The following is a 72,089-nucleotide window of genomic DNA, read 5'->3' as shown; positions in this document are numbered from 1 at the left end:
GTATTTTCATGTCATCAACCTGGAACTTAGATCCCAAACTAAAAAAAAGAAATTTACAATAACGATTTTGGTCTAAGCAACAGTCATTTAGTGTTTTGATGACAACGCCTTACAAACGTACATGTGGCGCATTGGTGAATCTATATAGCAAATGCTAATCTCCCACTGTTAGTTACGTAGATCTAAATATCTATACTTTGTCTTTATTTATACTCTTTTTTATGAAACACATTTTTATACTCTTCAGTACTTTGAAGTTTGATTGTTCGATGTTTTTTAAAGAGTAGGAGCCCTACTACATATTTTTAAGGTGTTAAAGTAACTCCATTTGTGTAGAATAGGCTAGAATTAGTTTGTGAAATTAGTGACTTTTTGTGCAGTCTGTAGAGGTTTGGTAAAGTTTGTGCAATATTACAGCAACTCAACTCGATACAAGCTTAACTCAAAATTTAAGTTACCACTGGAAAAATATGATTGTTTCATTTACCCACTTATTATAATTACGCTTACTAATGGATAAAATCTGCGAAGTTTGCCATAGAGTAGGGACCAAGACAAGGAGATGGATAAATTGTAGTGAATGCCGAAAATGGACTCACACGAGTTGTCTAAAAATTAATACTCGTGAATATAAATCGATATTAGCGGAGAAAAACTGGATATGTCCAGAATGTGTATCACCTTGCACTATATGTAACAAGCCTGTTAGATATGGTCAAAAGGCACTAGAATGTGACCGCTGTATTAGATGGACTCGCATCGATTGTTGTGATGTCACTGAAACCGACTATGACAAGTATGTAACAATAGATAACTTTATAAAGTCAAAAAGGGGCCTAAGCTTTCGATCCTAGCAGAATCTTCGTCGGAGGCAAAATGACAAACATATAAAGTGGAACAACCATAATATAGACCACAAACAAGCTAAAGCAACACTAGAAACAAGGAGACAAAAGGGGCATTAGTGAGTAGAGAAGACCAATCAGGTTAGTGAAGGGGATGAAAGAAAAGGAGTAGGCAGACACAAAGGGAAGTTAGTGTAAGTAAGGCCAAGAGGGATTAAGATAATGAGGCAGGCAACATCAAACAGGATCTGGAACAAAACAGTGATAGAGGGATGAATAACTAGAGAATTAGTGAGAGGTGGGTCAAACAGGTTACAAAGAAAGGCTTAATAAACTGGTGCATAAGAGTGGGGGGAAAAAAAGAAGAAAAAGAATGGGGAACAACTGATAATGTGCAAAAGACATATAAGTATATATGATAAAGCATTAAACAAACTAAGAGAAGAAGGTAAGTGTAAATATGTATCTATAAGTAAAATATATCCACAAAAAAAAAAAATGTATATGAAAAAATATATAAATATATACACATATGGTGTAACTGATATGGTAATCCGCTAGGTGTGACGGGAAAAAACATAAGACTATATAGCAGGAAAGAAAAAAAAAAAAAAAAAAAAAAAAAACCTGTATATGTGAAAAAGAGGAAGCAAATTGCCTAAAAAGGTAAAAGCAAATATAGAAGAGAGGGGGTGTATTATGAAGAAACCATAGTATACATGTAAATAAGCAAATGTGGTAAATCTAAAAGAGGTGAGTGGAGAAAAAACAAATATATATATATATATATATATATATATATAATAATTATTATATCGCCTGAATAAGGAAGGAAAAATTGGAGCTGAGCTTGTATGAGATATGGGAGGAAAGTAGAGTAAGAAACTATAATGTAACTATTCAAAAGAGCTGAGGGGAAAAATTATATGTATATATAAATTGAAAGTGGATAGGAAAGAAAAATCAGTCGTTCCCCTCTTGGATGTTCAGGCCATGAGGTTGGGTGGTGCGAAGTCGTCTCATCCAGAGCTTCTCCCTGCTAGTACGGACTGAGTCAGGACGGGTACCTAAAGATTCGATGCCCTGTAGCATCATGTCAGTGATGGAGTGGTTGGGGAGGTTAAAATGGCGGCCAACTGGAGTGTCCAGCTTTGCTGTGTTGACGGTGGATCTGTGCCCGTAGAATCGTTTCTTGAGTGTGGTCTTGGTTTCCCCTATGTATTGTACCCTACAAACTCTGCAAGTGATGAGATATACAACATTAGTGGTAGTGCATGTGATGTTGCCCTTGATTTGGTGAGACAGGCTGGTAGAGTTGCTGGTGAAAGTATCGCCCTCGTGAAGGTGTATTTCACATATGATGCACCTGTTGCTGGTGCATTTGAAGGTGCCATGCTGTATGGGAGAAGAATGGTTAGTGAGGGAGGGCACTTCAGCACGAACAATGAGGTCCCTGAGATTCGGTGGGCGTCGGTATGCTAGAAGGGGAGTATCGGGAACGGCCTGTTGGAGACGATCAGAAGTGTGTAAAATGTGGTGGTTATCAAACAGGATTTTGCGGAGAGGGGGTAGATTGGGATGGAAGGTGGTCACAAGCGGTATATTCTGTCGGTGGTCTCCTTGTCACTTTTTGGTTTGAGAACTTCAGATCTGGGGAGAGAACGAACTTTGTTAATTGCCAGTTGGACTGCCCTGGCCCCGTGGCCCCTAGCACAGAGATGTTTCTGCAGATTCCTGGCATGGAAGGAAAAATCAGGGTCCTCGGAGCAGATACGGCGAAGTCTGAGGGCTTGACTGTAAGCGATGCCGGTTTTGCAGTGACGGGGGTGGCAGCTGGATGAGTGGAGGTACTGGTGGGTATCTGTGGGTTTAGAGTATAGGGTAGTGGTGATACCATTAGACTTTTTCTGGACTGTAACATCAAGGAAGTGGGTTTCCTGTTGGGAGAAATCAGAAGTGAATTGGATGGTCCTGTGGAAGGAATTGATGTGGTCAATGAATGTATGGAGGCTGTCTTCATCCCTGGTCCAGATGAAGAAAATGTCGTCTATGTAACGCCACCAAATCCATGGGCGACAGGGGGCTGAATCTAACATCTGCTGTTCCAGCTTCGTCATGAAGAGACAGGCGAATGAAGGAGCCATCCGGGTGCCCATTGCTGTACCGAATATCTGTAGGTAGTGCTTGCCCATGAATGTGAAGTTGTTTTTTGTTAGTACATGAGACATCAGAGATTTGATATCGGATATGGGGGGACTGGAATGGCCACTAGCGGCCAAGGCTTCACATGATGCTTGGATACCTTCGTCGTGGGGAATGCTGGTGTACAGTGAAGAAACATCGAAAGTGCCGATGATCGCAGTCTCGGGTATCTGGTCCTTGATGTCATTTAGTTTCCTGAGAAAGTCTGGAGTGTCGTGGATGTAAGAGGGTGCACGTGAGACAAGGGGCTTAATGTGGAAATCAACAAAAAGGGAGATGTTCTCTGTTGAGGAACCATTTCCTGAGAGGATGGGTCGACCGGGGTTGCCAGGTTTGTGGATCTTTGGGAGGAGATAGAAGCGGGCAGGTTTAGCATTAGTAGGGGAGAGAAATTTGTGGGACTTCTCAGAGAGATACTCGCGTTCTTTCATGTCATTCAGTGTCGATTGGATCTGTAGGGAGAAATTACAAGTAGGGTCAGAATCGAGGGGTGCATAGTGAGATCGATTATTGAGATGTTTCATGGCTTCATTGATGTACTGCTGGCGGTCCATAACAACGACGGCTGATCCTTTGTCTGCAGGCTTGATGATGATGTCGGACCTGTTTTTGAGTGATGAGAGAGCCTGGCGTTCTTCTCGAGGAAGGTTGTCATGTGCTCTGGTGTCGAGGGTATCTGTGGAGCGAACTTGGGATGAGACAGCTTGGATGTAAGTTTCAAGGGAAGGAACTCTATTCTTAGGTGGAATCCATGTGCTTTTCTTGTAGAAGGGCTCGGGATCAGAAGGGGGTGCATCTAAAAAGAACTCTTTGAGACGTATCCTGCGATAGAATGTAGAGAGGTCTTGGCTGAGAGCTATCTGTTCAACTTCTGGTGGCGTGGGGCAAAACTTGAGACCTTTAGAGAGAAGAGAGGTTTCTGCTTGGGAGAGAGGGGAGGATGAGAGATTAACAACCAAATGGGGGGATACATCATTGTTGTTGGTATGTCGTCTAAATCTGTTTGACCGTTGTCGCTTCTTTGTGAGGTTGCCTATTTTCTTGTTCCTGCGTTCAGTGAGGAGAGACCTGTGTTTAGAGAGATCAGATTCAATTTCATCATTATACTGAAGCCATTGGGTTTGGGTACAGCAAGAACGTAGTTCGTCTTCCAGGCTACTGATGTCAGCTGAAAAAGAATCAAGAGAAGCAATACACTGTTCAGAGAGGATGTTAATTAATCGAACTGAAGCTCCATGTAAGGTCTGGTTCCATCGTTTGCGAAGTTCAGGTGTGAGCGTACCGAGACCGGGAGTGCAATGAAGTTGGAGGCCTGTGGGTATAATGCGATTAAGGGAATAAAATCTGTAATTGTCCTGGTGAAAAGAGAAACTTTGAATGGTTGTGTCCAGAGTGTGAAGTTCTTAACTTCACAGACTCTTTTTTTGACAATAGCTCAAATTCAACAGCAATGTCTGATGATAGTGATGATAGTTCAAACAAGAGTATGGACGAAACAAAGTCTTGTTCCAAAAAGAAGTCGTCAACTAATAAACTACATTGCCTCTGTATAAATTTTCAAAGTATCAAGAATAAAAAAGCAGAATGGGAAACACTGATACATATGTACCAACCAGATGTTGTGTTCGGTACTGAAACATGGCTGAGTCCCTCAGTGTTAGATGCGGAATTCATGCCTAATGGTTATACAGTGCATAGAAAGGACAGAGAAAGCGATGCCCATGGTGGCGTTTTTCTCATGCATAAAACCAATTTGCCAATTGTGAGAAGATCTGACTTAGAGAAAGGATCAGAAATTATATGGTGCCAACTTAACCTAATACATAGAAGACCAATTTTATTGGCTACGGTCTATAAACCTAAACACAATGATATGACTACTGTGTATTCTCTTAAAGAATCACTTGACTTGATAAATGCTCATGTTAAGCCTTATGATGTCATCATCCAAGGAGATTTTAATCAAAGTAACATTGACTGGAAAGAGGCAATTGTATTGCAAACAAGTTCAGCCTCAAAAGAAACTGCTGAAGCATTATTAGATGTTACAATTAGCAATGGCTTAGAACAGTTAGTAAATAGCCCAACAAGGGAAAACAATATATTAGACCTCTTCTTTTCAAATAACATTGCTGTCGTCCAAGACGTAAATGTCATCGCAGGGCTTAGTGATCATGATATAGTAGAATCAAGTATCAATGTCAAAGTAAGAAGGAATTGTAAACCTAAACGAGTAATTTTCCAAAGACAGAAAGCTGATGAGGAAAGAATTAAAGAAAGAATAAACCAGTTTTGTAAGAAGTACAGGGAAAGTTTTATGAACTGCTCAACGCAGGATAAATGGGATAACTTGGAAAAAGAGCTGAAATCCATAATGAAGGACCATGTACCAGTAAAGTTGGCTTCTAATAGACGAAATTTACCATGGTTCACAAGAACACATAGGAGAATGTGTAGGAAAAAACAAAGATTGTATAATAAAGCAAAGAGATCTGGTTTGCCCAAAGATTGGGATATCTTCAAAAAGTTTTGCAATGTAATTAGAAAAGAATTAAATAAATCTAAATCAGAGTATATAACAGACAATTTGCTAATGTCATTAAAAGAAAACCCAAAGGTTTTTTGGTCTATATTTGCAAAATTAAAGAAAGAAAGTACTGGTATTGATGACTTTCTAATCAATAATAAAATAATAAGTGCTGATAAAGAGAAAGCTGTGCTTCTTAGCAAGGTATTTGTAAGCAACTTCACAAAAGAGGATGTAACAAATGTACCACTAATCTCTACTCAACTACCGGAAATACAAAAACTCGTTATTAGTGAATCTGGAGTACTTAAACAACTACAGAACATTAATCCTAACAAGGCATCTGGACCAGATGACCTTCCTCCGTGGTTCTTTAAAATGGTAGCAAATGAAATAACCCCAATTTTAACTGATATATATCAGTCCTCAGTAAATGAGGGTTATGTACCTTTACAGTGGAAAAGGGCTAATATTTGTCCTATCTTTAAAAAAGGGGAAAAGTCAGATCCAAATAATTATAGAGGAGTATCATTGACTTGTATTGCTTGTAAGATCCTCGAACACATTGTACATTCCCATATTATGAAGCATTTGGAAATGCATGAAATCTTGGTTGACAACCAACATGGTTTTAGAGCAAAACGTTCTACTACCACCCAATTAGTACTTACTATCCATGACATAACAAATGCTCTTGAGAAAGGAAAATCTGTACATGTAGCTTTCCTAGACTTTGCCAAAGCGTTCGATAAGGTTCCACACGAACGACTACTGAGAAAACTCCAATCATATGGCATTACTGGATCGCTCCTAAAGTGGGAAAGACACTTCCTCACAGGACGCTTCCAAACAGTCTTGGTCAATGGATCTCCCTCCGAGGAGTTGCCAGTGCTCTCAGGAGTGCCCCAGGGCACAGTAACCGGCCCACTAGATTTTCTTATGTACATCAATGATCTACCTGATGGCCTCCTGTCAACGACAAGGCTGTTTGCCGATGATTGTGTCATTTACACTTCTGGCACAAATTCTAATGACTTTCAAATCCTCCAAGACGATCTGTCAAAACTAGAAGAGTGGCAGAATAAATGGGCCATGTCCTTCAATCCAGCCAAATGTGTCATCATGAAAATACCATTCAAGGCAGTACAGATTCCTACAGAAAGAGATTACACCTTCTGTGGCCAAAAACTACAAGAAGTGTCTACATGCTCTTACCTTGGTGTTGAAATGGATAACAGGATGCGCTGGGACGCCCAGATCAACAAAGTCTGCACCAAAGCTTCCAGAGTACTCGGTTTCCTGAGAAGGAACTTTTGGTCTGCTCCCAAGGAAATAAAACAACTTTCCTACCAAACGTTGGTGAGACCAATCCTGGAATACGCCTCCCCTGCATGGGATCCCCATTACAAGAAGGATACCCAGAAAATAGAAGCCATTCAGAGAAAGGCAGCTCGTTTCTGTATGGGGAACTACAGACAAACCAGTAGCGTCACAACCATGTTACGGGCCTTAGAATGGGACTCATTGGAAGACAGACGGAAATACAGTAGACTGAGCCTAATGTTCCAAATAATCAAAGGTCTTGTTGCCATCAACCCCAAAAACTTCATCCAGCAAAACACCCGGCAGACTAGAGGAAATAGTATCAAGCTCCAGCGTCTACTAGTCAAAAGGGATGTTCATAGATACAGCTTCTTCCCTCGAACTACCAAAGATTGGAACGAGTTAAACATGGACACAACATTGATAAACTCACTAGACTCTTTCAAATCCAAACTCAATCAAAAACCTAGCAAGTGACCTGCTTACTTGGTGATTTCACACACATCAATAAAGTTGGCGGAGTACAGCAAGTCTGCATATGCCGACTTAACCCAAGACAAGACAAGACAAGACAAGACAAGACAAGGCTACACTAAAAATATGAATTCAATATTTGTCAATTTTGTTCTGTATGATATTGCCTAACATTTGTACTAAAAATGATGCTGAGACTTTGCTTCTTAACTTTTCCAAATGGCTGTTTAAAATTGATTGTCTGTAGACTCTACACACAAACTGTCCGGACACCCAACAACTAGGTATATAAATTGCAACAAAGAGAATTATGTATGAAGGGGGGGGGGCGGGGGTCCCATGTCTGTGCACCTAAAAATGTAAAGGGATGCTCTTGGCTGAAGATGTTTAAAGAGTAAAATTCACAAAGCAAAATGCTAAAAGATTCATCAAAATCGGATAGTTTATTGAATTTTAATGATTTGTATTATTCCGGTGAAACAGTTCTAAGCATGTCTTCATGAATATTCATTCGGTGGGCTGATGATGTCATATCCCCACTTGTTTTTTTTTTTATTTATGTGAAATTAGGTTCATTCAAAAAATTTCTACCAAGAACTAAAACATTTGGATAGACAACTGATTAAGTCCATTAGTTATTTCTTGCTGTTATTTCATCATAATGGAGACACATCATTTTACACATTTATGAAAAAAATGAAACTAATGATTTCATGTAATAACATAAGAAAAGGAAAGTGGGGAAGTGACATCATCAGCCCACATAATGAATATTCATGAAGACATGCCTAGAACTGTTTCACCAGAATAATGCAAATCTTTAAATTAAAATTCAATAACTTCCTTATTAGTTATCTGATTTTAATGAAATTTTAAGCATTTTGCTCTGTTAATTTTACTCTATAATTTAGATATGAATATCTTCAGCCCAGACTATCCCTTTAAATTTGAATTTAGCATGAATTAATGGTAATACAATTTAACATTCTTTATTTTGGCATCAATTAGGAATACTTGGTACTTATTATGATCCTGGTAAGGTGTGGTCATGAGGATGATGAGGTTAAAGGTCATGTACGTGTAGGGTTAAAAATTAAAGATCAAGTTTTTGTTCAACTTGCTCTTATTTCTTTATTGCTGCATCAATCGTGTTTATACTTGGTACAAATAGCCTGATACCACACGTGTGTTCATGAGGATGATGAGGTCAAAAGTCCTTGTGGGGGTCAAAAGATCATTTATTGATTGTGAAATCAGGCGAGACTGGTGGTTCGTGAACCACCTCGTTTTACAAGTGAAATGTAATGATTTGGTGCACAATTTAAGTATGGCAATTTGTTGCAGACAGATATGAATATTTATAGGATTTATAGTGCATGGCAAGGTCGTTTAACTCTCGGTTTGTAGACTTTGAATTGCAGATTGATTTGAAACTGGTTATCGAATACAAACTGGACACTTTGTAGTTTTCCACGGGCAGTTGCCAAATTTGTCATAGTGCTTTTTATAGTTTTCATGAAATTTTTAAAGTAAAAAAAATGTGTGTTAAATTCAAAATTTTTGTTACTTAATTATTTGGATGTAATGTAATACAATGTCTGTGACTTGAATTCAGAAAGAGATGCATGTACTTCAATAAATTATTGAAAAGATTTTTGCTGTTTTATACTAGTATAATATTTTTGTCTTAAACTTCTGCCAGAATGGTGTTGTATTTCAAAATAGAAAAATACATCTATAGACTTTTGTTATGTGAACATTCAAACATCATTGGGGTGATTTTGCATACAAGTAAAATGTAAGGATTTGGTGCATTTTTTTAAAAGAATCTATTCAATAGAAATGCTTGTTTTTAGAATTTATGGGCAAGTCTTAGACACTTTCTTTTTTAAGTGAGATAGCTGTATTGCAATCAAGACCATACACCTGAGCCCATTGCCTTAAATTTACTATAAATGTATAGTAACTTTGCCAGCCAATTGTAACTTGCATGGAATCCTTGGTTTTGATTGGGTATTGAGCTTTGAAACCTTGGTAATTACAATTGGATGACAACCTTATTTATAGCAAGTTGTACGCAATGCGTGAGGCCTGATTTTGTCTTTTCCTGAGAGGGGGCACAATATGAAAGAATATGGGAAGAAGAACCATTGTGTTGAGCAGCAAAATACCAGAATTGGCACATCACACTAACTTTTGAAAGCATTATATTGATTTTTTTTTTAATAAAAGGTTTATGATATGAAGACTTTTGGGGCAACTGCCATGCCCCCTCTACTATTGTAAGGCCATTTAAGGTTTATTACTTTTTACCATTTAACAATAAATTTGACTTTCACGTTTTTTTGGGGGGCAATTTCAAGTCAGAATATTCATTTGTTATCCTATATCTTCAGTTAGGAAAAAGATTTTTAAAGCAAGTGTATAAAAGTCTTGCTAGAAAGCTTATAATTTTTAAAGACTGGTTTTGACTAGTCATATAAAATAGATTGTCATTTATACATAAATATTAACAAAACAGAGAAGCATTATTTTCATTTATTGATGAAAAGTTACAAAACAAAGAAGCATCATTAAATAAAATATCTATGAATGCATTTTTTATTTAATTACAGACCTCCAGCCTACCCAGGCAATGATGCTAAACAAACCGATAGCAACTGGAACGCAGTTCCGATCATCACAGTTAGCTCACCCAAAGATGTTGACCAATCAGGGGATAAACTAGTCAAACTACCAAAGGTAAGTGGTGGCATAACTCTAGGGCTGGAAGACATTGCAAAAATTAGTCAGGGGCCGTTTTACAAGATTTTCTGAAGATATGCATGACTTTATGTATGACTTTTGCCTGACTGATGACCTTTTCTTTGGAGCTATATAATCAGATCATTCTCAATCATTTTGATTCCCATGTTCAGCTGAAGTTAATCTCTGAGTTTCAAATTTGCATTGGTATTACAAGTATCTGTATGAAAAATCAGGATGCACTCCCATTAATGAAAAATGTTGATGAGCTTTGTCATCATATGTCTGAGCAAGAATTTTGAGTGAGTTTTTGACGGAAATATAAATTTGATTCACAATTTTATAAATTATGACATTAAGAAAACAAATCCTACTTACCATTTACATTATAAATATATTTAAAGATTAATACTCAGTTACATGTACATGTATGACACATTGTGTTAGTAGTGTTGTTAAACCGCAATCAATCTACACCAGCTCCCATCGGAGCGTTTCAGGTACACCTTGTGGCATGAGCTGCGCAGCAACGACCTGAAGGGAAGTGAACTACACTTCCCCAGGGTTCGTAAGGCACCTGAAGTCAAGGAGAAACTCTTCAAGAGGATTCAGGATGATCAAGGTAGAAAGATTCACCACGGTAAGACCGGTCAAGAGAGGAAGGTTCACCAGAAGCAAGCTGAAGACTGGGAAAATACACAGGTAATATATTCATTGTCAAATCTCAGTATCACAGGAAAAAATATGTTTGGGCTTGGGATGATTTTGCCCCTCAAATATATATTCTAAAGAGCCCGAGAAAATCCTCATTCACAGCAATGTATATAAATCCTTATTTGATGATCTTTTAATCTTCAATTTGGCAACTTTGGAAATTTTCGTAGGCCTTTTTCTACATTTTTCCTTTTAATTCAGTTTTGTACAAAATTAATGAGAATGCTTTAAAAAATTGAACTTTTTTTTTATTCATTTCAAAATGCACATTTGTATGGAAAAAAAATAATCAAAATCCTTAAATAATATGTCAAAGGAACTAATCTTTTTTACATGTTTAGATAATTTTTCACTTCTCGATCGTCTTCTTCTAATATAATTTCTTTGATACATCTCTTTGTATATAGCATGCCAACCTATCGTTTCAAGATCTCCAACATGATTACCAGAAGGAGAACCTTCATAGCATCATGAAGAGATTGATCAGGGCTGAGACTGTACAGATCAGAGACAATAATATCATTGATCTCTCAGACATTACTTTCAACTGGTAAGATCGTGATACTCCTGATTTTTTCAACTCGCATTTTACACATTACATGTTTAGGAATACACCAAAGAGAATAAATATGATCATCTGGACTTACTGTTTGAAAGGGAATACAGCACGTTCGACCTGGGGGGCGTTTCATCAACATTTTTGTCCGACAAGTTGTCAGATCTGACAACTTTTCTGGATTTTGATTGGCTGAGAAGCACTGTTACTATGGTAACTGTTGGATAAAATGGGACTTGTCGGATAAAATGTCTGACAAGTCCTTTCATGAAACGCTCCCCAGGGCTGCTTCTTCATCTCTTCTGAACAAAAATCATATTTCATGCAAGTAAGGCATTGGAAAGAAGTTTGATGTGGTTCTCATCCTACTTTTTGTCAGTATTAGTGTTTATATATAACCTCATTTACATGAATAGTTAATTTGTATAAACATTGATTGTCATGCAAATTATATATTTTGCCAGAAAACAAAAATTATCTTTTGTCTTTCTTCAACAGTTGTAGAGAACTAAATGCAAGCAAGAATTTCATCACTTCATTCAAGGTAAGAATAATTCACAATAGATGACAAAGAATAAGATGATTTATATCCAAAAAAATATTGCAGTTTTTAAACTGGAGGAAAATTGCTAAGATTGGCCATAAAGACCTATTAAGCACTGGCAAAGATCAAGCTTTTCTTCCCAAACATCATATTGATTATCATAAACTAACATATGTGCAGCAGGAAATATATGATTGAAATCAATATAAAAAGACAGTGATTAAATTTGCTTATCATTTATCAGAAACGTATAGGATTCTACTTTGATGCAGAGCAGCTGTTATTCATTTTATAACACATCATTATATATATATTTTCTATTAAGTAAACTCTATTCTTCAGTTTGATTTAAAAGACATATCCAATGTATGAACTGGTTATTGTATCAATGATTGAAGAATACCATATAGGATTCAAAAGTAAATATCCCCTAGATTTGTTTTACAAAGGTACATTTAATTTTTTTTCAATGCCACATAAAGTTGGAAATAATCACTAGACTATACTGGTCAGGAGCTTAGGATGAAAGTGGATTAATAATCATTTCCCAAATTATATGATTATATATGTAGGTAGTGTTTCTCCAGTAGAAGAATTGATTGATTTTAGAGTCAATCCAAAATAAGCTCAGATGATTATCAATATACAATATTCTCTTTTTTTTTCTTCAAGAAATCCAATCCATTACGTTTTCTTATTTGTGTTCTCATTTTCTTTGTTTTCAATGTTTTCCTAACCTAGAAATTACCCAGATGTCCTAATTTAGAAGTACTCAACCTCAGCGACAACTCCATCAACTCATTTGATAACATTGGTGTCTTACGGAAGACACAACTCGAAACATTGGATCTGAGAAGGAACCCTATCTGCTTTATGGAGAACTACAGACAAAGGTATATATCGAGGGAGCGTTTCATGAAAGGACTTGTCAGATGTTTTGTCCGACATGTTCTGTTTTATACCACAGTTACCATAGTAACAGTGCTTCTCAGCCAATGAAAAGTAAGGAAAGATGTCAGATCTGACAACTTGCCGGACAAAAATGTTGATTAAACGCTCCCCAGGGCTTAAAATAATACTAGGGCATTAAGGCCATGCCATGGATGTGGATGTACCCTATTAATTGGCCTCAGTGTCCCACTTATTTGGCTTGAACGTGCCTCAGAGAAAAGTAGCCTTGTCCTTTAACTGGAATTTGCTGTTTCAGGATAACTAAATATCACAGAATGAAAGATAACGTGCTAAAATTCACATTTTAGGGGCCTGTTGCATAAAAGTTACTATTATAGCAACCATGCCATCCAATGGTATCTTTTGTGGAATGATTTTGATTGGCTGTTAAGTATTGTTACCATGGTAGTTACCATCGAATGGCAGAGTTACCATAATGGTAACTTTTATGCAACGGGACCCTGTTGTTGAAGATAATGGGAAAATAATATCTACTCATGTCTGTGTGCATATCAACTAGCTAGTATGTGGAATAGAAAGAAGAATATGACATCAATGTGAAAGAGATGTACAATCAAGGGTTTATATTCACTTGGTCCACATGCTGTAGGTCTACTTCTCAAATAACCTTGATATACCACAGGGGCTAGACAAATTTGGTAGACTGTTAATTTGGTCTTATTGCTGTTTGGTCTACTGTATACTTGGTCTACTTCACACTTAGTCTAATGCCCAATTGGTATTCCATTTATATTCTTTACTTTGTCAAAGGAAACTTTTCTTCATATAGACTAAGTTGTGTCAGACCAAGTGGAAAAAATCAGTATAGCTGGATTAACTGGGATTATACAAAATTGCAAATGGGCCCAATTGCAATTAGACCAAATGGTTTGTCGATGATCTGGGGTCCGTTGCAGAAAGAGTTGCGTTTAAACGCAAGTAAAAAAAATTGATCGCAAGTCCCAAATGCGCGCTGTTGATTGGTAGAAAATCGATTGATTGCAACTCTTTCTGCAACGGGCCCCAGATTAGACTATGTGGGATGAGACGAAATGGAAAGTAGATAAAGCAGATACGTTGACCAGTTAGCACTTCCCCCAATCAAGTTCCTGTGAATTGTACTTCATTCAAACATTAAGTCATTGTAACTGATGTTTAACTTTCAACAATTTTACTCTCTCTTGCAGGATATTCCATGCTCTGCCCAACTTGAGAGTTCTTGATGGCGTCTCTCTGCTGCCTTCGGATTCTGGAGACGGTCTTTCATCGACTGGTAACTGTATCGTCATGTGATCCCGATTCCCAAGTAACTTTAGCTCTTGTGAACTCTGGAAGTTGGTCTAAGGACAAGGGCACCCTCTCTCCTCTCATAACCTGCATCATCATAAGATCTTGTGTAATACTAAGAACTATGGACACTGTGGAAGTTGGTTTTAAAGGGGAAGTTCACCCAGACAAAAAGTTTATTGTAAAAATAGCACAAAAATATTGCTGAAGGTTTGAAAAAATCCGTCAAAGAAATAAAAAGTTATTAGATTTTTAATTATTTGATCTGTGACGTCATATGCGAGCAGCATTCCTACATAACGAATGGTATAAAATCAATGAAATGTCATTTTCTCAGAAAATTGACAATTGTTTTTACCGTACCGATTGTATATCAATAGACAAATCAGTTCACACCCGATCATGAAGGGAAAAAAAATATAAGCCATCAGGAACCACTAAAAATGAAATTCATGCATGATATATTACATAATATAAATGTATGGGGCAGCTGCTCGTTTATGACGTCACAAATCCAAAACTTAAATTTCTAATAACTTTCTTAATCTTTAAAAGATTTTCCTCAAGCCTTCACCAATATTTTTTACTATTTTTCTGCTATTTTTACAACAAACTTTTCTTCAGGGTGAACTTCCTTTTTAAGGCCAAGGGCACCCACTCTCATCTCCTTACCTGCATCGTCATATGATCTTGAGTTATACTAAGAATTCTGGACACTCTGGAAGTTGGTCTTTAGGCCAGTAACGCACGCTCTCCAAACCCTACCCTCCATTTCAAGAGAGGATCTCTGATCAACTGGTAATTGTGCAAGTCTGAAAGTGGGTCCAAGGACAGGAGCCCCCTCTCCATTCCCCTTCCCCATTTCAATGGGATGAAAGCAGTGTTATGATGGAACCATTTTGGACTCTGCTGATGAATCAACGGCTAGGAAGACCTTTCAATTCCACCTCACCAACACCAACCCATAATAAGCACATTCGCACTGTAATGTGGTTGCAGAATAAGTATCTGCATCATTTAGTCATATGACCAAAGCATTGTTATAGAAAAAATCTCTGGGAATCTGCAATGTTAGAGATTTCTCCCGACGTTATGAAGAGATAGGGCCAGCGTCTCATCAGTATTTTTGGTCTCCTGCTGTCTTCACGACGTCTCTATCTTGGAGACGTTTCAGCAGTCGGGGATGTAATTAGTCTCCATGATGTCTCTGCAACCAATAGAGATGTCCCAGAACATTACAGAGATATCGTGAAGACCAGAAAAGTCTCCAAAAATTCAAAAAGTCTTGTTGTAGAGAGCAACATTTTTAGATGTTGCAGAGACATCTCTTCAACTAGTAAGCATTGGATCCACAATCTATTTGCAAGTCTGGGGAGATACTTCCTTTATTCCTCTCTATTTATTTCCTCCCCTCCCAACTTCCAGCTAATATGAGTAGTTTCAGATTCTGCAATTCTATGAATTCGAAATTGCATGATAATGTCATCCAGAGCAATGTTTAATAGGAAAGAACTTCTTAGGACTCTGGAAGTGAATAGACAAAGCCACGTTCCTTCTCACCCCCACCCTTATTTCCTACCCCTTCCTCCACCCCTTGCATCATTTATGTAAGGCAATCTTAAATACTGTACCAGTACATGTGCACGTAGGTATATTTTGCATACAAACATTTTCAAAAAGTTTTTTTTTAACAATGTAATATATGTGTTTCTTATATGTATATACATGTATTTTAGATTTATTATTCTTTAGGAAGAGAGTGACTTTATACAGAAATTATCCGTCCAAATTTTATATAAAATTTTTCCATAAATCTCTTCAGGTGTATTAAACTGCATTTCAGGTAATTGATAAGACTGTTAGAGTATCAGAACAAGAACTTAATTCATTGTGATTTATGTGCCATTGTTTATAATTCTTATGGGACATGGGAGGATTGCTTAGGTTCAATTGCAAATCAGTCGTAAGTCACAAAATCAAGCATAATTGGGATTTGCAAGAAAATTGTATTGCAATTGAATTTGCATTTAATCAAAAGACCTACCCTTTATTTTGTGACTTACATGTAGACACCGTTCTCATTACGCTTTCTAAAACTAGTTTACTGGAAACCGGTTCAGGAAACCAGTTTGGAAGATCGCTTTGCTAGCGTTCCCATTTGACCACACGAGAGTGGTTTTCAAAATCACTTCACGTAAAGCGATCTTGTTGCTATGGGAATGCTCTCAGTGGGGCGACATATTTCTCGTTAAATTCTAAACCGTAGAGTAGGATCGCTTCCCGAAGAACGGTTGTGTCCTCACGCTAAAACCAGTCTAACGAGGCAAAACGATCTTGAAAACTACATTGCGAGGTGGTTTTCTGAACCGGTTTGGAAGATCACTTTGACCGTTTTCACAACACGTTAAACTAGTTTCCAATAAACTAGTTTTAGGAAGGTAGTGAGAATGGTGTCTTACGCTTCATTTGGAATTGAACCCAACTTTCTTGCAATGTGGATAAAGCATACAACTAGGAATTGATTGAGAAACTCACAAAAACATGCCTGGGCTCCGTAACACAAAGGTTTGCGATGAATCGCAAATATGAAAGAACAGAACTGATTGGTCCCTGGTCAGTATTTTAACCCTAATGCGCGTGTAACATTGATATCAATTGGTCAGTTCATTTAGCGATTGATCGCTAATCTTTGTGTTAGGGAGCCCATGACTTGTTTTCCTTGGTATGAATCATCTCAAAGATTGTTTTATCAACCTAAAATGCATAGTTTAGTTTGGTATTTCCATTTGAAAGTTTACTTTCCAACATATCCCAATCTAAATAAAAGAATGATCTAGTATGGAGAGCACTTTTGTCTTTTTGTATCTATGTGGATATATCTTCTTCAAGGGTAGAAGGGTGTCATATTACCCTCAGATGAATATTCATGAGAAATTGGCCATCAAAATCATTTGATTTCATGAATGCAATTGCAAATTGTACCATGGCATAGTGAGTTTTATATATTCAATATATTTTTGTGTGTGTGAAATTCTGAGAAGTTTTAAAAATTTATTTTTCAAGGCCTCTTCATAGCCGATGGATTTTGTTCTGTCCTTTTAATTACAATATATTAGATGAGTATCTGTGATTCTCATGTAGTTGAACAAACATTTGTATATATTTGAATTTTTATTGTCTTTCAATCTATATGTATATCATGAAATTCTAATTTATTTTCAATAAATCCTTTGATTATCAAAATGATTGATGTAGTGTTGTCTGATTTCTTTAATATTGGAAGGTACAGAATCCTGAAAGTTTTGAGTAAGTCTGTTTCCTTGAAAATGATAATGATAATGACATAATAGAATTTTTAGATCAGTTGTAAGGATATCATCTTAAATATGCAATGGGTGAGGTGAATCCTGACGTCACTTTCATGAAATCTTGGATTTTTGGGGTGGTGTTTTATAAAATACCTCCCCCAAAACAATAAGATGCATCTATACACCAATAAATAGTCTAAGCCTGCTTCACCCAAGAGCAGACCATATAAATACGTGTATTTCATTATAATACAAAGGAGTGGGGTTATGAATGACATCTTTGCCAATTCATTGCATATTCATGATCACAGGTATACAACTGTCATGGAAATAATGCTCTCACTTGAAAATGACACGGGGTTGTTTTTCATCTGATATACATGTATGGAGTGTTTTCATTCATTAATTTGGTTTTGATTTCAAGCCCGCAGTGCCCAAAGCTTAGTAATCGATCAATGTGGGGCTGATTTCTACGATTGATTGCATTGATTGTGTATTATTATATTTTATTATCATAAAAAATCAGCCCAACAATCTATTGCTAAGTCTAATATTATGGTGCCTGTAATTATAGAAACATACTTAAGCACCCCAGGGCCCCGTCTTACAAAGAGTTGCGATTGATCCAATCAATCACAACTACGGACGGCCAGCAACGTCAACATCTGTTATGCATGTTTGTTCAAAATATTTCTATGATGTATATTCATGCATTTATTGTTGTCTTGAAAATTCCCTGTGCTTCTCTTTGTTTACAAAGGACATTGTTAAAATTTCCTGTAGAAAAAATTATGACACTGATGGATTTCCATAGTTACGCTCAATTGGATCAATCGTAACTCTTTGTTAGACGAAGCCCAGATTGTTCAACTTGTTCAGTGGGGTATACAAAGATATTGGTAAGTTCCGCACTGTTGATGACCCTTTCTTGTGCTATTGAAATGAAATACCCCAAATTGTCTGTTTTAACATATGGAAGTGCATTTCCTATAACCCTAAATCAAAATTTAAAGATTTTATTTCTTTTCCCCATTCAGATGATGGTTGACAATGAGAACTTACCCTTATTACCCTCTACAAAATGAACATATAATTTCTTGTCTTTTACCATCCAACAAATCAATCATTCCATTTCATTTGATATCCAATCTATGGGAAAGTTTATTAAACCCAGATCACTGATGAGGGCACTCCGGTGGTCTAGTGGTTATGACACTGGTCTAGCAATCCAGAGGTCTTCGGTTTGAATCCTGCCTGGTCTGCCTGCATTTTTTTTTCACAGCAGCCAAGCTCTACCCTTATGGTATGGTTGGAGACAAAATGAATATCTTATTTCGTCTTTATCACCAAACAAATCAATTATTCCATATAATGAGATCTTTATTCTACAAAAGATTGAAAATAGCTGATGACAAAAAAAATTACTAAGAATCTAATTTAGCACCCATGAAGAGGTCACAACATTACTGCCATACTTTTGCAAAAGGAAGCAAGTTACAAAAGTATCATTTGTTGTAAATGAGCGATGTGTGTTTGTCATTTACATAGGTGTCAATGCAATTTTACAGCATATTTTCTTAAATATTTTTCCATAGAACGATCATTTCTTTTCAAAAATTTGCCATAATGTGCAACATACAAAGGGTGTTTCAGGAACAATAACTCAAATTTGACTGATGTGTCACTTGCTTCCTTTTGCCAAAGTTGGGCAGAATTTAGTCATACACAAGTTTGACATATATTTTTTTATGGAAAGCTTTATGAAAAGCCAACCTGGACTAAAATATGGTTCAATTTCAGTGTAATTTTGTTGGAACAGCACTTGTATCAAGCGGGTAGATATTCTGAAGGAGGGATACCGGGTGTAAAGAAAGTATGGATGAGTCTAAGAAACCGTTGCCTGTAAAAGTGAGAGCAGAAATATTCTGAGAGGTGTGAAAAGAAAGAAAAGGGCAAAGAATAGGCACAAGAACAGAGAGGAAAAAAAAAAGAATAAATAGGTGTGAAAGTCGTAGGTTTAGAAGGGCAAATAGAGAGAATAGGAGATTTTAGATGAGAAAACGTGCACTTGGAATCGAGAAAAAAAAAACCAAATCAAATGAAGACATTTGTATTGATGTATTCATTTATTTATAAAAGTAAATCATCAATGACTCAGACTGATATAAATGATCATAAAACAATTTACATTTCAACAAGTTACACAATATCCTAAATACATGGAAAAGTTGACAACTGACATATAAAACAAAATTAAATAGATATATTGCAGTTTGATTTTCTCTTAACAGATACAATTGTTAAATTTTGTGTACTTCTAAGTCTACTGGGAGTTGCAAGAAATCTATGCTCGATTGCAAGTCAAGCTTCAGTCCAGAAATCAAGCATAATTGTGCGTTACAAGAACTCTGTATTGCAAATCAAAGGACCTAGGTATGATTTTGGGGCTTGGGCTTGATTTGGAATTGAACACAATTTTCTTGCAATGGCCTTTAAGACAACCCATGACCAAAATGTTGCAATCAATCATAAAATTAATACTAAAATCTGTTCATTCTTTTTTACCACCGGCATAATATTCAATGAACATTCAATTAATGTACAAGTATTAAACATAACTGTAATATTTAATGTTATATTAAGGACTACACAGTAGTTCACATACAGGGGCGATATATTCCTGGACATGCAACAAAGAGCTGCGATAGATTGGAATTAAAATCAATTTGGGATTGACCTTATTTCCGAAATACACTATGTGAGATCAAACAGTTTGAGTTTAATTTGAATCCATCACATCTCTTCGTGAGACAGGGTACTTGAATCAGACCAATGCAGTAATGAAGTATAATCACTCCCAATAACAACTGAACAGATGGTTCTTTGAGCCACTCTGTGAAACAGCAACCAGATAACTTACACCAAATCGATGAGACATCTTGGCCCGTACTCTTAAAAAAGGTTTCAATTGCACCATGGTACAACACCAAGGACTATGCAGATTTATGTACATGTATTTACACTTATTTCATTGCATACAGAGAAAAATCCAAATGCGCGATTTTGACCTCTGGGGTCCGTCCCCATGAGACCGACTGGCTCACTCCCGAACCGACCCGCGAGTCAATCACGGGCTGCCGCCGCACTCAGAGATCCACCCGGAGAGGAAACGTGGGTCGACCCCCCCCCCCCTCAGACGGCAGAGCAGGATCTATCTGAGGATGATCCCTTCCAGACTCAGAAGATAGCCCGGCACCTCAGCCGTCGGTTAATACGACCCAGGATGCCATGGAAATCTTACAAAGATACCTTCCCCACATCTACCCCGCCAGTGAGCCGGTAGAGGGAGAAATTGATTCTTTGTTTTTCTCCTAGCCGCGTAAGGCACCTCAGGGCATTCCCTTGACTAAGGATTTCAAGGCTGCTTATGAGAGGGCGGCTTCACAGGCCAGCATGCCTTCTGCTCAGGGCATTCCCTTGACTAAAGATTTCAAGGCTGCTCATGAGAGGGCGGCTTCACAGGCCAGCATGCCTTCTGCTCAGGGCATTCCCTTGACTAAAGATTTCAAAGCTGCTCATGAGAGGGCGGTCTCACAGGCCAGCATGCCTTCTGCTCAGAGCATTCCCTTGACTAAAGATTTCAAGGCTGCTCATGAGAGGGCGGCTTCACAGGCCAGCATGCCTTCTGCTCAGAGCATTCCCTTGACTAAAGATTTCAAAGCTACTAATGAGAGGGCGGCCTCACAGGCCAGCATGCCTTCTGCTCAGGGCATTCCCTTGACTAAAGATTTCAAAGCTGCTCATGAGAGGGCGGCCTCAAAGGCCAGCATGCCTTCTCCTCAGGGCATTCCCTTGACTAAAGATTTCAAGGCTGCTCATGAGAGGGCGGCTTCACAGGCCAGCATGCCTTCTGCTCAGAGCATTCCCTTGACTAAAGATTTCAAAGCTGCTCATGAGAGGGCGGCCTCACAGGCCAGCATGCCTTCTGCTCAGGGCATTCCCTTGACTAAAGATTTCAAGGCTGCTTATGAGAGGGCGGCCTCACAGGCCAGCATGCCTTCTGCTCAGGGCATTCCCTTGACTAAAGATTTCAAAGCTGCTCATGAGAGGGCGGCCTCACAGGCCAGCATGCCTTCTGCTCAGGGCATTCCCTTGACTAAAGATTTCAAGGCTACTAATGAGAGGGCGGCCTCACAGGCCAGCATGCCTTCTGCTCAGGGCATTCCCTTGACTAAAGATTTCAAGGCTACTAATGAGAGGGCGGCCTCACAGGCCAGCATGCCTTCTGCTCAGGGCATTCCCTTGACTAAAGATTTCAAGGCTGCTTATGAGAGGGCGGCCTCACAGGCCAGCATGCCTTCTGCTCAGGGCATTCCCTTGACTAAAGATTTCAAGGCTACTAATGAGAGGGCGGCCTCACAGGCCAGCATGCCTTCTGCTCAGGGCATTCCCTTGACTAAAGATTTCAAGGCTGCTTATGAGAGGGCGGCCTCACAGGCCAGCATGCCTTCTGCTCAGGGCATTCCCTTGACTAAAGATTTCAAAGCTGCTCATGAGAGGGCGGCCTCACAGGCCAGCATGCCTTCTGCTCAGGGCATTCCCTTGACTAAAGATTTCAAGGCTACTAATGAGAGGGCGGCCTCACAGGCCAGCATGCCTTCTGCTCAGGGCATTCCCTTGACTAAAGATTTCAAGGCTACTAATGAGAGGGCGGCCTCACAGGCCAGCATGCCTTCTGCTCAGGGCATTCCCTTGACTAAAGATTTCAAGGCTACTAATGAGAGGGCGGCCTCACAGGCCAGCATGCCTTCTGCTCAGGGCATTCCCTTGACTAAAGATTTCAAGGCTGCTTATGAGAGGGCGGCCTCACAGGCCAGCATGCCTTCTGCTCAGGGCATTCCCTTGACTAAAGATTTCAAAGCTGCTCATGAGAGGGCGGCCTCACAGGCCAGCATGCCTTCTGCTCAGGGCATTCCCTTGACTAAAGATTTCAAGGCTACTAATGAGAGGGCGGCCTCACAGGCCAGCATGCCTTCTGCTCAGGGCATTCCCTTGACTAAAGATTTCAAGGCTACTAATGAGAGGGCGGCCTCACAGGCCAGCATGCCTTCTGCTCAGGGCATTCCCTTGACTAAAGATTTCAAGGCTACTAATGAGAGGGCGGCCTCACAGGCCAGCATGCCTTCTGCTCAGGGCATTCCCTTGACTAAAGATTTCAAGGCTGCTTATGAGAGGGCGGCCTCACAGGCCAGCATGCCTTCTGCTCAGGGCATTCCCTTGACTAAAGATTTCAAAGCTGCTCATGAGAGGGCGGCCTCACAGGCCAGCATGCCTTCTGCTCAGGGCATTCCCTTGACTAAAGATTTCAAGGCTACTAATGAGAGGGCGGCCTCACAGGCCAGCATGCCTTCTGCTCAGGGCATTCCCTTGACTAAAGATTTCAAGGCTACTAATGAGAGGGCGGCCTCACAGGCCAGCATGCCTTCTGCTCAGGGCATTCCCTTGACTAAAGATTTCAAGGCTACTAATGAGAGGGCGGCCTCACAGGCCAGCATGCCTTCTGCTCAGGGCATTCCCTTGACTAAAGATTTCAAGGCTGCTTATGAGAGGGCGGCCTCACAGGCCAGCATGCCTTCTGCTCAGGGCATTCCCTTGACTAAAGATTTCAAGGCTACTAATGAGAGGGCGGCCTCACAGGCCAGCATGCCTTCTGCTCAGGGCATTCCCTTGACTAAAGATTTCAAGGCTGCTTATGAGAGGGCGGCCTCACAGGCCAGCATGCCTTCTGCTCAGGGCATTCCCTTGACTAAAGATTTCAAAGCTACTAATGAGAGGGCGGCCTCACAGGCCAGCATGCCTTCTGCTCAGGGCATTCCCTTGACTAAAGATTTCAAGGCTACTAATGAGAGGGCGGCCTCACAGGCCAGCATGCCTTCTGCTCAGGGCATTCCCTTGACTAAAGATTTCAAGGCTACTAATGAGAGGGCGGCCTCACAGGCCAGCATGCCTTCTGCTCAGGGCATTCCCTTGACTAAAGATTTCAAGGCTACTAATGAGAGGGAGGCCTCACAGGCCAGCATGCCTTCTGCTCAGGGCATTCCCTTGACTAAAGATTTCAAAGCTGCTTATGAGAGGGCGGCCTCACAGGCCAGCATGCCTTCTGCTCAGGGCATTCCCTTGACTAAAGATTTCAAGGCTACTAATGAGAGGGCGGCCTCACAGGCCAGCATGCCTTCTGCTCAGGGCATTCCCTTGACTAAAGATTTCAAGGCTACTAATGAGAGGGCGGCCTCACAGGCCAGCATGCCTTCTGCTCAGGGCATTCCCTTGACTAAAGATTTCAAGGCTACTAATGAGAGGGCGGCTTCACAGGCCAGCATGCCTTCTGCTCAGGGCATTCCCTTGACTAAAGATTTCAAGGCTGCTCATGATAAGGCGCCCTCACAGGCCAGCATGCCTTCTGCTCAGGGGAGAAAACCAGCAGTCTTTGGAAAGGCTTTTGCCTTTGAAATCTGTGTGTTTGGAGGAGTTTTTCAACTATTAATTTTACTTTTTTCATTCTTTTTTTTTGCAGGGGTAGAAGCATCATGATCATCAGATGCATTAGAAGCAACTCTATTCCAGCTTAGATCTTGATACTATCATTCAGATTCTCAGCTGTATCATTATAGGTGGACCGAAAGGAATTATTAGCTAATGCCCTAGTACTACCGTATTTTGATTATTGCTACATCTCATGGTCTAATTGTAGTCAAGGTCTTTGGGATACCTTGCATAAACTTCACAAACAAATGGCTAGGGTAGTTCTACAAACCAATACTCTCACTTAAGTACTGAAATGTTCTCTAAGCTAATGGATGCATATGGAAAAACAATGGCTATTTCAGAAAGCTAAAATAATGTTTCATATATCCTGAATGTAATTCCCAGTCTTTAATACTCCAGACTTTTTAGAGTGAAGAATGTTGGGTATTTTGTACATGTGTAAAAGTAATGTAATGATCATGAAAGACTGGATACATTACTTTACATGTTAATATTTGAAGTATAAAATATATAACAAACTCCACATTGTTTTTGAAACATTTTTTTTAATAAGTTTGGAAATTGATATTGAAACCATGTAGTTTTTAATGAAGATGAAATAGTTACATGTACATGTAGAAAAGGTTTATATGTTTCTCCTCTTTTGTTATTTTTGTAGATGCTGTAAGTTGAAATGGAAGGTGTCCTGAAAGTAAATTGCCGTCCCACCTGAACCGCCTTATCTGCCTGCACCCAGTCACCTTAACGACGATATGCTCAATGTAAAATTCCTGTAGGACCTCTGGGTTTTGGAACTCCTTCCATAGCGCTATTGGAACCTGCTCCCTACCAGTGTAACATCCAACAGATTGGAAGAATAAAGGCCAATGGGCAGGGCCTATTATACTCCTACTTGCCACACAGCAGTCTGTGGTTTAGTGCAATCTAGACTGGACTATTGCAATGCTCTTCTTGTTTGAATTAGTCTGTAGAGAGTACAGAATACTGCACCTACATGTAGACGTGCATTGTCGTGCCAATTGCCTCATGTGCCAACTTCGCTGGCTGCAAGTCAAGGAAAGGATATACATGTACATCAGGGACCTTCTACTGATTTTTAAAGTACATGTAGTCAATGACAGAGCTCCAGATTACATGTATTGAAAGGAATGCCTTGTGCGTCATTTTCATTCTAGGCGCACTGGCCGCACTTGTCTTTCATTGTCTGTACTAATTACTTTACCATGCACCTACAAATTAGCTGCTGGTGATGCAGCTTTCTCCGCAACCTTGGATCAATTCAAATATAACTTGAAGACCTACCATTTTCCTGATCATGTTTGCTCTGGACTTACATTAGAACAATACTGTCACTGCCTGGTAATTTGTAAATATTTTTCATCTCCTGTGCTGACTAGGATGGCGTCTCAAAGCGCTTTGTATCTTTGTAAAAAAAGGCATTGTGTCAACAAACGGGCATTGAGGTCAAGCATAGGGGTATGGCCTTTGATTACTTTTTAACAAAACTGAAAAATTCATCAAAAGGGACAAGGGATAATAAAGTAATGAATGACATTCTAAGCTCTGCATTATTTTGGTGAAAGAACTCTTAAGCATGTCAAGCAAGATCATAAACGTGTATTTGCAACAAACGGCACCTCCAGTGACCAAATATATTCTATTATTTTACAGGTAATTGAACTATTAGAATTGTACGATGGATGCGTAAGAGCCCTGGTGACTGATGGTGCTTTGTCCAACGGGAGATTTTACAGAATGGTAATGAAAAACGATGATGACTACAGCTTTATACATCCTTCTAGTACAGGAAGGAGAGTATACAAGTCAAGCGATGCACTTCATGCAAAGTCTGCAGCTGCATATGATATTCTAAGAAATTCTGGATTCATCACCCTACCTCATTGTTAATACCCTGAAACATATAAATTATACCTCAAACAATCCCGGAATTAATCAAGAAATGATGAGCAGAATAATGGCCGACATCAATAAATGACTTGAAGCCCCATAAGAAAAATGCAACTCTATGTTTCGATGAAGTAAAAATAAGTGAAGGGCTAGTGTATATCCACTCAACGGGGAGTATTATTGGTTTTACGTCCATGTAGAGTCAAAATGATGAACTTGCATCTAACTAGAAGTTACAGTACATGAGAGAAGCAGTCCCACCAATGGCAAGCCATGTCCTGGCAGTCAAGGTTCATGACATTTGACACAGCTATTATCTCACTGTGGCATATAATGCAACAAATGGTGCCTCCGGCAACCAGCCGTTTCCTATCATATTACAGGCTGTCAAACTATTGGAATTGTATGGTGTCCCCATGAGAGCCTCCTGTTTCTGATGGACTGATGATAGACATTGTTTAACTCTCATCCCAGTGATTGTATTTGTTTCTGTCATACTCTGAATAATATAGTAGTTGCAATGAGGGATGTCTTCCTCAGCTATGAAAGAAGAATATGTGCACAATCAAGATGATTTGATTATGGAATTTGAATGTGAAAATGGTAGTTTTGATGGCACCGATAGTGAGACTGAGGAGAGGAACGACATTAGTAGTAGCAGCGATACCGAGGCCGAGGGAAGCGATGAAACTGACGACGGAAAGCACCGGCATCTCATCAAATGGGACTATGAGCCCTTACCCATGACAAGCCTGGGCAAAATTTTAGGGCATGCTGGACCAGCCAATGCTAATCGACTTCAGGAAAATGTCAATAATTGGTAAATTGTAAAATTCATATTTTACCAGTAGGCCTAATCATTTTTTGATGCGTTAATGTGTGCGTTCAGTAAACAACTTAGGGATAGGGCAGGCTGGTCAGTCCAACCACTATTTTGGGGGCTGATATACCTCATTAATTCAGAATTCCACTTCTAGAATAATCTACATCATCAGTCAGTGCTGAGCACTCTCACTCTCAGCTCAGTCATGATATGGGCTTAGGGTGGCTGTGCAGAATTAAATTAGTTCAGTTTTGAGTCAAGTTGTAGGCCGAGTTGAACTTGGATCGTAGCAGGCTTGGCCTTGGTCTCGCTTGAGCTATACCTGCTCGGCAAATATATCAGTGGATCCTATGAATAGTATTAACACTTGAATCTCTATCAGCTGATTTTGTGTTTAAGTAAAATATTCTTAATTATTTTCCAGATTTCATAGAAATTGTACTGCATTCCTTGTCATTGTCATGGGAAGATGATACCTTGGATGTTGTCTCGTAGAACCTTGCGATGACGCTTTGCACCACCCTTTCCAAGACCCTTTCCTCCTTTTCCGCGACCTGACATCTTGATGAATGAGAGCTTTTTGTGTACGATACTGAAGACATTAATTCATTTTTAAATCTTTCTTGTATCCAGGTGTATTTGTGGAAGGTGTCATGTGCATCATTCTTTCAATGAAGGAGATTGTTTATGCTGTAGAGAAGCACCAGAGGTGCTTGGAGAGGCTGAGCGACAGGGAGCACGCTGTCTGGTGGACTCAGATGAATTTGAACCTGCCATACTGAATGCTACATCCCTGTATATTGGCTGGATAGAGTATATGGATCGATGGAGTCAAGCAGCAAGAGCTCTCGGCGATCGTAGAGTCAACGAAGGCATCAGCTTGACTTGCAGATGAGGTTAGACATTGCCAAAGCTGGAGGAAATATACAGGGGCTTTCATGAAGAACAGAAGGCACAGATGAGTCATGAAAGTGAGGTTAACTGAGGTAATAGTGAGGTAATACTGATTGGATTGACCAGCCTGCCCTAAACCATAAGTTTTTTACCGAAAGAAACCCTCCTGCCCCTCATTTGTTCGGCATATATCCCAAACGACATAGATTCCAACAAGACAATGACCCCAAGCATACATCAAAGCTTACCAATGCGTTCATTATGGTGAACAGAATCAGCTGGTGGATCACTCCTCCCGAGTCACCCGATTTGAATCCAACAGAAATTGTTTGGCACCAGCTGAAAATGTGGATTCGTCACTATGTCAAGCTACACACTCACAACTGGAGTTGTTGTCATAGAAAAATCCTGCATCACCTCAACCAAAAGCTAGTCACTGGACATCTAGCAGAGACCGATCAAACAGGAATCTCAAGAGATGGGATGAGGTCAGAAAGGAAAGGAAGGCAAACAGACAGGAGTGGTAACAAAGAGCCACCCTCATCTGGTTATTACTGTATTAGTTGTTATTTATTGTTTGTTATATTATTTGCACTTTTGTATTAGTGTACATTACTTTATTATTTCTTCTCTGTCAGATTACTTGTAATTATTTATTCCCAGAGGTTGTTTAACCATGTCATGTTGTGTTGCCTTGATGTCCTTCTAATGGGCCTTGGAGATATGTTGTGGCCTTTTTTATTTTTCCTGTTTGTGCTGTAATATAGAAACGTGCCATATTGAAACGTTGCCTTGCCCTACGTATATTCAAACTAAAGGCTTGGTCCCACTGCACTTACAGATGCAGAGAGGATGTAATGGAAAAGAATCTTGCCATCCATTGGAAAATGGTATGTATCAGTGTACTCTTTGCATACGTATTTTATACGCTTTATATTCATTGAGCATCCATCCACTGTGATTTCATTGTTCGCCCATTTTGTCCGTTGTGTGGAGCGGATGAGACACCCGCGAAATTTTGCTTGTCCGCTGTGTCCGTTATGAATAAGTTTTGTGTCCGTCGGCCAGTGGAACCTGGCCTTGCGGCCTGATGTTTTTTAAAACTTGTGAATGAAATGTTCATCATCTCCACCCCATCACACTTTATAGAATCAGTAGCAAGGTACATTACCATGCTATTGCAGGGGCCAATTTTACTTTGATTTCATAACTATTTGTTCAAATTTCAACAAATATGTAAGTAGGAGTGATGAAATACAAATTACTGGACACTTCACAGTTTTGTTATTTTGATTTGAGAAAAGAGGAAGATAAATAATGAAATTCCCTTTTGACCAATACATGTTTTTCAAAAATGGAGAATAAATGGAGCAAAGATCCTCCCAAAAAAGAGAGATGATGTTTTTTTTTTATAGTATATTCAATGTTCAAGTCCATGAGAAAAGAAAATGTCTCAACAGTATTTTGAAATACATTTGTGCTTTTGAAAAGAAAGTTTTTTGAGAATATTGATTTTCTTTTTTTCATATTAGTTTTGTTTCATTAATTAACTGAATTAACTGAGGTATATATAGTAATCCTGTTTAGTCATAGCAATTTCATAAGCCCTCTTGAATTTCAGAGAAACTCTTAGATACTTGTAGTTGGATGGCAACCAATGGTTAATGAATCCGAGTTCACAAATTTGCCTTTATCACTTATTACCTATACCTGCTTGTAAATAATTTTAGCATTCATTTTATAATTTTCATGAATATTACTATTTTAACTGGTTTTTAGCACTTATTAATTGAGCTGAGTTTTAGTAATTCTATCTCCTTTTTATTATAAAATCAGGTCATAAATTTTGCCTTGCCTGCACAGAGCAGAGCAAGACTGTAAGAGCCTCTTTTCTTTATCAACATTGATATCGTAACCAAGGTTAAGTTTTTGAAATATCATCATAACTTAGAAAGAATACGTGCCTATTTCATAAAACTTGGATGTAAGGGTAATCAAATCAGCATGCATGATTTTCAGGTCACATGACCAAGATCAATGATCTTTGACCACGTTGGGGTTGACGGTATCAACATTGAAATCTTAACCAACCTTAAGTTTTTGAAATGTCATCGTTACTTATAAAGTACTTTATGGACCTAGTTCATGAAACTTGGACATAAGGGTCAAAATCGATCGTGTCACATTACATGATTGTGGTCAGAGGTTATTTAGAGTCAATGAACTTTGACCATGTAGAATCTTGGGAATGTTTTTGCACCTTGGTATCCAGTAGTATCCCTCAAATCTCTATTGGCAATTATTCGTCCAGTCAGATAAAGAACCAAGTAAATTGGTTTTTTAGGGTTGCTTACTAGAACAACACAAAATCTGCCTTATGTTCTCTCTCAATGCCTGGAATTGTAATCTGGGCCAAAAATATGTCAAAATAGATTGAATGGTACATTTATTTGTTTTCTTTTTCAGATTATTTTTCCCACAATACATGTACTTACAGCAAAGTAAGACAGAATATTGTAACAGATAAAGTGAGAACCTTGGTATAGTATTATACAATTATGAGCAGACATAGTGTACTATACCAAGTTTTAAACCAAAATTGACTGAACATTATGCCTCTGGAAGAATAGGACAAGATTTAGGAGAAGTATAGTCTGCATAGTTCTACTCCGGCATTATTTGAGCCTTTTATTTTCCTGAATTATACCAAAATGTAAGCAAGTAAATGTGACACACTAATTCAATAGTTGTAAAGGATAAAGGTATTTTTTCATCTACCATCGAATGGTACAAACTATTTTTTTTTTTCAACAGAGCAATAACAGTTAAACTTAGATCTAAAAGTTTTATAATGCCGTGACTTCATGGTGTAAGAATATGAAAATAGATCAAGCTATTATATTCTGTAATAGGGCGATTCCACACTAGAACTTCAAAAATATAAAAAATTTCAACATGCTTTCAATAAGTCATAAGTAGTGTAATATTTTACTATGATACCTAATTTCTATGAAAATTATGAGATTTGACCAAAAGTGAAGTCAGATATAGTATTTTTTGGGGGAAACAATAGAATTGTCAATTTTCAATAATTTGGCTGATTAAATAGTCAAGTACAAATACTGCCTGATACCATTATTGGCAAAGCACAAGAAGATTGAAAATAATGTATCATTGATGGTTCCAAATAATATCTACTACATTTTCATGATCCATAATAGGGGCAACCCTGATTTTTCCTAACCTGTTTTTTGCAATGTCCCGTACGACACATGAAAATGCAAAAGTTTTTCCTACACTTTTATTTTTGATGATGCAATCTTACAATATCAGTTTCTCTATCTTTGACCCATGGGTGATCGATTTATCCTATGTTATTTTCTACTCATTGCATTCATTATATAGATAAATGTTCAAATCATCTTCTTATATAATGTATTTTAAAATTTGTGAAGACTGTGGAACATAATTAGTATACTTTCAGCATTACATCTAATGGGTCTTTATTATTTTTCTGTTCCATACATTTACACAGTGAAGGGGATGAGGATCTAATCAAGCACCACATCAACATTTTAAAGGACCAAGCATCAAAGAGGAATCAAGGCCAGGCTATAATAGTGAACAAGATGAAACGGACCCGTGGCCATTGTCTAAGGTTTATACAGGAGAAGTCCTTGGCACATGTGCTGGGAGATTGCCCAATATCAAAGCGTAAAAAAAGTTAGCATTCGATTAATTATTTGAATTCTATCTTTTATCGTAGCATTCTAGAATCATATCAATCCAAATCAGCGTACAAAATCTCAAATGTTAGATAATTTTTTTTCATCATTGCTTTTTAAACAAATAACTCTTAAGAATATATCTGGTTATCAGTGAGTGTGTATAATTATAAGGGATGAACAAGAGCTAAATGAATAATACAAAATAATATTTTTTCAAAGTCAACAGCTTGGAGTGTACAAGTGCCACTAAAAGCATTTTATAGACTTCTTGAGGGTGGCCAAATGCCACAAGATAAATAGATACTGTCTTATTATCAATTCCGCTTTGGAGATCATTTCATGGGGCAAGCATTAACCGACCACTCAATCGTACACTTTGCAATATTTCATTAATGTCCCTTCTATTCTTTTTTTTATCTGATATCAAGCGAGCTTCAAGTAACATATTGTGCTAAGGATGTAGCTGCTGCTATTGCTGAGTGTGTGCAAGTTAATGGGCATATCAATCTTTGAGAAGGGTTGAAAGTACCAGCTGCACAACACATAATTTAGGCATATCATGACAAAGTGGATAGTGCAACTACTGACAAGGAGAAAAAAGGTATTTCATCTCACATGGTATATCCATGTTAATTAGAACCAAGTCAATTAGTTTTGACTTATTCAAAAGCGATATTATTTTTTCCTTTCGAGGTCAAGAAATTCAAATGAAATACCGCATCCATACATTTCTTGCCAGTCAACCAGCCGACATCTGGTCCTTGATTGATCAAGTAATGAAAGCATGGAAGCAGAAATCAATAAAAGCCCAGTCATCAACATTGCTCAAGCCTTCCACCCTTCTCTCTCTAGAAGCCATCAGAATTTTCAAAAAACTAAATCTCAAAATGGGAATTCACACAACCAATTGTTTGCAGATGAAAGATAAACATAGGACAAGGGCAAAAATCAGGGTTAGGGAGATCAGTTTAAAAAGGAGGCAGGTACTTATTCAAATGAAATACCGCATCCATACGTTTCTTGCCAGTCAACCAGCCGACATCTGGTCCTTGATTGATCAAGTAATGAAAGCATGGAAGCAGAAATCAATAAAAGCCCAGTCATCAACATTGCTCAAGCCTTCCACCCTTCTCTCTCTAGAAGCCATCAGAATTTTCAAAAAACTAAATCTCAAAATGGGAATTCACACAACCAATTGTTTGCAGATGAAAGATAAACACAGGACAAGGGCGAAAATCAGGGTTAGGGAGATCAGTTTAAAAAGGAGGCAGGTACTTATTCAAATGAAATACCGCATCCATACATTTCTTGCCAGTCAACCAGCCGACATCTGGTCCTTGATTGATCAAGTAATGAAAGCATGGAAGCAGAAATCAATAAAAGCCCAGTCATCAACATTGCTCAAGCCTTCCACCCTTCTCTCTCTAAAAGCCATCAGATCAAAGGAGGAGGTGAACACCACCCTCTCCAAACTACTGTCAGGGGAAATAACTTTCAAACAGGCTAGTTACAGTAAAGTAAACCAATCCAGCAAAGTATATAAGCTTTGTCTGAACATGAACAACAAGTAAGCTCAGGAGAACAAAGCGCAGATAAAGCTTTGGTAAGGGTCAGTAATGTTTATGATACTTGATTGTCTACTTTATCACAACAAGACAGAGACTTTCTAAAATTTGAGTTCAATAAAACTTTTATTGGCACAAAGACCTCTGCCACCACTACTTTGTTATCTTATTGGAGGAAATATATATTTTACCACAAATATGGAAATCGTAACTAACACCAAAAATCTTGTTTTCATGAATTGAAAACTCAGGTGTAACACAAAACTGGATACATCTGTGAATAACAAAAGAAAAAACGATAGCAGTACTGCAGAGGAGCTGGAAAGGGAGTTCAAGAAGAGAATCTGAAACAAAATATCAGCGTTTTGGACCAGAGGGAAAGACAGCTTCAAAAGATAATCTGGAGAAATTGGAGAACAAGTTAGTTGAGTGGGAGAAATTGCTAAAAAAGCAATCTACGGAACTGGAAGTCAGAGTTAACTAGGAGGAGGAAATGCCAAAAGGCATTGCTTCGGGGTCAAGTGCATAAATATAATGACTCCATTGTTCGAGGGCTACAAGACAACTTAATTGTAAAGTTTTTGTCTTACCTGGAGGCACTGTATCATCTTAAAGGACATAAATTAAAGAAAAAGATATTTTTTATGTTGATGACATGGAAGTCGTTTTGTTGCATTCTGGAACAAATAATCTGTCAAGTAGTGTCCGGGACTAGGATTAGAAATCCTATACAGAATTGTATACAGTACGATAAGTATCCCTGGTCTAAAATGATTTTTCGTGCCATTCTTCCCTGTTGGAACTGTGAGCTATTGTACCAAGCTAGTCTTTTCTACAATCTTCATCTCCACTCTCTGTCTACTTCTTTTTGGAAATGTTATTTCTTGGATTTTTCTTCACAATTTGTGCTTATGATGATAATTTGTGATTATGATGATCTTTTTGCTTATGATGGACTGCATTTGAACTTCTTTGGAAAGAAGATCTTTTCAGAAGAGGTCAAGAAAGGAATAGTTAAAGGAGAAATATATTGAAAATCACAAAATATGGCAAATTATATATGAAATTAAAGCTGAAAATCAGGAGAACATGATGGTGTACTCATTCATCATGGAACCCGATGAAAGTCAGATAATCGATACTCAGAGTTCTCTCTCTGAATGCTCCGGAGCACAGAATTACGTCCGCGAAATTGGTGATTTTTTATGACGTCACTTCGTGTTCAATGTACTGGTGTTGTCCCTGTGTGGATATTGACTATGTGTGTGCATTGCAACTTTTCTCCTACATTGACTTACATTTATATGGTCAAGCGAACGGAAATAATAACATTTGCTGCGAAATAACATTATGAAGAAAAAGGATAGATCCACTTTTAGTGAGGATACAATTCTATTAAGATATAATCTCTGAATAAATCTAGATATTCTAGACTACACTTTACCTCCCCAGGCACTGCAATGCCAATGCCAATGCCAATGAGCAAGGCCATGGCAATTAATGCTCGGCAAATTTGGATATTTTTACACTTTACGAAAAATGTTAGTCAGTTATACTACTATTGATTTATGAAGTAATTTATATTAGAGGATGGATGAATTGAAATCGAAGTCTACCTTATTGCGGTCCTTCATAACAAATGTTTTATACGATGGAGGCGATATGGGGCTTGGTGCTGGTGAAATGGTTTCACAACAACATTTGTACACAAAGCCGGCTAGCTGCACGTGCAGCGCATATGTGTCTCGGCCGCATCGAGCTGGTTTGTTTACATCTCAGTATCGAACTACGCATGTTGGGGTTGATACATGTATTTTCTTTCTTATTTTAATTTATCTGAAATATTTTATTAATAAAGGTGTTAAACATAATTTCAAAATTAATCATGTTTAATTACATATTTTTACATGAATAACGAAATCCTCAAATTTCGTAATTTTGTCAGAAGAAGGAGATCAATATTCAATCTAACAGAACGAGCGCGTCTCTATTCCACATGTTTCACTACCGTCGTTGCTTATCGTCTGCTATTGCATGCTGCTCGTGATCGTGAATTGATGCTGAAATTATTGTTACGGACGTATTTTTGTTATATACGGAGTTTATTTCACTTCTTTGTAAGTACATGGGAAGCCGATTTTTTGAGTGAAGGAAAAGACTCTGCCTGGACGTCGTGGACTTGATTTTTTTTTTCCAACTTTGTATAACAGTAGGCCTAGACGTACTAGTACTCAGTCAGTAGTAACTAAGTAGTACTGCAGCTAGCTGCAGCCGAGGCTTGCCTTTGTTTGGTACGTAGCCGTAGGCTAGCTATCTTCTAAACTAACGATAAATTATAACTTAGAAGTTAAATCTCGATTCGAGTATGGATGTGCCGTCGTCGACGGCCGGCGACAGCGAGCCTGGCCCTGGGCCGGCACGGAAGAAGAGAAAATGTGGCTCTCGCTGCAATGCAGGAGGTTGTAGCAACACCATCTTTGATGGGTTTTTTGTACATCGGATGCCAGGGAAAATGCCAGTAGAGCCAGGAGAAAGATTCACCGGCACCCAGAAGTCCTGGATCGAGTTCATCAAACGTAAACGCAAGTTTGAAGCCAGATCGTACAAACATATTAACTTGTGCAGTGGCCATTTCGTGAAAGAGGACTACGTATACACTGAAGTGCAAATGTATAAACATGGAATACGAAAAAAATCACCTAACCTAAAAAAGGATGCTTTCCCCACTGTCATTGTTGCTGAGCATCCTTTCCCACCCAAGTGGTTTGTGCCTGCCCCAACAATGGCAATGCAACAGACGGGAGCAATCTGCGCCTCGCCCTCGGGTGGGGAGATTCCAACAAGTTCAACATCGCCACCATCAGTAGTACTAGATCAAGGTGCATCTAGTATATCAGAAGTCCACATCCATGGCCTTGCTGAAGAAGAGCCAGAGCTTGATGCTGGCAGTGGCATGAGTAAGACTAAGAGTCTTGCCACTGGTGGTGGGAAGAGGAAGATGTCTGCCCGTGTGAGGAAAAAGGTAAGGATCAAACACTAAAACAGTAGTAGAAAATCTATCTGATTTAGAATATCCACAAAGTAAGTTGTCTCGGTTTTATTCATTGGATCTGTAATCGATAATAGAAATTAATTGTATTCTTTGGCAGATTAAGCCAAAATTGATGATGCAGAACATGGTGAATGTGGGATAAAAGATTGGAAAGATTACGACACTATGCACGCTGTTATTCAACAAGAAGATCTATTCATTCACCCGTTTTGAGAACCCTCGTCTGTTCTCAAGTGCTCCGCCTTTTCCTAAAATAAAAAAAGGTTTTAGACAAGATCAAGTTTTAGACAAGATCAAGTATTAGGCAAGATCATCTCCCCAGCCAGGCCAGGCCCCTCCCCTCTTGTGATAATTATGCTATTAAGTTTACCAACATTTTATTTTATGAGGAGCAGGTTGGATGTGTTGGATCTTTGGCAAACAGAAGTTTGTGTGAGTTACTGTGACTGTAAAAATATACATGTAGTCTACATCAATTCAAACGGTTTCCTCACAAATCCCTATGCATAGTGTGAAATGATACATGTTTGCCTATTTTGAATTTATATGACAATGCAACCTTGTGGTACAGGAAGAAAGTATGTACCACCGAACTAAAGAAATTATGGACACCTTGTCCTCTGAAGACCAAGAAGGTAAACATTTTTGTGCATGTAATATATTGTCAAATTTTGCTCTTCTATGTTGTCATTGATAAAAGATTTGTGTAAACATTTTGATGAAAATGTTATGGCAGATTACTTCCAAACTGGCAAACCTCTCCATGTACTGGACTGACCTGTTGGCATGCTTTTAAACCTCTAATGTATATATATGGTGAATCCATTGTTCGAAGTCTACAAGACAACAGATATTAATTGTAAAGTTTTTGTCTTACCTGGAGGCACTGTATCATCTTAAAGGACATTTATTAAAGAAAAGAATATTTTTGAAGTTGATGACATGGAAGTCGTTTTATTGCATGTTGGAACAAATAATCTGTCAAATAGTGTCCGGGACTAGGATTAGAAATCCTATACAGAATTGTATACGACTGTTTAGGATAAGTATCTCCTGAGTCAAACGTGTTCTTTGTCTCTCTTATAGTTACAGACACGTGGCTGCCACCAGTGTCTAATAAGTATATGAATACTTCACATGGTGTCAGAAGTTAGTGATAACTTTTCTTAGCAAAAATGGCAGAGTTGAAACCCCTAGGACCCCTTAGCTTCCAAGGAAATATTGCTACAAATTGGAAGGACAGGCTTTATAGTGCTTATGAACTTTATGAAACAACTGAACTGAGCAAGAAAGGAGATGATGTGTGATATGCTACTTTTCTTCACGTTGCAGGAGCGACAGCACAGAGAATTGTGAAGATGTTCGAGTTTGAGTCGGCTGAAGTCAGAAAGGTAGAGCCTCTCAAGAAGTTTGGTGACTACTGTCAGCCTAGAAAGAACATGCCAGTTGTCAGATATTTATTCAATTCTCACAATCAACGTAGTGATGAAACATTCAGTGCATACTTGACGGATCTGAAAGCACTGATATCAGACTGTGACTACCAAGAGTTGGAAGGAGAGATGCTCCGCAACAAAATTGAATGCGGAATTTGCGACAAGTTGTTGGTTTCATTTTAATCAGTACCATAATGAACCAGAAATTTCCAGGACGCCAGACATGGCACATTGGCAAAAAAAAAATATTCTGAACAGCAGTATGCGAGTGATGCAAGCAAGTGTCACCAGAAGCAGAATGAGAGCTTTGATGTTCTCATCTGAAAGAGGTGTCCTAAACACCTAAGGAGAGGTCCAAATGTCGTTCGCACTGCAGTCAACCTTGCAGGCCTTGAGATCAACTGTGGCGCAGAGTCTAGTCGCTACAGAATTTTCAAAAAACTAAATCTCAAAATGGGAATTCACACAACCATTTGTTTGCAGATGGAAGATAAACACAGGATAAAGAGGGTAAGTTTGATCAGAACAAGGAGGAGACGCATACTTAATAGGGCATTAAGGAAAAGAAGCCCTGGATTAAGCTGATGAAGAGATGAAACCAGGTTTGTATTCGATGGATGGTTTTTTATATTTTTTATAGGCTCAGGGAATATTCATCTTACATTAATTTTTTAGACGCTAATACTGTGCTCTTATTTCCTTATAGCCCATGCGACAATGTAATATTTCAATTAGGTTCCATGTCGTACATATTCATCAATAGTTGTATATCAGGTCCAATTCTTATTCGAATTATCAATACAAATTTGGATTTTGCCTTAAATTTCTACATGTACATTCATTTCATTTAACACATACATTTCTTTTCTTCATTAAATATGTATTTTCTGTTATATTATACATTATTTGTATTATTTCTTTGAGTTTGAAATAATTAAGGACGACAATTGGTAGGACACTTCCACTGCCTGTCCAATAGCTCGCACTGACCCAGCATCATTTGTATTCAGGAGGGTCCAATAGCATTACTAGATATCAACGCCCACAAATAAACATCAAAGCTAACCAAGGTGTTCATGGCAAAAGATGGCCCTCTCAGCAAGGCTGCACAATATTGACTTGGAGGAACTCATGGACATGTACTTTGTACAGCGCTGGCAGGAATCGTACAAAAATCAATCTTGCCACAGAAATTTGTGCCATTTTCAGCTTTACTCATATTTTCGTTATGACATCTAGTGCACTGAAAGAAGTTTGGTGCATACTACACAGCAGAAGCTGGAACTACTAAAGAGATCAAGCATGTGGCTCATTGATGCAACAAATCAGACTGTTCAACCATCGTTTCACATGAGCAAGGTGAACCCACAGCCGGAGGCTATGGATTCAAGCGTGTCGGCAGCCAAATCAACCGAAACGTCCGTAGGACGCAGGACGATCAACTTGCCTATGACACGCAGCCTCGCGGAGAAGCTTCACAAGGCATCCATTCAGCTACCTTGCAAATCTGACCGAGAGTCAGTTTCTAGTGAGGTGTTCGAGGTGAGGGTTTTGAGGTCCTCAAAAGCCAAGCCTAAGTCATCTGAGGGATCTCTGACGTAGATGACAAAATCACGTCTGAGGGCAGTATCCAGCATTGGCCGGGAAGACTAATCCCTTTTTTAAAAGATCAACAAATTTCAATGTCCAAAGGTATGATGCCTCCAATTATCACAAAGAGTGTGTAGTAGGACCAAAATTGGTATAAGTTTCGTCTTGGCTTAAAATGCAAACATTAACCAAAGAAATCTTTTTTTTTTTAAGCTACCTAAAAAAAATGATTCTGCGAATTCTGAATCGTTCATCTGAGTTGGAAAATGGTGCTAACAGACCTAAATCCCAGTTCTGTATCGCAAGCTCGCTGCATTTGCAGTGAGGGACAGGTGCATAGGGCTTCGATATATGTAATGTATCTAATGGTATATCTAACAAAATAGAAGATGTTATCAACTGAAGAATAATAAAACATATAAGCTACACTTGACTTTAACATGCACATAAAGTGAATATTAAAACGTTTTTTCTTTAAGCCGTAGTTGACTCCAAATTCAACATCCCAGTTGGATATGGTGGTGAGGTTGTCCATCTAGCACAAAGGATTTTGAAAGAGGCAACAATGGAGAAGTTTACTGACTTTTGTCATGATTTACTAAAAGACATACTGGGCACCATTGAGGCAGGACAAGGTGCACTCAATTCTCAAGCAGGGCTAATGCAGATTTGGACTGCTTTCCACAAATTGCGAACAAGTAAAGAGGCGAAAGGGAAGTGGGAATCGATACGTTGTTGGGTGTCGGAGGAAAGGCGATAGTGAAAAACTTACTCCATCAATATGTACTGAGAACTGTCCTGGGAGATGTTGTCATCAACCAGTGCATTAAGGACCTACATGTGCATGATAAAGAGCCAGCAACTGCAATGACAACATCTCACAGTGATCATGACATGCAGGTGTTAAGGTATATTGCAGGATTTGTACCTTTTTCTCTCATAAATAAGTACAAAAAAAATGAAGTCTCAACAGGCAAGAGATTATGTTACCCTTCTTAAGCAGTGGCAAGTGAATGATGAACTTACTACTTTTGCTCCTTCTTTCTTATCCTATTCAATGACATGGCTAAATTTACAGAATAGAGGTGGTCTTTTCAAAGTTAATGATGATGTGTTTCGCTTTTTTTCACACTAGAGAAAGTGTAAAAAAAAAATGACAAAATCTAACTTTGAATGTTGGTATCAAAGACATGTTAAAAAAGAAATAACTGCGAGCCCTGAGGTGATCAGAACGTGGAAAAAACTCACATCATCTACTCAATTCTTTTGGAAGACATGGACCTACTAGCAAATGGACTACCGACTCTGTCAAGCCCTTTGAAGAGGGAGATGCGCTGCTGGATTTAAAATTCGCGCCTGAAGGTTAAAAGAACAGGTGGTCTCGATCAGTTGTCGTAAATATCTCTCCGAGATTCGGGCTCAAGCTGAGAGACATGCGACGTAATGTAACGTAATTCGCACGGCCGAGAGAAATCTCATTTCGCTGCTCCGCTTTTCTGGGGTTCAGCAAAAACTCTCACGTAATATGTTTAGTTTTCTACGGAAAATTTTCATTCGCAAAGCATGTTTTGGCCAATTTTCAAAAATATATTGAGAAAACGCAAGCAATCGCTCACATAAAATCTTCACAGAGTTCAGTCAATACATTATTCGACTGCAACAAGCTGCTGAGAAAACAACAGAAAACCCTTCGGATCAGTCCGAAAATGTCACTTTTAAACTACGAATCAAACCATAATATGCGGTAAACTTACCTTCGAGGGAACGCTCGATCGTGTCCAGATAAAAAAATCACAAAAAATAAACTAATTTGTGAAATTTTATCGGGTTTTTTGGAAGAGCATCATTAAATATAGACGAAGAACTGAGCATGGAAATCAACAATGCCCCGGAAGTAATTATTTACTGCGCATGCTCTCTTTCAAGCTTGAGATCAAATCAGGTCGTATTGGTGCTAGCTTCGTCTGCTCGAGAGACCAAATGCTTCGCCAATATCGGTCGCGAGAGGGCCTGTGATTTGCCGGCGGAACTCGAACGATCACAGGGTTTGTTATCGCCCTTATCATAACATGCCTCCGGCATTGGGTCGTAAAATTGGTGTAAGAAGAAAGTAAAGCTTGCCGACAGATGTTAAATCTCAGTGTCATAAAATTTTGTCCGTCGGTAGTCCATTTGCTAGTAGGTCCATGGTTTCACAAGGAGAAAAGTGACTTAAAGTGAATAAAGTGAAAATTGACATTAATTTAGTGGGGGCAATGTCTCAGAGACTGAAAGGCAATCAAGCTAACTTATATCTGAGGAGCTGTTCCACAAACAAGGTTAAGAGCAACTCAGTCAATTAATCTGAATTACATTTGGATGCTGTTTCTCAGAGATAAGTGTGACTCAAAGTTAATCAAATTGGCTTATACATGTGGGAGCTGCTCCATAAAAAAGGTTAAGAGTAACTCAGTCAATTAATCTAACATTTGTGTGCTGTTTCAGAGTAAAATTTGTGATTCAGAGTCAATTAATTTGACTTACATTTGGTAGCTGTTTCACAAAGAGAAAAGTGACTCAAAGTCAATTCAACGAAAATTGACATTAATTTTGGGGCGGTGTCTCAGAGATGATTGTGACTCCAAGGCAATCAAACTAACTAAAATATGAGGGAGCTGTTCCACAAATTAGGCTAAGAGCAACTCAGTCAATTAATCTGACTTACATTTGGATGCTGTTTCTCAGAGATAAGTGCGACTCAAAGTTAATCCGATTGGCTTATACATGTGGGAGCTGTTCCACAAAAAAGGTTAAGAGTAACTCGGTCAATAACACTGACTTTGGGTTTTTTTTCATTAGAAATAACCCTGATTCTCAGTCAATTAAACTGAATTATATTTGAGGGCTACTACACCAAAAGATCAGTGTGACATGAAGTCTATTGAATTCATCAATGAATGTGGTGTATGACCCATCATCATACTGTTATACATCACTCATTTCAGAAAGAGTTGCGTTTAAAATCCCAACTCAATAATCAAGCACAAGTCCTTGATGCAAAATTTTGATTGGTTGAAAATTAATTTGCGATTGATTTTTTTGAAATGCGACTGATTACAACTCATTCTGCAAAGGGGCCCCAGAACATGCAGTGGGGATACATTCTAGTAAACAGTCATCAATGAAATCATGAAAAACACATTGGGTGATTTCAAGTCCGGTGTTGATGTTTGATCTAGCACAATTGGATTGCGTTTTGTAGCTCCAAAACCTATTCAGATTCCACATCACATTACGACAGCTCAACACCTAGTGAGTGAGATTTCATGACCAATTTCATTTATGTTTGGTGTTATTCTAATATAAAAACTGACCTAACACCAACACCAAAAGGTCAACACTGAACTTGTAATCACCCATTTTGCCCATTCGAACTTGTGGTACTTACAAAAGAGAAAAACTCTCTGTTACCCCCCCCCCCTCCCCTATCACTATCACCACCACTCCCCTTACCCAATCACAGTATTAAAATAAAAATCTTAAAGAATAATTCTGCATTTGTACTGATAAAGTTTGGCACATAAAACCAATCTTAGCTTGATACTTTGGCAATAATCATGGAATGCTGGTCGGCTAAATCTTCCAAGATCTCCTGTCATCTCTTGTCATAGTTCTGAAGACGGTTCCTGTCATCTCTTGTCATAGTTCTGAAGACGGTTCCTGTCATCTCTTGTCATAGTTCTGAAGACGGACGAGTCTCGACGCGTGGAAGCCATCTCTGCATATTGGACACTCGGGCTGCAAAGAGACAAATCAGAAAATCAAATCTGGATCCTACAAAATACAGTCAGCAACAATGAGAAAAATTACTTCTCTATAGCTGACAAACCAGAGCCGTGTTGCGTAAAAGTTACTATTATGGTAAATCTGCCATCAACTGGTAACTACCATGGTAACGCTGATCACCAACCAAACAAAATCAAGGATTCCAGACAAATTACCATTGGATGGCAAAGTTACCATAATGGTAACCTTTATGCGATTCCTTTTGGTACATGACTTGGCATAGACCTACATTTATGCTTAATTGTAGAAATGATTGTATATTCTATATTACAATACCAAGATGGCATTGTATATCTGCAATTTGTACAATCAAAGTATAAGAAGTATAATACCCATGCACTTTATACAATGAACATATCAAAATTATATCACTGCTTTTGCAAGATCCAGTTATATTTTTCATGGGAAAGGTTCTTTTTCAGGTGGGTAGCAGGTCTGATTTGGATAGCATTGTTGTGAAGCTAGGCAACCCTACCAACACACATACAAATACAAACAATGAACTGATACATCATTTCAACAACCCCCCAAAAAAGAGAGAAATTACATGTACTGGATGCATATAAACTCAATATGTTGCCAGTTTATCTGCAATGAATACCCCTTTGTACTGTTCTAAACAATTTTACAAATCATTTCTTAAATATTTTCTTGGTGGCAAGGGAGAAAAATTTAAGAAATGAATAACACAGGTATGATGATGAAATTTTACTTTTCTTTGATTATTTTTAGGCAGAGGCAGTAGTAAAAAAAAGAGATCTTAATGGCTTAATCACCATCAAAATGTTTTTTTTTTTTTTCGGGAACTACTTTTCCACAACCTACTGCCTAAATCATTGGACATGGGATACGTTTTAACATTGCAGTGCTCTTTCACGCATTTCGGGAGCAAAGTCGCCCTGAGCCCCCACGTAATATTTTCCCTGAAACGTAAAGTGAAGTAGATAATGGATTATTCACCTTTGTTCGACACCATTCCATGATACACTGCCAGCAGTATAGATGACCACAGGGAGGGCATGTCGTGTTCTTACGACGTTCCAGGCATAGTGAACAGCGCCATCTTGGGTCAACAACCTGCGCATCATTGGCAGGATTACTGCATTAAGGACACAGATAACATTATTACATTGTGATTACATTTTTTTTTCTTAAACTAAGTCAAGCTGGATTGTGCATATAAATTTACATGTCTTTTTGAAAAAAAAAAATGTTGAAATAGAGATTTTGATTATGATACAGTATCACTCATATTCCCTTCAGTTATGAGTTGCTAAAGCTCTGAAAACTGATACATTTTTTGAGGTAATTTTCCACAGGAGGACCCACTTTCAAATTTTTTTAATTGAATTCATTTTGCATTTACTTTGCAATAATATGGATAATATAAAATTGTAAAAATCAAACTTTTGATATCATGATCTTTTTTCTGATGAAACAATGTGTATATGTAAATAAATTCTATTTTTCTAAATTTCTTTTCTTTTGTAATTATCAGTGTTTTTCAATCTTTCAGCTTTTTTTTTTTTTTTTTTTTTTTGGGGGGGGGGCTGATGGCCATCAAATAAATGCACAAAGCTTTAATACCTGTCCTCTTCCTCAGCTTCTTCCCCAGACTGGTGGATCATCATGTTTCTGAGTTGTAATGCATGCCATAGCAGACCGACACTGAGCTGAATACCTGATAACCAGCCAAGAATGTGAAAGCTTTTCTGCAGGGCCTGGGATACTGCACTCCTTCTGACTTGGAGCTTTGTAATGGACAGGAAATACAAAAGGACAATCATGAATTCTCAATAGAAAATTAGCATACCAGTGAAAAAAATGAAGATTTTGCAAGATTTTCAAATAATACAGTCATTGTAAGTGAAAGAACGATCACATATACTGTAAGTCTACGAATGATCACATATAAGTCCACGAATGATCACATATAAGTCCACGAATGATCACAATTGAAAGCACCATGTCTAATGATTTCACCTCTCGCCTCCAAAGAGGGTTGAGGATTAGAATCCTACCCTACAGCAAGGAATTCATCTACATTGGCCTTTGAACTACCCAGGTGAAAGGAATCTCTCAGAGGGTTGAAAGGGAAAATAGAATGCAAAAGCCCTAGCACTCATATTCCAAACACAGTTGTCCTTTGAATTAGAAGATGTAATGATACTCCATTGCCAAAGTAATACCATGAAGCCAATGTACAATGGTGGCAGCATGAATAATATCAATATAAAAGTATCAAATTATTTATCTTCAATAAGTTTAAGCACAGCAATTTGTTATATTTGCAATCATTTGTTATCAGTTTGCAAAATATCAGATATGGGAATATTTCATTTATTCTACATCTGTACAACTAGGATCTATGGCAGCATTAATGTCCTATCTTTTCAACTTGAGCAATTGCTATTGCAATGAAAATCCACAGCATTTGTAGATCAAAGACCTCACCTGTTTAAAACAAAAATCCAAGGTGACTTAGACCCCTGTTACACATACGTTTGCAAGTGGACTGAGGCCGGCCCCGGAGGCGGCTCGACGTATGTGTAACATCAACTTTTTTTGAAAAGCCGGACTGAGGCCGGACTGAGGCCAGGTGGACTCAGTCCACCTCTGGATGTGGTTTGAGGCCGGCCCGAGTCCGGACTCAGTCCCGCAATCGGTAGGTGTAACACCAAAGTGGACTCGGCGCCGGCTTATAAGCGGAAGTGACGCGACCTGTCATCATCAACAATGCATCGGCCGGGCGCGCTTTTGCCATTTGGACCAGGCATGCAGTATATATTATAGGTAAGCCTCGCCCCGAGCGTAAAATTACATTGTTTTTCATCATTTATTGCTTTAAATTTTAATTTCCTCATATCCAGCAGCCTGCACTAAGACACGACATATTCTGTACTGGTGGGCTAAAAGTTTAAACCGTTTATTCCTGGTATTTTCTCCGAACAGAACTGATGAGTGATGGTGACTTGTAATTCAGTCCCATCCCTATATTTCTGTGGGTTTGGGAATTATGATTTTCGATCGTCTGATCATTTCCTGTTTATTTCGATGTTTTTAAATACATCGCTACTGTGATTGCACCATCTGAAGAATGATCATTATTTTTTTGTTGGCGATGATAATTTATCAATACTAATAGACAGACTAAAAACAATAGCCTGGACAGGAGTGCCATACATCATGAGCCGTCATAATTTTTCTCATATGATTATGAAATTATGACTCATCATCATCAGACTCGGAGTCAGACTGTCAGAGTTAATACATCATCTTATGCCTCAAACAAAGTCATCATGATCATGAGGCATGAACTTGATGAAGTATTTAACTTTGATTTTGAAGGCATGGCCAGGGGCAGGCCAGGCCATGAGACATGAAACTAGACAATTGCCATTAATTATTTCAAATGCCAATAATCCACTCAGTCGGAGTCGCACATAGTCAGAAATTGGACATGAAATATGTCGCTAGACATTGAAACAAATGAGTAGGGTCTAGATCTACATATAAAATAGTGTCTGCCTGTAAAATCCCCACAAAAAAGAAGTAGACTAAAATAAGTAGATTCTAGCGGTGAGTGCATAAAACAATGTTAATACAGATTACAGTACAATAATATACACAACTCTAACTTCGAAGTCCTATCCCTAACCAACCAAAGTCATCAGGAGGCCGCGTACTCTAGGATGGACGCCGGGGTCTGCGAACCCTAACCCTAGCTGTAACAGACTCTGCGTACCTTACTATTATAGTATTAACTGTCTCTATAATTAACACTCTAGGCCTACCATCTCTAAATGATCATTAAACCGTCTCTAAAATTATCACTAGAAGCAAATTGTATTAAAAATTGTATACATTAACAGATTAACACGTGATATGATAACAAAAGAAACTTGTAAATAAAGTATGAATAAGTTCTTCTTCCACCGGTATTCAGAGATCAGCGGCTGGCCACGTGTTAGTTGCCGAGCTGTAGGAGTTTATCTTGATGGACTTGATAGATTTTTAGAATATTATTTCCCATATTTTGTATACTATATGGATTTCTAGATAGTTATTTTAGAAAGTGATTTCCCATATTTTGTATACTTTATTTATATTAGTTATGTCATTCTAAGTCATACCCATATTTTTCAATTGTTTTATTCAATTTTAGTGATGGGTACATATGGAACTTTAGCGGAATAATTTGTCCATCGATCATCAAATGTTACATAGCAGGGGGAGAAGGGCCTTCATATATCTAGGTGGTCGATCAATCTGAATCATTAAATTTGAATTTTTGATGATATTCATGTCAACTGTCCCCTGACAAGAGAAGTTGTTGACAAGATCAAAAATCCTAAAAGGTGATTAATAGATGTTACACATAATTTTATATAATAATTTTACCACATCGTAATCTTTGTGGTTACCATTATTAATTTGTATTTGTATTTGTTCTCTCATTTTAGATCAAAATGGCACCAACAGGGAGAGGGAGTCTGTGGGAAGATGTGGAGACGCTGTGCCTCCTGAATATTTGGCGGGAGAAAAACATTCAAGAACAGATGGATGGCACAGTAAGGAACAAAACGGTATTTCGTAAGATATGCCAATTGATGAAAGAAAGGGGGTTCGAAAGGGCAGAGGACCAAATCAAGCGGAAAATTAAACAACTAAGAGCGTCCTTCCGAAAGACGGAGGACAATAACAATCGATCAGGCAGGGGGAGAATTACATGTAAATTCTATAGCGAACTGCAGGAGATCTTTGGGGGCAGACCAGAGACTGCACCAGTTGCCATTCTGGCGTCGCAACCAGAGGAGGAGGATCAATCTGAGTCGCTAGACTCGGTGGACTCTGATTCACTGCCGAGAGAGGAGGAGGAGGATGGAGCCGAAGAAGATAGAAGTATAACGGATGATGAACTGGAGGAAAATGATGTGGAAGCACCAACAGAATTGGGTAAAGGATTCCTCTTCCTTTTTTCATTTGTAATCACATATACATGTTTATTTGTATATACATGTGTAATTATAAAGACTAATCCTTTTTGGCTCTTACCCTCTCAGTGTGAGCATTTAAAATAAACATTATTGGTATCATTATATTGTCTTGATGTATCATTTTATACTGAGTAATATGAAAGGAACTGATTTGAATTTAATAAAATAAAAATGTATTGAAAGTTAGCCTTTGTTTTAAAATGTTTTTACTTCAGTGACACATAACAACATAAAAATTAGTTCCCCTTCATTTTATGCATAAAAATGAAATGTTTATTATTGTAGTCACTTATTGTAATCGCTTTTCTATCCCTCATTTTCTTTAGTTGGCAATTTTCCACCGGAGGATCTAGAGGGACCTTCAACATCATCTGCTAATGGACGTAAGGCAACTGGTAATATAAACAGATTGTTTCCATACATTTGCTTATTTATAGTTCATATGATATTTGAATTCGATTCAGCAAATTTTCAAGAAAAGGGGCCTTTTACATCCCGTTGATGTTGCTTTCATGCAGTATGATTTTTTTTTGCAACTCAAGGTTTTCTCACTTGATTTGTTGTATTAGCTATTAGAAGTGTGATATTGCATGCCTTATGTCAAATACAGAAAAGTATGTGTGTAACAAGTTGAAAGAAATAAAATGATTGTATACCTTTCTTACCGCTATCACATTTGATTGATTTTTTTTTATTTACGATGTATTTTATACTACCTACTTCATAACAGGGGAAAAGCGGAAGAAATCAAAGCTGCAGGAGTCCTTCGGACTGATAGCCAAGGAGATAAAGACACTGGAGGAGGACAGTACAAATGCCTTCAATGCTAGGGAGGATCGGTTCATGCAGCGCCAAATGGAGTGGGAGCGTGAGCTCCTAATGAAGGCACAGCGTACTGAAGAAAAAAAACTAGAGGAGAAGGAGAGGAGGAGAAGAGAAGAGAGGGAGCATAGAGAGCAAGAAAAAGAACGTGATAGACAGCATCAACTCCAAATGCTTCAGGCCTTAATGGCTGGTATGCGGCAGTCGTCAACTTCAATGTGGCAGCAACAGGGAAACAACTCCCAGTCCGGTCCAGAGCGGTCTCCAAATTCCTGGCCCTACAATCACGATTACACTCCACTGTAATTGTTACAAACATAATGCATTCTTCAAGTGGAGGAGTGTGTGTGTTTGGAATTCCCACGGTGGTAAACATGTATTTGTCATATGAGATGACACTTTTCAGGATTTTTGTTCATCACAATTTCTTTCCTCAGTACTTGTTGCTGCATATCATTCACCTGTACTCTTGCCATGCTGAAACCCTTGTTTTTACTTAGCCATCCATCTCAGTGCTGCCAGAATCATTGCCAAGGGCAAGGGAATTTACATGTAAATTGTAGATGTTAGTACTTTTTGTTCTTAGCACTTATAGATTTTTATAAACATATAACTTTGTTTTTATGTAGTTCTTTTTTACATCAAGTAACCATTTACTTGCTATTGGAACTTTTGTACATCTGTATATAAACATTCATTTTTATTTTTTCTTCTATTCTATGCATAACTTTTGAATGGACTATGTTTTATTGTTGTTCTTAAATAAGATCTATATCAACCGCTGCCAACCCTCATTTTGTACCAATTTGATATTGCCAAAGAAAGTTGAGTCACAACTTGAAAGTGTAAAGTATTATATCTTTTTACTGCTCATTTTTGTCAGTACCTGTTATCTTGCAATTACTGTACATGTATAAAACAGGTTATATACATATGCATTCACACAAAGTTACAAAGTCTATTTGCTATTTAAGCACACATTTCTACATGTGAACTTTTGTACATATACAGTATATATATATAAACATTCCATTTTTATTTTGATCTTCTATTATATACATACCTTTCAAATGACTATGTTTTATTGTTCTTAAATAAGATCTATATCAAACGCTGCCAACCCTCATTTTGTACCAATGTGATATTGCCAAAGAAAGTTGAGTCACAACTTGAAAGTGTAAAGTATTATATTTTTTAACTGTTTGTTTTTGTCAGTACTTGTTATCTTGCAATTACATGTATAAGATGGGTTATATACATATGCATTCACACAAAGTTTCAAAGTCTATTTGCTATTTTATCACACATGTCTACATTTTTGTTTGTCATCATTGCATTTGCAGTACTTTTCAAAAACTTTTCCCCCCTTTTCTTTGTATTTATTAAGAAAGAAACTGTATATTGGCAATAAAACGTTACCAAAGTCTGCCTTTCGATAGTGCCAACTAATTTAAACTCAGGACATAATTGTGGTATATTTTATAACTTTTCAGTTACTATGTAAAGAAAATTGCACTTTGTGAATGCATTATGCAAATATTGCACTTTTATGTTTTACTTTTTATGTACGTGTTCATTATTCTCTGAATAATAAATAATTTGTTTGGTATATTTCCAGTCTTCTTGCCTGATTGCATGTGTGACCTAACCCTATACCTTTACCTCTGTTAATACATTGTCTACCTAGATCCAGTCAAATGATTGGCTGAGCATGCTTTTCATGGGGATTTGCGAAACAATGCAAACAAAATATGGATGTTATTTTGATCGTTCAAAGCAAATCGGCTCTTTAACAAAAAAGACTATCTTATATATACATGTATTTGCAAAGCTTATAGAGTCAAGGAAAGTGTGATTTAATCCTAAGAGAATATAATAATAGAGGTGCCATATGTCATCTTGCAAGAGTTGAAAGATAACATATCTTGGCATCTCGGGTATTAATTTCTCCTCTTTGGAAAACATCACATTTTCCAAACACTACATGCTTTGCAGAAAAATAGTCCCTCTTGGAATATTTAAGCATTTACAGGCCCAACAAAATTCTATATTACACCCCATGTCAGTCAAAATAATGTTGTAATATAGTGACCTAAATTGCCTTTTTGGTACATGTACTATGAAACTTTTTGTTTAAATTCTGTATCTTTATACTTCATAATTTGTTTAAATTTTTTTTAAATAAAAAATATTACCTTTTGATTCTACAATGTTAAATGGACAATGATACATGTTCCAGCCCCCCCCCCCCCCCCAGAAAAAAATGGACATCAACAAGACAAACTATAACACCTGGGGTACCCCCCCCCCAAGATTTCTGTGTCTGCCACTGACATGTACTTAATGTGTTTTCTAAACAAACTAATCAAATATGAATAGGAATCAAATGGGGACATATTAGTTTCTATTCAAATTCTCAGAATTGAAGAGAATCTGAAGGAAAAAGATGAATAGAATCTATTCTAAATAAGAATAGAAACAAATATGTCCCCATTTGATTCCAATTTAGATTGGTTTGCTTTTAGAGTGTTATAATACAGAAATAATAGGATAGACCCTTAGCTGAATTCTTGATGTTTTTTCTTCTTTTTATTCATTATCGGAGGCATGTTGTATTTAACATATACACAGAAAATACCTAACAATTTTGAACTAAAAGTGGTTAGAGAAGAAAAAACGACATATATGTACAAAACAGCTATTTCATAGTGGTTGAATACAATCCAATATAATCACATAGCTAAAGAGATAATGACCACTTGCGCCTGCCCCCAAGCAATTACTACTTATCCACATGGGTTTGAAGATAAATCATGTTTATCTGGTATTGTTTTATATACATTATACATTTACCTCTGTAACCTTTGTTTGAAATTCCTCTCCAAATGAATACTTGTTAGCACATTGAATACAAGAAGCAAATAGTACAAGATATTATGATAAAAGAACTACAAATAGGTAATGTTTCATGTGTATTAACCTCTGTGTCCTTTGACCTACATAACCCTAAACAAAATTAATTCATCTTCCCATGATGAGGCATGCTGGTGTCAAGTTTAAAGTGCATCTTTTAAGATTAATGATTGATATAAATTATCGCATTGATGAAATAGCAAGAAAGTCACATGGACAACAAGAAAAAAAATAATGCTTCTGGCACTATATTTGCTTGAAAAAATAACAATACAACTGCATTTTACCTCAAATGAAATAACATAACACAAAACTGGCTTTTGAATGGGCACAGGATAAGATGGTTAAAATGTGTTCATCACTTGTAGATCATATAGGCAAATGAATTTGAATTTGAATATTCGGTTTTAAAACACTTAAACTTATGTCAGTCATAACAGGGAAGAAACACAAGATGAAAAGAAGATTGCAGTGTGCTATGCTACTGGTCAGATGCATTGCTATGTCAGTGCATACATTAACCTCTGCTATGCATACCTTAAGCCCCCAGCTATGGTTGACAATAACATAAACCCAGTCTTACTGTATCCATGGATTGGGAAAGAGACTGATACAAAGAAGAAAAAAAAATCATTCTAATTAATTGACAATCTTCTGGCCCTGATAATCTTATCTGCCATAGGCCTACCTTAAATTTACTACTTTTTCATCACTCTGTATAGTAAAATATGAAACAAATGACTTGGTGAAATAAAAGCATATTATTAAAAAAAAAAAAGATTATTCATTACAAAAAGGCCAACCATCTACTTTAAAATGGATTATAAAAAAATAACAGATTTGCATTTTCTCAATAGTCTATTATGAATGATTAACATAAATTAATAATTAAAAAGGAAAAACAAAGAGAAATGTCCAAGAGAGAAAACTCTATTCTTGATAACTGTTTTACATTACAAAACAGAGGCTACATAACATTTTCAATCATGAGGGCGGGGGTTGGGGGGGGGGGGGGTCATTGACTAACCGAATGAATGAGTTCATTTGAGGCTCTGTTTACACCTGTGGAATATCATTAACAGTGGTTGAAGAAATGCATAAAAAAAGTTACCTAACATACTGAACAAGAGCATCACGCACTACAGATGCTGATGGTGCAGGCCTTTGATTTGGCAAAGGACAAGGTGGCTGAAACTCTCGTAATTCATGAGCAACATCAAGCCACTCGTCATCTGGCTCATCGGACTGCATCTGACAAAGGTTATGCAAGGTACAACACGCTCCAACAATATTAGTTACGTTCTCAAGAGCGCTGTCATTGCGCTTCAATAAGCATCTCCATCGCCCCTTCAGTCTACCAAAACTACCTTCGATGACCATTCTCGCCCTGCTGAGCCTGTAGTTAAAGTTAGTCTGATCTTCAGTCAGACGACCATTATCGGCAAAACCTTTCATTAGCCATGGCAGCAGTGGGTAGGCAGGGTCCCCAAGTATCATCAGCGGAACATCTTGGCCATTGATGTTTCTTGTCATCTGGTCAAAAACAATGTATTGAAAATGATAATAATGAAATATAATCATTTAATAATATTAATAACATCAATACTAAGTAGAGGTCTATTTTAATATCATGAAGATGTTTAGAAAAATATATATTAAAATTAATTCATTAAAATACACATTGATCATGCTGATGAACATGCAGGCCCGTAGCCAGGGGGGGGGGGGGGGCACGTGCCCCCCCCCCCCAAGATCACACACCCATCCTTATAGACCCCTCCCCAGGACGTTGATCAATTACATGTATGTGCCCCCCAAACATCAAACACTGGCTATGGCCCTGCTGATGAAATATCAAAATCACACAAACCTCAGTGTTTTTAGATGAATAGGTGGAGCAAACTAATGGTAGCCTATTATTACTTATGAAATTTTAAAAGAAGATCTACCCTTATTCTAGGCTTGATTTCTCTAGGTTTATTTATTGTTTTAAATCCTTTGTTTATATTATCCCTTTAAAAAAATGAAATGTGCATGTTACTATTGACTTGTAGATCTATGAGATTTTAAATGATTGTAGTCTATCATAATCTTTTGTGGCTTAAATCTTTAATAATAAAATGAAATTTAATTCAAGTTTTATAAATTAGATTTAAAAGTAAACGTACATTTGGAAGCAGTTCTCCATTTTCCGCTCTTCGGTGAAAAGAAGAGTTTGCCAGCACCCGGGCATCGTGGCAGCGTCCTGGCCATCCTACCATGATATCTGTGAACATGTACTTATGGTCACAAACTGCCTGGAGAATGACAGAGTACCATCCCTTTCGATTATGATAATCAGCATGGTAATTAACAGGTCCAATTATAGGGATATGGGTTCCATCAATGGCACCTGCAACTTGGGGAAACCCCATGTCCTCGAACCCCTGAACAGTTGCCCGTAATCTATCTCCAGAAGGAAAGGTAATATATCTTCTCATTAGTTCTTGTACAATTACAAGGCAGGTGTCGTTGACGATGACATTGGCGGTACATCTCGCTACCCCAAAAAGATGCCCGATTGTTCGATACTCGCAGTTTGTGGATAAACGCCACAGAGTTATGGCAACTCTCTTTCTGACACAAACTGCTTTACGCCATCGTGTGTTTTGGCGACGAATAGCCGGTGCTAGCTCACCACACAGAAAATCAAATGTCGACTTGTTCACACGGAAATTTTCACGAAAATCTCTTGCCGTGAATCTCCCTTCCACTATCCTCTCCCAGAAATGTCCAGATCGCTCCTTCATCCACACACTCCTTTCCACGGTGCAGGCAAACGTTATAGCACATAACAAAAAATAGTACCGTACTCGCCGACGACGTGCTTCAAACTCCCGGAATCGCCTTTTTTGAGCACGTCGAAATTCCCTCCTTCGATCAGAAATAATAGTTACGATATTCTTAACCTTCATAATGCAATTATATAAACAAAATATGGAGGTAAGATATGTGTACGGATCGGTCGCGATGTCGATGAGATCCAATGCAATTAAAAAGACCTGCAAACCGCGCGAAAATATTAAGCGTTTGTTTACATGAAGTGCGCCCCAACGTCAGCTCGTGAAAAGGCGACGTGAGGCCGGCCTATGTGTAGACGCAAAATTGCGGGCCCGAGACTATGTGTAACAGGGGTTTGATGATTTTGAGGCGGCTTCAAATTGCAGGCGTGAGGCCGCCTCCGGGGCCGGCTTTGAAAGCCGACGCATGTGTAACAGGGGTCTTAGGGCAGTATGAAACAAAACAAAAACTCACATATTGCACTCCGGAAAATCTCTTGGCGATGTGATAGAAGAGCCCTCGTAGGTAGAAAACAGCCATGTGGATACGATTGAGGAAGGTCAATGCACGCCTGACGGAGGGCAACCAAAGACGTAGCCGGTTGTTGACATCATCAGAGAGGTTGGGTATCCTGTAGCCTGCTTCAAGGTGGTAGGAGAGCCGGGTCAAGGTCTTGTCCAGGAGATAGGGGGCACCAATGTGAAGAGCTACTAGAGCTAAACGTCTCTGTAAGGACGGCCAGATGGAATTCAATTCAGCAATTGAAAAAGACATTAGAAATATATATCTTTTTTTTTTATTGTTGAGTACCATAGTCAAATTTTGCCACAAGTATGTAAAACAAATAAGCTCCATGATCCATTGTTAAGCTTTAGGATAATGGGTCCAGACCATCAGAAAAATACCACGGTTCGCTATACATAAAATAATTCTTAGATAGTTTTTAGATAGTTAAAAACTGAATCTTAGCTTATATTCTCTGCTTCAAAGTGATGCACACATGTAGCTCATTAACATTATAAGATCCTACTCAAACACAAAGAGAAGGCTATTTACTATGAAGAATGTTTATTTCTTAGAATTACAGGATTACAGTTAGAGTATTGAAGCACTACCGCAATACAGAATTTTGCTGAAAGGAGTCATCAAATTACCCCAAAGTTGCAGTATTAAGAAAGCATATCCTGGTCATTGTTATGCAAGAGATTAGCCTGGTTCAATTTTTTAAGGAGTGGTCAATGTCAGAGAGAGTCTTACATCATTAGAGAGAAAAAAAAATACAGCTACATAAACTTACATTTTTTTTAAAGTTCCATGAAAAATTTCAAAGCATTTTCATTAAATATCGAATAGAAAAGTGGATGTTTGCAGAGAAATATAAAAACCTGACAACCGAGATCTCAGAGAGACAAACAAACAACAAGATAGAGAGAAAAAGAAAGAGAACAGGGAGAGAAAAGGTTGGTCTCTTTTCTGTCAAGTAGTGATTGTATAAATCACTAAATACATGTAGTCTAGATTTCATAATGTATACAGTCCCAATATAAGAACCATAACTTTTATGTCAAGAACCCCCTTCTAACCGCCCTTTCATATGGTACCAAAATCGTAATTTGAATGATTCCAGTGAAAAATAATTCTAATGCCGAATTTTTAGGACGTTTGAAACCTAACTAGAATCACAAACGCTTATCACAATCACGAGTTCAAATTCTACCCCGGAGGTGAATCCCAGTTAAGTTTCACTTAAATTACAGTAAAAATTTTACGTCTGGAAGGGTTGACCTCCAAAACATCTTTTGAGGGGCAGAGCTTACGTGACCTTTCAAGCACTTCCGTAGATAATACAATTGTCATGCACTCATCATAGTTTCTTTTTTGCAACGCAGTGCTTTGATTGGGTTTGATTTACAAGTCATCAAGGACACAATACCACCTTTGCTTAGGAATTTGAATTCAAATCACAGTTTGAGTGAACATGTGAATGGAACAATGATTCTAAAGACAAATTGCATTCATCATTTATGATGATTCAAGATTCTCGTGTGAAAAGGCACCAAGAACCATTCATTTTATGTTCATACCCACCTTCTAAGAACCCTATTCACTGATTTAATCTCAACTAATAAAACCTTTATTGTTAATAGTAATGACAGCCCCTAATCATATAACAAAGAACTACTTCTCCCTTCCCAATAATTAACCCCCTTTTGTCCCCCCCCCCCCTTGGATAAAAATTTGTATTGAAGCTTGATTATATAATAATAAACAACACTACTCACCTGCAATGATGGAATGGCTCTCCTAGTATTATCCACTTGAAGTATATTCACATACTCTTCACCAAGGGTTTGAAAGCCTAGAACAAAGAAAAGAGTAAAATATTTGGGGGATCAGCAAAATGAAAATGCTGCATTAACACTTCATCCAAACTCATACCTACCAAACACAGATTTTATTCGAACCACTGTCTGTGCATGGGGTAAAGCTATTACAAGCTTGAAATTATAATTTGCTTTCAGTGCCAAATGTAGAAGTTGAGTAGAAATGGTTTATTGAAAAAAAAATCATTTGCGGCCCAAAGACCGAATCACAGATTTTCAAACATAAAAGGAATTACATTGTATACAAATGCAATATGCAACATAGTGAAAAATGAAAGAATATTAACTGAAATCAAAATCATTAAATATTTCAAAGTACATAAAAATAGTAATCACATGCTTGAGGTAAATTATATATTTTAAGTTTTAATGAAGACAATCACCAATGTACTGTATTTTTATAATTATTATTATGACCATATAATCTTACATTTTCATCATTATCATTATCAATATATTACTATTATTTTTATCATCCATATTATTATTATCCCCCAAAAATATAAGTATTGCACATAAAGAAGCTCATGCTTAAGATAACACTCATCAAAAAATAAAAGGAAATATTCTATCATATACCAGTAAATGCACTGATTAAACTGTAGGTAATTTTAAGTCGTATCAACTGACAAAAATAATATATATATGTATATTTTTTTTCCTGGGGGGGGGGGCATTAAGGTATAATGCGCCCATAGTAAACATATTTTCCTTCAGCTTGTGTGGGATAAATAAGAAAAGAAAAAATACCTGCTACTGTGGTTAGTCCAAAGTACAACACATCAGAGACAACATCCAGCTCCTTTCTCCATCTCACCCAAAATCTTGCACCTAAACACAGAAAAAAAGTACAAATAATGGAGACAGAAATAAATACATAACACTTTCAATGTCTGGGGATGATCAAATAATGCTGGAATAGCAGGATCGTGTGAAATCTTTGCATATTAGCACGCTGCTTTTACTTTCAGCAACTTCAAGTAGTATTCGAACTGTAAGAATAATGAAATGTTCAAAAAACAAAATCAAGAATTCATATTTTATAGTTCGAAAAAGAAATCAGAAACAAAAATTGTCCAAATACTTGTTTTGCCCAATTGATTGTGGGCCTGGCAGCCACTGTGCAGGACCAGCTCAAACTCGTACCATCCTACTTCTTATGTATTAAAGCCTCATGTCCTTGCTCTTGCCTCATGTCCAGTCTTCTTGGCAGTGTTTGGACCTACATCTACTACATCATATTGAGAACGTTGACTTGCCTGCATTCGTCTTAAATGATTTCACTAGAAATGACCCCCTCATCCTCGCATCCTCTCACACTCCCTGCCCTCCTCCTCTGCTTCCTCGTTGACCAGTGAAAAAAATACACGGGGGCGGCGGGCGAATTCGCCCCGGAAATGCCTAAAGTCGCCCTCGAAATCACCCAAAATCATGCTTTCGGGGGCGACATAAAATCTGAATGTCGCCCCCGAAATTATTGCCGAGTGATAACAACTCAACCAACCACTAGCGCCATATGCTCGAGCTCCGCTTACCATTTAAAAATCATCCAAAATCCACACTCAAAATCATAGCCTTGAAAATAGCGAGGAGTGCAGTTTCAAATTCCGAAGTTGCGTCTTTTTTCCTGTACCACGTATTTCCACACACATGGTACCAGGTATGGAAAAAAAATGAACGCGACGGTCGGGAAACAGTTGCATGTATAGGGGTCAATTATGACTACCACTATGTGCAATTTCCAATGCACATGTTTCCCCTACAGTTATCATATTAATTATAACTTAAAAATCATTTGTTTTATTTTTTTCGGGGATGTGGTAAATATCAGACAATAAATCATCAAACAAAGCTCCATCTATTTTACAAGGCCGGCGGCAGGCACACGCATTGGCGCTTGTATTAGCTAGCCAGTCTGAGCTCTGTCTCTCTGCCAGAGCTCTGGGGGACAATTCGCTCAGTAAAGGCCTCAATGATGGTGATTTTCTGTTTCAGACAGAGTTTACATTTCGGGTATATTATTCAAAACTGCCAATAAAGTTTGATGATTTCTTCATTGTCATGTATATTTAAGTTCTTAATGAATACATTCTCACCAAATTTAGACTCCCCCATAGAGAAATGCAATTTTCATGGAGATCTGCGTTTTCAAAGAACTTCACAAAAAGTTAGGGTATTTGATAAATAATGTGGGCATTTATTACATGTACATGGCCGAGTACAGGGTATTGTACTGGAATAGACTGAGTAGAAATTACATATTGAATTCATTTATATCCAATTCCAACTCACAGTCACACCCACACACACACACACCCACCCACACACACACACACCCACCCACACACCCACCCACACACACACACCTACGATTCTAAGCATGAAAAAAATAACTTACAAAATCATACAATATCAAACAAAAAGTAAAGTGAACAGGTAATCCTCAAAATACAAAAAAGTAGCATTCAAAAAGAGCCCCCGAAATGCAAAAAGTAGCCCCCGAAAGGTAGAAATGGAGCCCCCGAAATTTGACAAAAAATTTAAAATGGAGCCCCCGAAAAAAAAAAATTATTTTTTTCCCTGTCGTTGACATGTCGCTGATTAAAAATCCACCTATGTTGACAGCACCATCTAGAGAGGACCTGAATCCTTTATCACTCTGCGGCTTGCCGCCTATCTCCAAAACCAGAGGAAGGAAATCTACAAGTACAAAACAAGCGTCCATCCTCTCCTGAGTACTCTCTCAACCAAAGTGACCAGTCACATATTTCCTACGTGCTCCCTGTTATCTTGTGATCACTGGACAAAAGAGAGGTGCACCAATGAGGACACAGAGTCCCTGTTTAGGTGGATTAATCCTCTCTTATCCACATAGACCTCTGACCTTTCAATAAAGGTGACCATGAATACCTTAAGTACATTTTAGAGCTGGATTAATTAATCCTTTTTTTATCCACATAGACCCCTGATCTTTATTCACCAGATGTTACTATCAAGATGAGCAACAATGAATAGCTATAGTCCCTATTGAGAGCTGGATAAATTCACTTTTATCCATACAGATTCACTTTTCTTTGCCAGCTGTTAATTTTAAAGTCAAATACAAGGTATTGTCCCATATCATGTCCTGAATGGAGGGCATGTTTAGCATTTGGGTGAATGGAATGGTCTCTTCAATCTTTAATAGAGTTCTTTGGTGTTCTTTTAATCTTCCCCCATATTCCCCCACAAAAGCAATATGTTTATACATATATGAGCTGGTATGTCTGAATAAACAATGGGTCTTTCTTCTTTAGGAATTTGTCTTTAGAATGGACATAACTACTTCTTAGTTTGTTGGGGTCTTTGGGAGCAACACTATTATCATAGACATTGAGTGATCATTTCAAGCATTCCACTGTAAATTTTTTCACCACTGCATTCTCAGTCAATACCTGTACACTGGGCAAAGTTTTTCACAATCTCGTCTCTACAGATGGAAATCAAGATTGTCATCAACAATTTTTTTGTTTTTGTTTGAAGAAGTAAACTTTAACAATTAAAGGCCTTTATGTGGCCCATGATTAAAGACTGTAGTCTGAGGTGACTGTACAGTAAAATTTAGAATTAGCCGAATGTAAAAACTCACAAAAAAAGAATTGCCAAACATATTTTACTCATATATTCCATGTGAGTAAAACAAAATTATAATAAAAACTTGACACCTCACAAATCCTCAGTTCAATATAAAAATATGTCATGAATGCATAATCATATGTGGCTGGAAAGAGTATTTTCCTTCTAAATAATATGATACCATAGTGAAGTGGTACGTCTTCACACTTTGATTATCAGTAGGTACTCTTGGCAGTGATGTAAATTTTGATTTGCACCAAAGTAAGGCATGACTGCAATGAATGGACCCCAGATGCCAATTATGTCATAATCCTACACGAGTTAATAAAAATATTTGCAAATCCCTTTTCCATGAAATTAACTTGAGAATTGATACTCAAAAGTGAATATCAAACAAAATAATGTAAATTACCAAAAAAGTGTTTTGAAATGGATTTTAATGCAACTCTTGCAGGATTATGACATCATTGACATCTGGATTGATTCATTGCAGTCATGCCTTAGATACTTTGGGACAAATCAAATTTACATAACTGCAAAGAATACCTCCTGATCATCCAAGTGTTAACACATACCACATAAATATGGTATCAAATTATTTGGGAGGAGATACTCTTTGAGGCAATGTGTTCATGACATATTTTTTTTCCTTAAATAAGGGATTTTTTAAGGGGGCAAGTTTATTTTGACTCACACACTATAATGGCAGAGGACAAGAATGTCTTTATCATGATGTATTATAGCAGGAAAAGCCAGGAATCCTCCTCTCAAAACACCAAAGGGCAGAACATAAAGATTTGCAATTAGTCCTAATCGTACATGTATGCTTGATTTTTTTCATAATTAATTGTACATTGTAGTCAATGCAATCTCTTGTAAAAAATGTTATACAATAATTGCTTAGTTTTCTGTTACGGGCCCCAGTCAGCCTTTCACAAGGACTTTCTTGTAAGCCCTTTGTCTTCAATGAACTGTTATTATTAGAGATGCGTGAAAGACTCTGCTTGATTCCTGCCGATTCTGAACAAGTGTGATGGGGGAAGGGGTGGCTTTATATAGTGATGTACCTATTAGTGACTGGACGACATCATGGATACCGCCTCTCAGCTGTGTCTGATAAACTTCATCTTTCTGACTGCTTCTGATTATCTCGGCCTGACCTGCTGACTGGAAGGTTGCCATGGCAGGAAAGCCTACAAAGTGAATGAACATAATTGTTGAATATCATTAGGCAGAGCTGCCAACCACACTTGAACAAAAATCCTATTATTTAACCCAAAAAATCCTATTTTTAGACAAAAAATCCTATTCATACCCATCGTGTACTTTCCTATCATACATCTCATTATTTTGCTGTGCCAACTGTAATTTTTACATGTATATTATGTATACGACAGGTTTGAATAGGATTAGGGGGGTAAATTCATAGGTTCGTCATTTTATAGTAACATAATTACATGCATGACTGATAAGTTACCTCATTTGCAATCCTACTGTCTGGAAACATGACCTTAACAAGTTGGGTAAAATGATCTGCCGTTGCAAAGGGCAAGTTATGTTCTATAAAAAAATTCGCCATCAGCGTCTCCGCTCTGATAACAGAAAAATCTGTTTTTGTCCAAAATGTAGCAAGTGTTGTCACGTTTTTCATGGCTTCCACTGCTTGTCGATGCTTCTGCCGACTTAGGTGCAAGCTGATGTCCTTCGCACCGCCATGCGATATCGAGAAGTCACATGCACATGCCGTACATCGAGCGGTGTAATCGTTCTTCTTGCTGGCCACTATGCATGGCCACCTAGTCGTATATTCGGATAGGAATGTTTGTCTCCGTGATGATCCAGATCCTTTCGATGCCATGATGAATATTACAGAATTAACTCTCTTTGTCCGTTGTTCACAATATGATCACAGACACAAACGACGACGGTGCTCAAGACGAGTACGAGGCCGGCCGGAGCATGCGGTATCGTCAGCCAGGCCAGCGCGCTAGTACCGTACCGGTAGCTACACAGTGAATTTAGCTTCGCACCAAAGATGATAAAGCGCCGCGAGATTCGCACACAGTACATGCATAAGCATGCACGCGCGCACACATGAGTCCTGGATTGGCCATGGCTGCGCTAGCGCTGGGAACATCGTACTTGCCTGTTGTGCACACACACAACGTAATACCGCGCTCGCTATATACGAGCGCGGTATTACGTACGTAATGCCAATGAGATATACACACACATAATACACGGATGCACATAGCTATATTTTCGTAAAATCGTATTTTATTTAGAAAAATCGTAGTGTCGTATTTTAAGTGAAAAATCGTACGGAATACGACAAAATCCTACTATTTGGCAGCTCTGATTAGGCCTACACACTCAGGTAAAAGAAGACAGCCTTGCACTCTTACAATTGAAGTCATCAGCTCGAAAGATAACACTCTCTCGAAATATTCTTCTGGAAGATCAACACCTACCCTTGGTGATAGAGCATTTGCATACGCGGCTCCCAATTTATGGAATATACTCCCACACTCTATAAGGGAATCATCCGCAGTTAGTATGTTTAAAATGCATCCGAAGACTTTTCTTTTCAGTAATACTCTATAATTTGCATCATTCATTTTGTTATGCGTAGCAGAATATAGTAGCTGCGCAATATAAATGCTCCTTTATTATTATTACAGGTGACATGGAAATAGATCTCATTGTCAGACAAAGCTCAGCAACAATAAGTGTTCAGGCATGAAGGCGTATTGTCCCGCTTATGTTCACTAGCTTGCATCACATGTTCAAAACCTGTAATTTTATATTTTTGAGGCCCTCTATTGGTGGATAACGATGTAGCCTACAAACTCCAGTATTACTTCAGTATATTATTTTTGGTATCTACATCTAATTTCAAAGACAGTCTCCAGATGAACGTGACCAATTTCTTTTGTTTACATTGGCGGCAGTAGCATTGCATGTACCTTGCCTTGGCAGAAAAACAAAATGTGATAGATTTATAAGTGAATTCCTCATGAAAAATTACGCCTCTCCATGCACTGTCTAGGTCTAGACCCCCCCTCCCTCCAAGCTTACTTACAAAAATAAATCGCTGTCTAGGGACCTAATTTTGATTTCATATTCTTGTTATCATCCCTATACAAACTAAATGACATGCATGCCGTGGAATAGGCACAGGGTTTTTTTTTTGTAATTTTGATGATTGACTTTATGAAAAGTGGTTGGTAATACCACTCACCACCATGCCGTACGGAGTAAGGAATGTATGTCCAGGGGTGGTATTCTGAGGTCATTTAATCTTTAAAATATTTGTTTCATATCTTAAAATGACATTGGTATTCTGAGGTGACATTTTATTAAAATTTTATCTGTGATAAAATTTTATCTTGCATATATCTACATTTAGGCCTGAACTGAAGTAAAAACGATTTGCTACATATCCAACGCAATTACGCAACGTAATTACAACTGCAAAGCAAATGATGTGGTTGCCCCAATGTCACTTTAAAAAAAAATTAAAATAGGGTGGGGGCTAAATCTCTGCAACGTTCATTTCAGCAATATTTCTAGGTGAATTATCTCCAAATTGTGAAATGAAAATTGAAGAAAAAAAATAATTCCTGTAAAATTAACAATTATTTCATAAGACTCTTGACTAATGTTGCCTTTGAAATGATAAGATATTGACATCGATAAAAAGATAGGGGTATCGCCATTTTTTAAAAAGAAATGTCCGTAGAGTCTGTTTAGTAAAGACACGGCAGCGTGCAGGCGTATTTGAAGTCAATAAATCGACGCAATCTCACTCCTTTTTGGCTCTGACACATCTCCTAGTGGAATTGATTTTCATTGGTTGAATGAGACAAGATAGCTGTAAGTATAAAACTGCGTTTCTCATTGGACATACACATGTACTTGTACTCCTGAGACACCCTCGAAATGCACCTTGAGCAGGCTTGCCAGGATAACGTTTTAATACACGGCAGGACTGGTCTTCCACGATTTCCTGGGAACCTTTCTTTCCTTAATTACCTTTTCTAACCGAAAGTTAGACTCACCGTTTCGACAACGAAATGGCAAAAAAAGGGGAAAGCAAATTTGAAATTAAAACAATGATATTGCTTAAAAAAAGGCATGTCTTAGTCTTACTGTGATAAAATGGACTCCAAAACATTGATGACCAAAAAAAATCTATTATGGGGAAGTGATTTCCGCCGGAAATATCGCCGCCAAGATCGCACATGTTCGATCTATCGCAAGAAAATCTGCAATGGCTAAATTCGAGTTCGACACCCTTTCAAATATGGCACTCCCCCAAACATCTGACATATTGGCCCCATTAATTCGTATTTACTGATTTCTATATCTAGTAATAATCAAAATCAGCATTTGCAATTTGCGCAGCTGATTGTAAGTTATTTTCTCATCACGTTATTATTTTGGGGTTTGGAGCGCGATTTAAAATTGATTGCAGTGCACAACTTTAAGTGCCCGATATTTGAAAACTGCGTCCGATATTTGGCAAAAACCAAGCTTCTAAGTTCTAGTAGTAGTAAGTAAATGATTTCCATTTACCTTATTCAATTCTTTTTTTTTATGACATTTCAACATTTGTAGTACGGAAATAGTCTTCACACATGATTTTTATTTGATTCAATGATTGCATTTTTTGTTTTGGTCCAATTATGCTTAGGACAAAAGTGTCTGATATTTGCGCATTTTATTAGTCTAGATCTAGACCTAAAAATGAAATCGATAGCGTAGAAATGTCGGAAATGAAGTTTTATCCTATTTACATGATTTATTTTTAGGGTAGGGCTAGATCTTTTAAAATTCAAGTAGAATTAGAAATCTCGGCCCGGGGGCAAAAGTTTCAGTTTTTTTTTATTTTGGCAGTACATGCAGATGAATGGAATCCCTGGCTTTGTGGAGAGTAAGCACAAACGTAAGTAAATTATTTTTTACTCTCTAGAAGCCTCCTGGGGCCTGTTGCATGAAAGGGTCTTTTGTAGAACCATTCTACGTAAGAACGAGATATCGCTCAACTGTTTCACAATGCCGATTTGGGCGATACGAAGAATGGTCCTTGGAAAGACACCTCCAGACATGTCCTACGTAGGCATGATCTTCTTTGCACACTGCCCGCCACCGTCGGCATTGAGAGAAAATGCGTTTACGGCAAGCCACACTGACATATCACCTTTAAAAAATTTTTGGGGTTGCACACTGATGCATTTTATCTGGGATGGCGCCAAGTTATTTTTTATATATGGGGGCTAGTTGTCATCAATTCCAGGTCGTCTTTTTGCACGGCAAGACAACCAAAAACAGATGTCATTTTAACTTCTCCGGGCATTATGTCCGGGGTAATGTAGGCCCAAATATTTTTTTTAATGTTTTCTTTTATTCTCCGTCCTATCCCCAGACCATTTCCATTATTTTTTTTTGAAATATCGAAATGGGTGGCACTATCTCTCTGACCCCTCATGCTTTCTCATTATAGATAATTAAACAACATGAAAACAAATTTCTTTAAAAGAAATTAAGGTAAAAAATGAGTTTATAACTTTAAGCAAAAAAAAAAAACATGATACAAAACTAAAATGTTAAACTTGGTAAATCATTTATTTATTTTTATTTCATTTTCATTAGAATTATTTTTTTTGCTGAGATTAATTTTAATCAATAAAAATTAATTGTCAGATTTGGGCTAACTTGAGATGTGAAACAGTGAAACAAAACAAAAAATCTGCAGTAACAAAATAGCTAATTGAATTTAAGATACAGATTAGGCCTATAGCTTACGAATCCATCACAATTATTACAAATGAAGATAAGCTAGTTCATTGAAGAAAAGATTATGGAAAATCCATACGAAGAGGCGCATTTTAAATCGTAGGGTAGGCCCCTTTCGGCCCCTATGTAATGTTAAAGCAATAATGTAGTCTCTACTCCTCAACTTTGAAATGTTGAACATACATTTTTTATATTCTTAAACCTTATATTCTTATATAAGCTTCCATAAATTAAGTGATCAACTTAAGATGACCAGCATTTATGATCATTGTAATATTTAGCATTATTTCTGTAAATAGTATTTTTTCCATTGCGGATTACACACCTTTTTTATGTTTTAATTGTTATTGAAAAGCACTACTTTATCCACTTGGACATGTTTGCAGTAATTTTCATATTTTCCTTGTCTTCGGTTACTCATCATGCAACTGAGGTATGTTTATACTCTAAACACTAACATTTGTATTCCTTGCATTATATCTGACAAATGAAATAAATAAATTAGACTTTTCACAGGCAGCCTCTCATATTTTCCTTTTTAGTCTCATACAATCAGACACTGTTGATTTCTTTACTCCATTCAAACCCTATTTTTACCTCAACATATAACATATTAACGCACAATTTGCAAAATCATCATTATATACAAGGCTCGACATTAGCGGTGGCCCCGTGGCCCGGGGCCACCAGAAATTCACCTTGGGCAGTTTTGGTGGCCCGAATCGGGCAACCAATAATTTTCAAAGTAGCACCATTTTCCCCCCGATTTTGCACGCATTTATCAACTTTCTAAAGTTCAAATTGCAACCCAGTGCGTCATGCGCCCTTTTTGTTGATCTACACACAAATACACACACACAAAGTTTGCATATTAGGCCTACAGCTATAGCATACAGTAGCTATTATCCAGCCAGCCGCGCCGGCAGGCTGGCGTGAGCTTTACATGAAGCCACTGCATACAGCTGTGCTCTAGATCTAGCTCAGCCTATTCAGACTCCGGGAGCTGCGATAAAAAATGTTGCTGCTAAGAAATCTTCCACAGAACTTTGAAAATCTGAGTCAAAGTCACATTTTACACCAATGAAATGACATTCTACAGTCTATATTACGAAAATTTGGTGTACCCTGATTATTTGCAAGCATTAAGAAGAGGAATTATGACCTCTCTTTTGACTACAAAAGACCGATTTCCAAATGAATTAATACACATAAAAACACATAGGCAAGTACATCACAGTCCCACGTGTGCATTTGTATGTATGTTGATACTTGGTTTCTTTCGAAGCTGTGTCTTTTCTAGCCAAAAATAAACAGACAGTTTCTTTCTTTCTTGTTTATAAATGACTTCTTAAACCACTCTTGAGAAAGTAAATACTCTGGGAAGGCATTTCATTGATATGAAGTGTGAATTTTGCCAACATTTTGGCAAATATAGGGAAGGACTTTTCTCACACTTTTTTTCCAGATATAACTTTTGCCGTTTTCTAATTTTTTTTCTTTTATTTTTTTTAAAGTGGTTAAACCATTTATACCCCTTCCCATTGAATATGCCTGATTAAAAAATATGTTTCTACTGAAAATAAAATAATACAAACTAAAGGATATAGAAATAGAAATGTGCCATTCCCAGAAGGTAAGTGAAAATTATTTGCTTGGCTTTTAAATATATTCCAGTCAGAATAGACTGTTGCCACAGCTGTTAAAAATATTCGTAATGGCTTCTTAATTTTCCCCTTTTCCCCATGTTTATATTAATTTTGTTTCATTCATTTTTCTTTCACTTTCTTTTCTTTTTTTTCTCTCTAAATTTTTCTTTTCTTTTTTTCCCTGTTCTTTCTTCATTTTCTTTCTTTTGTTTTATTTCACTTATTTCTTTTATCCTTTTTGTTTTCTTTTTGTAATATACTTTTTGAAAATTATTTTCACTTGTTTCCCCCTTTTATGCATTGTTCTAATTTTGCAGCATATTTTTCTGTGATTTTCTCCAGCTATAATATGCTGCAAAAGAGAAAACAGAAATAAACTGGATTTGGGGCCTGCATAATCTAGGTTTTAGGATTCAAAGAGGAAGAAATGAAAAACCATTGTTTTGTACATCTATCTGAGTTTGCTATGCACTAATTATTTACTTTACCATTATGAGTGTGTGTCTATACGGAGATTTTTAAAAAAGTCCACACAACCTGCGAACAATAAAATTCATTTATCCTCTTTCTATCATTTCATTTTTACGATAGAAACAATTCATATTTTACCACAAGCCAATTAGCAAAGTAAAATAACAGCAAACAAGGTTTACATACAAGATGATAAAGTGAAAGTAACTTAGTGGTAGTGGCTGCAGAATTAATATTTCAGAAGTTTGTTTTATTAATTTTTAATGTGTTTCTTTATATTTTTTGGGCCACCAAACTTTAATATCGGGCCACCAAAAAAAATTATTTGATGGTTTTGGTGGCCCAAACGGGCCACCACCAAAAAAAGTTAATGTGGAGCCTTGTTATATATATGTATTTTATAAAAAATCAGTAAAATAAAAAGACAGTAGGGGGCCTATATTGAACTAATAAAATGTTGAAATTACTTTAATTAATTTTTACGTCGGACAAGGGTGAAATGTGTCTCTGAAAGGACACCGTGTTCTAAATAAGGGAAATAATGAAAATTTCGATTTTATCCAGTTATGTTTGTGAATCTTGAAAGTTTTTTTCTCTTTTTACCTCATAAAGTACGCTCCATACATCAATTCTACAATCAGTAATAAATAAAACATTATTTAATCCCCCGGCATGAGCCAAGGGGGTGTTAATTTGAGGCATGAAAGTTGAAATAAAAATTTGACTTGTTTTAGCCCGATTTAGCACTTGGAAAAAAATTGAATCAATTACAAAGACATGTTCAATCATATCATTATCCTCATAAAGAAATGGGGTCCGTAAATAATGAAATAAAAAATGTTAAATATCAACTGGCGTCATGAAATTGGGAAGTTACATTAATGGCACGATATGGGACTGCCCGCACCGCCGGGCGCTGGGGGAAAACCAGCCCGATTGCTCCACAATCTGGTATCTACTTTATTTGATGTTGCATTAATTTTCATTTCTATACTAGCATGCAAACCTTAGGTGGTCGGTTTGGGGGTTACACAATCATACTCTAAGTGAGGACATACTAGGCTCTTGTTAGACAGCTGGCAGCCGTCTGTTTTGAGGAGTTTTTTAACATTTTTTTTTAAAAGTTCTCCTCATACACAGACGGCTCGCTAGCGTGCAGCCACCATTAGGGGACTTGCAATGCAAAATCCCCCCGTCGGGGCTCTTCAATTTTTGTCTTTAATCAATAAAAATTTTGAAAATTAATGCGACCAAAATGCAAATTGATATTCCCTCTTGGCATTAATTGCCAAGAAACGGAGAAAAATCGAGTTAAAAGGAACAAAAACAGTGACTTACCTCGGCTGTCGCGCAAATTCACTTCCCCGTTTTATCCGATCTTAAGTACATAAACATATGGCCATTGAGTCCCCTGTACAGATCGCGCTAGAACTTCGGTCTCTGTATTTGGTGAGTGAAGCCAACGGAGTTCAGCTGAACAACCAACATAACAGAGACCGAAGCTTTTGGTCTAGGCTCTTGTATGCTTGGAGTTTAACATTCCTTGGTGCGTTGTAGAGGTTGCGACGTAGCCGTAGGAAGCCGATGATGCTACTTGTCTGTTCCATTTCAGGTTATCTGATAAGGTAACTCCTAACTCTTCATAATATAAAGAATCCTACTGATCTATTAAAATTACAAAATTATAAAAATAAAGGTGAAAAAAGTTGACTTACCGACAGAACCTCCTGTCAAAATTCCCTCGTGGAAGTCTATGGAGGATCACCAACCAAGTACCAAGAAAACTGGTCCAGATCTGCATGAAAACAATTACCGTATCATCCTCTTTCATATAACATAAATTTCAAAGTGCAAAAAATACGACAAAATATTAAAATTTTGCCATAAAAATGACCTAAAAGTTGCTTTAAAAATACTTAGATTTCATACTAAATTTTAAACTGTCATATTTTGGATTTCCAAGTTTTTTGTTCATAATTTTTTGTTCATATCAGTCAAGAAAAATCCGGTTGAATCGAACCTGGTGAAAAATAGCTCGAAAACTATCAAAGTTGACTCAACTTCACAGGGCTTTTCAAAAAAAGTTTCGAACTAACCAAAAATACGATAAAATGGGAATGATAGGGTACCTATATCGAACTTTATAATTTTACAAAAAATTATGAACAAAAAACTTGGAAATCCAAAATATGACAGTTTAAAATTTAGTATGAAATCTAAGTATTTTTAAAGCAACTTTTAGGTCATTTTTATGGCAAAATTTTAATATTTTGTCGTATTTTTTGCACTTTGAAATTTATGTTATATGAAAGAGGATGATACGGTAATTGTTTTCATGCAGCGCAGATATGATCTGGACGGACCAGTTTTCTTGGTACTTGGTTGGTGATCCTCCATAGACTTCCACGAGGGAATTTTGACAGGAGGTTCTGTCGGTAAGTCAACTTTTTTCACCTTTATTTTTATAATTTTGTAATTTTAATAGATCAGTAGGATTCTTTATATTATGAAGAGTTAGGAGTTACCTTATCAGTAACCCAGAGAGCTCCCGCCCGCGCAGCGGGCGGGAGCCCAGAAGCTTACCGTGTATTTTACCATTGTCACCGGACTAGGGTGATTTATGGTCTAAATATTTCTCCAAATGAATTGTGAAAACGGAAAGTATACAATTACCACGATTATATGGATGAAGGTCTAACGAGTGGCAGATTCCTGACATCTGGGCACAGTCTGGAACCTAAAAAAACCGAAAAGTTCTCTCCTTCTACCCAGTCTCGATGGGCCATTTTGTTACGATTTTTAACAAAAATGGCCGATCGAGACGGGGTAGAACTAGAAGGAGAGAACTTTTCGTTTTTTTGAGGTTCCAGACTGTGCCCAGATGTCAGGAATCTGCCACTCGTTAGACCTTCATCCATATAATCGTGGTAATTGTATACTTTCTGTTTTCACAATTCATTTGGAGAAATATTTAGACCATAAATCACCCTAGTCCGGTGACAATGGTAAAATACACGGTAAGCTTCTGGGCTCCCGCCCGCTGCGCGGGCGGGAGCTCTCTGGGTTACCTTATCAGATAACCTGAAATGGAACAGACAAGTAGCATCATCGGCTTCCTACGTCGCAACCTCTACAACGCACCAAGGAATGTTAAACTCCAAGCATACAAGAGCCTAGTATGTCCTCACTTAGAGTATGATTGTGTAACCCCCAAACCGACCACCTAAGGTTTGCATGCTAGTATTGAAATGAAAATTAATGCAACATCAAATAAAGTAGATACCAGATTGTGGAGCAAATGCTGCAGATTCACATGATGTAGGGTAACGCGCCCGGTATTCGGTCACCTCCCAGAATTCGGTCAGACAGCTGTTTCAACAGCTGTTGAAAAAAAAATAATAATGCATGAGCCAGAAAACTTTGGCATATCATGCAAGAAACCAGCACTTCCAGCCCACCTCAAAAAAAATGTCGATTAAGACAAGCACACAGCCAAAAACTAACCTTAAAATTGACCGCGTCGGGGGAGTTTTGTTTACTTCCGGGTTTCTTAGCTATTGATTTAAGCGGACGCAGCCTCATGTAAACTCTTGTGACGTCATGACTTTGTGTGTAGGTGTAGTGAATTTGGTACGAGTGTGAAGGGGAAGACTTGTGTGTTCACCCAGTCGCAGCGAATATGCAACTAGCAGTGAAACTGATGAGTAGCGAGGGCTTATACATTGCCCCTATAGTGAGAGGGCGCTCGACCAGAATTCGGTCGCGCAACATTGAGTGTT

The 72,089-nt window shown here is 37.8% G+C and overlaps 3 protein-coding genes across 6 annotated transcripts; 2 read left to right on the top strand and 1 right to left on the bottom strand.

The window, feature by feature from the left end:
• Positions 1–9,948: 9,948 nt before the first annotated feature.
• LOC129276022 (uncharacterized) lies at positions 9,949–17,414 on the top strand. The gene is made up of 6 exons (XM_054912466.2): positions 9,949–10,113; positions 10,597–10,818; positions 11,238–11,380; positions 11,885–11,930; positions 12,672–12,823; positions 14,069–17,414. The coding sequence occupies exons 1-6, from the start codon at positions 9,964–9,966 to the stop codon at positions 14,172–14,174; spliced, it is 819 nt and encodes a 272-aa protein (XP_054768441.2). The 5' UTR covers positions 9,949–9,963; the 3' UTR covers positions 14,175–17,414.
• A 23,825-nt stretch (positions 17,415–41,239) lies between these two features.
• On the bottom strand, positions 41,240–70,108 carry LOC129276756 (peroxisome assembly protein 10-B-like). Of its 3 annotated transcripts, XM_064109683.1 has the most exons (9): positions 70,026–70,108; positions 61,462–61,587; positions 57,530–57,610; positions 56,678–56,754; positions 54,870–55,121; positions 44,431–44,594; positions 43,804–43,942; positions 42,751–42,795; positions 41,240–42,683 (listed from the first exon to the last, which is right to left on the bottom strand). In XM_064109683.1, the coding sequence occupies exons 2-9, from the start codon at positions 61,574–61,576 to the stop codon at positions 42,663–42,665; spliced, it is 894 nt and encodes a 297-aa protein (XP_063965753.1). In that variant the 5' UTR covers positions 61,577–61,587; positions 70,026–70,108; the 3' UTR covers positions 41,240–42,662. The 3 variants fall into 3 exon arrangements, with proteins under 3 accessions (XP_063965753.1, XP_063965751.1, XP_063965752.1); XM_064109681.1 differs by lacking the exons at positions 41,240–42,683; positions 42,751–42,795; positions 43,804–43,942; positions 44,431–44,594 and adding an exon at positions 51,230–53,108; XM_064109682.1 differs by lacking the exons at positions 41,240–42,683; positions 42,751–42,795; positions 43,804–43,942; ... (1 more) ...; positions 61,462–61,587; positions 70,026–70,108 and adding exons at positions 51,230–53,108; positions 59,393–59,591.
• LOC135156693 (trichohyalin-like) lies at positions 45,325–50,273 on the top strand. 2 transcript variants are annotated; one of them, XM_064109680.1, is made up of 4 exons: positions 45,556–45,636; positions 47,307–47,799; positions 48,167–48,235; positions 48,571–50,273. In XM_064109680.1, the coding sequence occupies exons 2-4, from the start codon at positions 47,313–47,315 to the stop codon at positions 48,966–48,968; spliced, it is 954 nt and encodes a 317-aa protein (XP_063965750.1). In that variant the 5' UTR covers positions 45,556–45,636; positions 47,307–47,312; the 3' UTR covers positions 48,969–50,273. The 2 variants fall into 2 exon arrangements, with proteins under 2 accessions (XP_063965749.1, XP_063965750.1); XM_064109679.1 differs by having other exon boundaries at positions 45,325–47,799.
• Positions 70,109–72,089: the final 1,981 nt, after the last annotated feature.

The sequence above is a fragment of the Lytechinus pictus genome, chromosome 14 (assembly GCF_037042905.1).
Source record: "Lytechinus pictus isolate F3 Inbred chromosome 14, Lp3.0, whole genome shotgun sequence".
In the NCBI taxonomy this organism is placed as follows: Eukaryota; Metazoa; Echinodermata; class Echinoidea; order Temnopleuroida; family Toxopneustidae; genus Lytechinus; species Lytechinus pictus.
This window is presented reverse-complemented; position numbering and strand designations above follow the sequence as displayed.

Bases quoted from the DNA above. Each gene is read 5' to 3' on its own strand.
- LOC129276022 (XM_054912466.2), top strand. From the start codon at position 9,964: ATGCATTTTTTATTTAATTACAGACCTCCAGCCTACCCAGGCAATGAT. The intron at 10,114-10,596 runs GTAAGTGGTGGC...AATCTACACCAG, and splicing joins AACTAGTCAAACTACCAAAG to CTCCCATCGGAGCGTTTCAG. The intron at 12,824-14,068 runs GTATATATCGAG...TCTCTCTTGCAG, and splicing joins ATGGAGAACTACAGACAAAG to GATATTCCATGCTCTGCCCA.
- LOC135156693 (XM_064109679.1), top strand. From the start codon at position 47,313: ATGGCACCAACAGGGAGAGGGAGTCTGTGGGAAGATGTGGAGACGCTG. The intron at 47,800-48,166 runs GTAAAGGATTCC...CATTTTCTTTAG, and splicing joins GGAAGCACCAACAGAATTGG to TTGGCAATTTTCCACCGGAG. The intron at 48,236-48,570 runs GTAATATAAACA...ACTTCATAACAG, and splicing joins TAATGGACGTAAGGCAACTG to GGGAAAAGCGGAAGAAATCA.
- LOC129276756 (XM_064109681.1), bottom strand. From the start codon at position 61,576: ATGGCAACCTTCCAGTCAGCAGGTCAGGCCGAGATAATCAGAAGCAGT. The intron at 56,755-57,529 runs GTATTTTTTCTT...TCTTTGTTCTAG, and splicing joins TGGACTAACCACAGTAGCAG to GCTTTCAAACCCTTGGTGAA. The intron at 55,122-56,677 runs GTGAGTAGTGTT...CCGTCCTTACAG, and splicing joins GAGCCATTCCATCATTGCAG to AGACGTTTAGCTCTAGTAGC.